The following is a 72,089-nucleotide window of genomic DNA, read 5'->3' as shown; positions in this document are numbered from 1 at the left end:
GTGTTGGTTTTTCTACTGTTTTGGAGGAGAGAATATTGTTTCTGGTAATGTTGTGGTATTTCTAGAACAAGAAGGGATTTTTAAGTAACCTTCACATTTTGCTGATGAGGAGAGGTTAGGTGACTTGCTCAGGGACACACCTCACTGGGGGACAAGACAGGACTGGAAGCCAGTTTCCAGCCTCCTATACTTTTCAAGTTCACTATCCTTTTTGACACAGTACTTGCTTAAAGAATTTCATCTTCGAGTCATAGCGCTTCAGTGCTCTCAGGGCGTTTCATTGTGAATGACCTCTCCTGGATCCCCAGTCTCCACCTCCTATTGAATCAGTGCTGGCCTCAATCTGGCCACTGAGCAATATTTAGCCATGACTTCTAACACCACACTGAAATGCTACGGGGTTTGGGGAAGGTTCTTTCTAGTACTTTATTTTTGTGGTCATTGGTAAACTAGTAGTTCCTGATCTATCCAGAATTACAATCTTTTGTAAACAAATGAAAGCTGATGGCCCTGTCCTCCTGAAAGGGAGGAACATATAACAAAACTGTACATTTTTTAGGGGGTTCTGTGGATGCTCGGAACTCTCAATGCTGAACTAAGAACTTCTGAGTAGTGATAGAAAGCTTTTAAAGTGTTGTTCATGACAAATAATTGCTTTGCTTTGCTAATTCATGTAAATCTCATGTCTTTTAATCTTTAATTTGGCTAACTTTTTGTATCTCTTCCCAATAAAAGAATAAAGATTATTAATAGTTTGTCTCCAAGATTGTGACAGATCATAGCCAAAGTTTCTTTGAAGGGAGAGAGCATCTATCAATGGTTCCCAAATCCAGATATCCTTCATGGGGGTGGGGAGTGGGCTTCCGAAAATAGATATGTTTTCCCTATACCCATGTGGCCTCATCTGAAGCTTCTTTCCCAGGAGGTATTTTTTAACATGTGACAATGATCCTTGATGCAGCATCTGTATGAACCACTGAAAACCCAAAATTCTCATTTTTGAGAAGGTGCTACCTGAAGGTTGCAAAGGTGCCAAGATTAGTGACATAGCTGGGAATTTATTGTAAAACTTCTGGCCCTCAGAACTGATTCCTTTTTTTAAATAATATTTTTATTAGGAAATACTGCTATATGGAATGCTTTAGAGAGCAGTAAAACAAAATAATAATCAGCTTGTTCAAATATTAATATGTTTGCCATATATGCTTATGATAAAAAAATTATACCTAGACCAATTTTATTTTGATTTCTAGTCTTACCATTGTTCTGTAATTCCATGACTTCCTTCTATATTTTATTAATTTGTGGTTTTCTGATATTTTCATTCTCTTTGGTTTCAGCAATTCTGTGTGATTTTGTTTTAGATGCATCTAGTAAACAATGCGGTGCTATTGTTTTTTCAGTCTATTCTGATATTCTGTTTTCCATGTTCATTTATTGTGAATACTTCTATATTTGGACTTATTTCTGTGATCTTATTTCAGATTTGTGTTTTCCTTCCTTTATTAACTTTTGGATTGATTAAGTGTCAATAATTTTTTTGCCCTCCTCCATTTGCCTGCCTCTCCTTCCTTCCTTTCTCCATCCCACCCATGCTCCCTTGCTTTACATGGTTGTTGTTATTTAAAAAATAAACACATGTAACATAATAGAGTGTAAAATTATTCAACATTTCTAGCCATCTCTTAAAAAGTATTTATGAATTTTAGACAGTGGTCCACTGGTAAATGTGTAACTACCAACTTTCTGGAGGAAGAGAAATCCCCTGATTTGTAGCATTTGCAGATTTCCCTGGTGTAAATATTTTCATTAAAAATGCCATGGTTAATATCAAGTTATAAATATGATATCATTGAATGCATATTTGGGAAATGCTCAGTAGCAAAAGAATTGCAGATACAGTAGACATAGATTATCTCATTGGCATAGGAAATAGTTAAATGTAGCAAAATAATTAGAAAGTCACAGGTTTTGAGTATTACCTTTTATAACATCTGGCTATGTTTAACAATTGGCTTGCAAAATTTCTGAAAATTTAACAGCTGGCTTTTGTGAGCTAGTTCCAGCACACCACTGATCTTAGCATCCATTGAATACCTCCTCACCCTTCCTCCCTCCAACACATACACAATGCTTCTTGTTATTATGGCAGTTTTTAACTCTGTTTATCTTAAATGTGTATGCACACAATATTGCTTTCACAGATAATCATTGATTGTATTTATTGAAATATGCCATCAATTTCTGGTCTCACCATTTTTTCTTAATTCCCATAACTTCTTTCTGTTATTTTCCTGAAGTATATTCTTTAATAGATCTTTTAGTAGAAACAAGTGAGTAGTAAACTCCCTTTTTTTTCATGTCTGAAAGTGCCTTCATTTTGCTTTCCTTCCTGAAAAATACATTAGCTGGGTAAAAACTGCTAAATTGACAGCAGTTTTCCCTGAGGGCTTTCAAAATATTTGTTCTTTCTTTTCTGTGATTTATTGTAACTACTGACAAATCTACTATTAATATAATTGTCATGATAATTTATTTCTTCTTTTCTGTTCATTAAAAAAAATATATCAGTGTCCTACAGTTTTGATAAGATATTTCTCAGCTAGAGTTTATTTTATATACCCTTCTTAATACCCATATTTTTCTTTAGTTCTGCAGAATTCATACTTATTAATCCTTCAGATAATTTCTTCACATTTTTTCTATTCTATTTCCATTTTCTGCAGCATTTAACAGACATGTTAGATCTTGTCACCTATTTTCCATGTCTTATATCTGATATTTTATATTAAAAAAACAAACAAACCCTGAAACCTTTGTCTCTATAAGCTTTATTCTTGGTAAACTCCTCAGTTCTATTCTCCAATTTTCTAATTCTTTCTTTAACCATTTACAGCCTAGGGTTTGTCATGCTATTAATTATTATTATTGTTTTTTTTTGGTAAAATCTTTCTAATTTTCCAGACTTTTAACTGGTTCTTTTTCATATCCATCTGTTTTTATATATCCCTTTTAAAAATAACTTTTTGCTCATTTTTAATCAAGGTTATTTCTTCACTTATCTCCCTGAACAACTTCAACATACATGTTATTAAACATGCTCCATAAAATTTCTTTAGAATGATCATTATTCTGAATATTTACTTTGTTATCTACCTTTCTTCCTACTGTGTTCTACATGAGTTTTGTAATTTTGGTTTAATGACTCATTTTGAGAGGGGGTTTTTGTTGTTTTTATTGTTGTGCTTCAATTTTTTCTCTCTCCTTTTAAGTGTTTGTCCTTTTTTTGTGACTGCTGCCTCTATTTATGTGACTGACTTTTGTACCTTTCCAAACCTATATCTTCTCTTGCTATTTCTTGTCTTCTCTTCTAAAGTGATGCTGGGATCTCATAGATGTATCCACTGAGCCAGTGGACAATTTGATTCAATTCCTTATCATAGTGGCTAGCAATATATGTTTGCTTATTAATTTATGTTACACTATGCTATGCTATGTTTTGGTTTAAACCATCTTTAATAGGGCAGACTAGAAGTTTCATCTTCTGCCTTTAAGCAGTAAACCAACTCTGGTTTCTCTTCTCACGTCCTATTCCACCCCCACTACTCCCAGTCCCCAATCTTATTTGAAACACTTTAATTCCCACTTGCTCCCCAGGAACTGGACTCCCAAACCCTGTTGCTGCTTCCAGACTTGAAACTTGGTAGGTAGACAGCTTTGGGTCAGCATACAGCTTTGCATTTTTATTCTTTCTGGAGTCCAAAGGATCGTAACTTTGGTTTTAAGTCTGATCATATCATTTTGCTTTTCTATTCTTATATAATCCATTTTTTTGTAGAAGAGGGGATTTGACAAGCATGCATTTGATTCTACCACAATGCCTTGTGCTTTCAGAGGTTTAAAACTCAATGTAGGTAGGATTCAGACTGAGATTCCTAAACACATTCTTCATGTTAATGGGCCTTTCTTTTATGTTTTTATAGAAATGTGGTCTTTCTGTTACTCAAAATAATATTGAAGCCTTTCTACATGATCAGAATAGTCTGGGCCTTTCTATTTTAAATAAAGATTTGGATGAGAAACACTGCAGGTGGCTTGGAGATGATATATCATGCATACAATTGTCTCCTGGAGTGTTATTGTCTCCTCTATTTTCCATGATGTCCAAAGTTTTATGAAAGATTCTGCACATATCCAACATAGCATTGGCTTGAGCACATTTTATTGGTTACTTTTTCCAAAGCTGGTATAGTACCTAGAGCTAGTGATAATGTATTGTAGCAAATGTCTGCTTATGTATGTTACATTGACCACTTTTATCCTTTGGCATTCCTAATACAGAGAGGTTTATTTTTTTAAAATGCCCTCTTTCTGTATGTTTTACTGATTCAGAAAAACTTCAGTCCTCTGTATTTTTGTAGATCCCTTCCATAAATCATTTTCTTTAAACCCAGAATAGGACTGTACCCTTTTGCTTTCCCTCATCTTCTAGTTAACGAGCACACGTAAATGAAAACTAGTATCTCCTCCCTAAACCAAATAAATAAATTGATAAATAAAACAATCCAAATTCACGATAGTAGCACACTTACATTAATAATTAATGTATCTGAATTTCACACACATGAGATTCAAAAAGTGATATAACAGAAATTTTTTTCAGCAGTACCTGTATGTCATAATTGCACACAAATACAAGCCTAAATTCTAAGAGTACAGAGACTATCCTCCTGGTACTCAGAAAGCAGATTTAATGTAGCCAAACCAGGAAGGGGTTTCTTCCAAAACTGAAAATTAAGCAATGCGGCTCATCTTTATCACTTTCAGGAAATTGACCAAACTTGTTGCAGACAGGGGGAAAAGTATTACCTTAGTTTGGATCTCTTTTATTTATTTATTTATTTAATTAATTTTGTGGATATAGATTTTTTTTTTCTTCCTGGAGAGAGTTTGTATGTTTAAATGTAGCAAAATAGATTCTGTCATGAAGCCTCCTGGGGGAACCTGGGATTTGTCTGATGTCTTATAATTCCACTAGACTCTACATTTCTTGAGTGATTAGGCTCTCACAGTATGGAACAGAGTGTAGTGCATCCTCGGGCCCCTCCACTATCACTCATGACTTCATTAACCTTTCATTTGAATTTTACCCACCATTACAAAGTGTTCAGCAACCCCTCTAGCCTGTGTTAGAAGCCTCTCCTGTGTGCATGCTCAGCATCCTATATGCTGTATCCTTCTATCAGGTTACCTTGTAATCCCAGGAACTTTATTACATCCTACCTTTGGACTATAAGAATCACAAGGGAAGATCCTGTAACTTTCAACTCTATGTGGTCCTGGAGTAAGTGCTAAATATAGGCCTTCAAGTGAAGATACTTTCTACTTTTTTGAAGGGTTTTAAAAAATAAAATTGGGCTTTCTATTATTTCAGTTGAGTCCTAAGATGTGGGAGACACAACAATGTGCCTGCTTACATTAGTCAAAATCTCAGTGGTTTCACATAATAAGAGCAGATTCTTCCCCCTGTGCACTCATTCAAGCCCAAGGTTGTTCTCTTATGTGGTTCTGCCATTTCCTGGAGCTTCATCCTCTGGTGTAGGGGAAATGAGGGAGAATGTGAAAGCCTGAAGTTGCACATATAACTTCAACCATGTTGTACAGGCCAGAGACTATCCAATGACTCCAGCTAGTCAGAAGACAGGTTTGGAAAAGTAATCTAGTTATGTGCCAGGAGATAAAGAAAATGAAGCTTGGTTAACACAACCTTTTCCCTGTCACACTGCCATCTGAGGAAACATTGAATCTAGCTGCCCCTGTCATACAGTGAATTATAGATCTCATGTGATTTTTAAAGAAATCATAACAGATTTGCTATTACAGGCTTAATTGTCAACATGCTTCTGAGCTTTTAGCATGTCATTTGTTATACTCTATTGATGTGAACAGAAGCTGGTAGGAATATTTTATGGACAGATGTATTTTTTAAACTTGAGAAGTAACTTTATACCTTGATGATAGAAATAAGACATGTTGCTGAAAAATCACAATGCAGAAAAAAATTTTTAAAGAGTAAGATGAAATTACCTGCCTGAGTCCACACCTTAGCAAGTGATATTTATCTATCAAGGTTTATTTTCTCTAGTTTTAGTCAAATATGTATTTATAAGGCTCTCACAGTAAAAGTCATTTGAGGGAAAAAGCATTTCTTTTTCGTTAAGTGTATCTTTTTTGTAAGATTCATTTCTTCTCTATCACTAATCTTTCAACTACTAACTAGTCTGGAATGTATTCTATTAAATGAAACAAAGCAAAGTAGGCACAATTAACTTACAATAACTAGAGGCAATTCAAATGTTTTTCTTTTTCTAATTGTAAGTAAATCCACTTTAGCAATTCCTAATAAGTGACCAATTTAACAGTTGCTTTGAAGTATGTTTAAATGAGTTTCAATATAAAAATGACTATTCCTTGAGTTTCGTGCATGATAAATAAGGAAAATGAATTTTCATTTGGAATAATCTATTTCTGCTGTTTTAAAGAAAGAAGTCATGACTTGGTAAATAAGATATAAGCATCCATTTTACAGTTTTTAAAAATTTTCCAAGCTTAGGTAGCCAAGTGAAAGAGTTCATTTAAATCAGAGATATAAGACCTACTATATAATGTGCAGTATAATTTTTTTAACTTCCATCTACCACTGAGAAATTTATAAGTCGAGATTTAAGAGGGCAGGCTTGAGGACTGACTGACCTCCTATAGTTTCTCTGAAACCTGAAAGATTATTATATCAAAAGTCAGCATTTCATGGCCCCCCTATAACTATAAAGAAAATTAAAATCATATGCTGCACAGCAAGCTTAAACCATTCAGAATGCTCATAAACATATTTAAAGCCAAAATTACAGCTGTTTCTCGACTCTTGGTACCACGTATAGCTCTAGATACGGTTCTTACATTGCTGTGCACACACTGTAACAGTAATTACTGTATTTTAAGCAGCACGCTATTCTACAAGAGCATTCTTTGGTGGTGATACAGCGACCTGGTGACAAAGAGCTCCTCCTGTACCATATAAACGCCTTCACAAGGAAAACACAGTGTGTCCTTAGTGTTCTGCTGGGGCTTTGTCTTCCTTTGTTAGGGAAGGAGATAACAGGTTTTCTCAAATAGAACCAAAGGAAGCATTTCATTGAACATACACAGTTTGGTAACCCACTGGCAGCTTTTTTTCCCCTGGACTTTTGATGCAATTTCAAATTTGGAACTTAATAGGTTACATATCAATTTAGCCGAAAGACTAACTGGTGCTGATGGTAGTTCCAAGCTTGCGTGAGCACCTTTTCCTGCCACTGTGCTCTGAGAAAGGGATGAATCAACAGTCAAACATGAACTTTAATTAACTTCCACTTGAACATACCATATGTTATACAGAGATGTAGGAAGTGTGAAATCCTTTGCAAAATGGAAATTTCTCAGGTTCTAACACAGTGAGAGCACATTTGTTATTATTATTTAAACCTCTACACTATTATTTTTTTGTTTTTATTGTCTCTTTTGCCCCCTCTTTCTGAGTTTGAGGTAATTGCTTTTGCAGCTTCCTAGTAGGGAAGGTAAAATGTCTGTAGAAGTGATGATGGATCATACAGTATGAGCTAACACTTGTCTTTGGAAAGTACTTAGTGTTAAGTTTGTTGTCTTTGGTACACTTCAACCCAACTATATTTATATTGCCATCTATCTAATATGATGTCTAGTAGGAAAGGAGCCTATCAGGTATGCCATGGTCTTTCCTTGCCTCAATGCAAAATGTACGTCTAACCCTGCTGGCGGTGGCACTTACATAGTAAGCAGTACTTGGCAGCTCAAAGCTTAACAATTTGGGCTAAGAACTATCTCCTAATGATATTTTTGCATGGATGTTTAAATATAAAGCTTCCCATCTCTTAAGTAGATAAATCAGATGTTACCCGGTAGGACTTCTATCCCTTTTGGAAGTAAAATTAAGATAGGCTATTTATATATTAATTTATTTTCTTGAGAAAGATACTAAGGATGAACTCTGCTGAAAGCCTTTGAATACAGCTCTAGGTATATTTCTAAGGAGCCCAGAAACAGGGTTGGGTTGCGCCTCGTATCGAAAGGTCTCTAGCACCGTCATTAGCCATGATAGAGAAATTTGCTAAAGACTACAACTACACAAATAGATGGTTCTGCAGAGGGTCTCCTCTGTTTGGGTTCAGAGTTAGTCTGCATCTTCCCAGTACTGTCTTCCTTGGAAGACCCTAATAGCTGGCCTTTAAACAGAAAAGACTTGTCTTCAGGCAAAATCTTTCATGTACTTTTATGTGAAATCAATAAATGTGGACTTGCTTTGGCTAAGGAAGGAGGTTGAGAGGACAGAAACTGATTCCAACTCAACCTCATGTTTTGTCTTGTCTGAATCTTCTACTCTTGAAACCTCAGAGGAAACTTATAGCTTCTCTGAGCACAGTCTGAAAACCATTGATTCAAGATACCTCAGACTCCCTGGGACTTATTTCCCTTGACCTCAAGAGGTGTTACTCTTTACTCTCCATCTTCTCTGATGGATTGAAAGGGAATATTGGAAACTATGCTTGTGTGTGCAAGATATTTTATAATATAGATTCTCCTAAAGACAGTGGAATTTCTGTTTGTATACAACAATAGCTAGCAATACACATATATTTCCAAATATGGGAAGGAAAACTATGAATACACATATGTGGGTGTTTACAGAATCAGAGTTATGCTTATGCAGAATAAGTAGATGCTTATGCTGTGTGAGTAGAAAAACTTCCTCAGACAAAATATACTTCCCACTGGCCCTGTTACATGTGTTGGGCCTCCCATTACTTACTCCTTTGGGTAAAGGCAACTATTGAAAAAGAAATGTCAGCCTGGTTATGGCATATATTCTGACATTATTGACCTTTAATATTTATTTTCAATTAATTTTGTAGAGGGCAAGATTAGAGGAGTATGTGAAACATATGACTGAAAATATTCCAAGAGAATAGTAGATACAGAGAAGTTGGGTTTCAGGGAACATTATTAAGGTTGGTTTTGGAAGGGAGAGACTGACCAGCTGCCGTGTGAAACAGATTATCTGAGACACTTGTACCTTTAAAATCAGAAGTGTCCAGAAAGGAAGATAGGGTTTCTGGAGAAATCTTTGTCACTTTTGCAGTTTCCTAACTTCTTAGAGTTTGTATGAGTATAGCCTGTTTAGTAAATAGTTGGTATTTGTATGTGAAAGGCAATGAGATGGAGATTGACTTGATGGCCTGGGTTGTGCTTAAAATTTTCTAATTGTGTTGATTGGCTTCCCCACAAATCTCCTTACTTTTAGTCTCTTTGCTTCTTACTGAACTGTCTAGGTTCTCTTTCCTAAAAGTTGACTTGAGAAAAGAATCCCTAATAGACTGTTGACTGTTTTGTTGCATTTAGGAATACATAGAATGAATCAATTTCTGTATCTATCTTGGGCTGCATAGAAGGGGTAGGGGAGTGGTGGAGGTGGTGGTAGTCTGTTCTTCTGTAGCTTTGAGCAGATGAAGAGCAAAGAGTTGGGCTTGACAGGTTCTAAAGGATTTATTTTGCATCCAGGGGTCAGTCAGTTGACTATTATAACAGCTATCAAATTAGTAAAAGCAAAAGATAGACAACCATTCTATAGCAGATTAAGTTTTATCTGCATACTTAAAATGTGGATTTTTCCATAGGGATTCAGAGGAGAGGAATACTTAAAAAAAATAAATAAATAAAAATAAATAAAAAGCCAGATGAGAAAGGAGCCTAAAATGATAAATTGCAAAGTTCTAAATGGCATTACACTTGAGCAAGTCAAATGGCTACCAAATGGAGTTTCATTTCTCATTTTATTTATAAACATTCACATAAAATTGCAAGGAGAAAAAAAGAAAAATCCTTGAACTCCCGTGAAAGACATTTTGTGCCGTGTATGTTGAATTACTATTAAGTATTCACCTGTCTTAAATGGGCTTTTTCTCCAGCCTCTGCGTCATACATCTTAATGTCAGTAACATCTGCAGCAGAATGGTAATGTGGATCAGTGAAGATAATCACCAGTTAATAAGAGCTTCAAATTGTGGTTTGGCTAGTATACATCCTCTAATGTATTTCTTTGGATAATTTACCAGTACAATTTTATTAAATGCTTATGCTTGATCAAAAAGTGCTTGTGTATGAAATTAGCTGCAAATCTGAATTTAAAAAAATTTCTAGCACAGTGGTCTTCTTGCTTCATGCAGCCATTATCTTGTAGTTTTCTTTTGAGCTTAGATCTCAGAAGTTATCATTTAAAAATCATCCTTTGTTTCTGTGTGGGTGCCTTGGTGATGTGGCTATAATCTGGCTCTTTTTTTACTAAGTCTAAGCACCACTAAGATGAGAGGTGGAAAACCTATGTTTTTTCCCCTCCTTTGATAACTCTCAAGTGCATTGGGTCTTGTGGGGAAACTTTGACCTTTAGTATTTCTGTTTTTGTTGCTCTTTATTTATTTTGCTGCAGAATATGATTGGTCATGAAAAATAACCCAGAGGCAATACAGTGCGGTGGGTAGCGGAGGGAAGGTGGAGGAGTGACCTGGTTTTGATTAGTTAATTCAGATTAGGGAGTAAATTCTGATTTCACAGCTGCTGTTCAGGTTCAATGGCACTACCAAATTTTCCCTTCCAAGTTCCCATATATAAAGCTGACAGTTTCCTCGGCTCAAACCCTTTTTAATGTTCCTCTTTGGCACAGGCTCTACCTTTCCCCCCATGATTTTCAGTAGCCTTCCTCCCCCATGCAGCTTTGCCAGAGCTACACAGTTGTGAGCTTCAAATCTCCTGTAATTCCAGTCCTAGCAGGCCCTTAAAAATGTAGCAATGCACAGATGTGCAGTGAAAATTTTTAAATGTGCACTTTCTTTTAGGAATATGAACACTGAATATCACATAAACCTCTGATGTTCCCCTTGCCACCTTCTAGAGCTAAGCTAACACTTCCTTCTGTGTTTATGTTCGTGGCTCCTAGGTACGTGGTCGGCCCTGGCTTTTAGTTCTCGAGTTTTCCCATCTCTTTTCTTCTGTGCCAAATAGCTTACTGGTTTTATGATGTGGGCAGGGGCCAATGAGGGAATAGTTTGTGTCCACAGCTTCCATTTTCATTCATGGCCAGGGCTGAGACCTTAGTTAGAGAAAAGACTGTTCTCCACAAAGCTCCCTTTTACAGTTTAAATAAAGAAATGATAAACAGCAGAAGATCAACAGTTTTCCAAAGAAGCCAATATGTACCAGTCATGCCCAGGGGCACTGTTATAACTGAGAACCTTACAATGAGCCTTGAATTGTAGTGCCGTTCCAGTTTGTTTTTTCTCCTTATGATTGGGTCCCTTAAAAAGAAAGGGGAATAAAAGGAGGGAGGAAGTTTGAGAATTGAGACTGAAATGAGTCTGATCATTTGGATGTAACAGAGTAAAGAACAATCCTCAATTCTGGAGGCTTTCTGTTGTTGTTGGGGGTGGGTATGGTTACACTGAAAAAGAGTTTTCCACAATCCATTCACAAATAAGTCCTGTCATATGAGCCTACATTAACTTAAACAGGTGGTGTGAGTATTTTGTGGGAACCTGTGTGTTGGGGGCCAATGGGAAACACCCTCCTAGGGGACTCCATGTCCTTTGAAATAGCAAGAAGTGATGGCTGTAATATTTTGCTCTTGTAAAAAAAAATCAAAATTTTGGTAGATGTGCATCTTCCTATCCTCCTCCTTACAGGGTATTTATCAAGTTAGGCTTTTTCCTGCTTTAAATATGGGCAATGGTTCTTCAAATTACAGAATGAAATCTTCATGCATCTCAGGGTTGTTGGGTCTTTAAAATGCCCTCTCTTTAAGGGACCTCATTAAAGTGAGGGATCTTGATAATGACGCTGGTTTAAATAATGCGCTGGTAGCAGACGGGTTAATAAGAATGAAGCAGAGCCGAGTGCATTTGCATCATTTGGTGTCTGGCTTAGCTGTGAACGATAGCAAGGGATTTCTGCATATAGGCCAGCTGGGTGGGCTGCTTGTCATCATCTAGCAATGGTCACTTCAGTGAAGCTTGTGAGTTGCTTCACTGTTTATTGCCCGAAGTGCCTGTGGCTACAGAGTGCTAGCTGAGGTGGAGAGTTAATCCAGGATTAACTGATGGGAGTTTGAAAATACTGGCTAAAAGGCACTGGGGCGTTTGCACTGATCAAAACAAAGAGGTAAGATGGGGACTGTTAGGCAGGAAATCCAGGCTCATGCTTTTCTGTGTATGTACAGAGCAAAGCTGAAGACAGTACAAATCCAGAGACCAGCCTACTGCCGTCTGACTGAAGAGGAAAAACCCAGGTCCAGTAGTTAGGACTTTTGGTCTGGAAATCAGGAGACATAGTTCCAGTTCCAGTTTCTGTGTTGATCTCTCAATCCAAGCATTCCTCAACAGGCTACCAGCCAGTAGGAGAGCAAGTCACTTTGCTTTCTGTCCCTGACATTTGCCCACCTGTGATGCGAGAATGGTACCCTCTGCAGTTTCTGTCCTCACAGGGGATTTGGTTGATGGATAAGATAATGGGTGTGGGTGAGCTTCAAGTTCTTTGGTGGAAAGGGGCTCTAGAAATCCACCCTTGCATGTGTTGTTTGATAGTGTTGGCCGTCTGCCACGACAGGGATGGCTGTCAGCAAGCTGCTGTGCCTCGCACACACTGAGCCTGAGCACCTTCCGACCTGCCTGAAAGGCAGCATTTAGCCTTGTGTGGAGGCCCACCTTAGTTATTGACGCCTTGAAGTAAGGTCCACTTAAATGCAAGGTGAAAAACAGCTCACTCTCTCTCTTTTCTTTTTTTTACAGATCCTAAGTCTTCCATTCGTACAAATGAAAATAAGGAGATTTATGAAACGGCAATGCAAATCTTCACGCTAATCAACAAGAGTTTAGAAAAAATCAGTCAGGAGCCCTGAACATGCCCGTGGCAAGTGTACTGCTTCAGTCTGCAAGAGATAAAGTACGCTAGTGCGTATCAGTTAGGCTAATGTATTCAGAGTTGTTGCCATATCACAACCTTATGTTTGATTTTCTTATAAACTAATAATTTCTTGAATGAACTAATACTGCTACAGCCACGAGTACCTCTACCTTGTAGAAGTTTTTTATTGTTGTGTATGCAACTAAATTGAAATATCTTTCACTTGAAATATTGACTTTAATATCTCATTTGAAAAATTCATGAAGCCTTTGATGTTAAATCCATACTCAATTTAGCCAAATGCCATTAGAATATGCAATACGCCTGAATACAGAAAGCATTATTGTCTGTGTTTCTGCAGAAGAATTACATTTTATGACTGTAACGTCAGGATCTTTTTTGGATTTGTGCATGAGGAAAAGAAAGGGAAAGGCAACACATTAGATGCAAAATGAAAAGTGGTATTGATTAGGCTCTCATTTACCCACTCTCTGCCTCATTCCCTAAATGCATGGAAATAAGGGCTGTGCCACTGCAGCTAACAATGCTCCATAATGAATGGAACAATCTTTAGAAAATTAGCGTGAGCATGTATGATAGTGCACAGATGTTGCTCCGAGTAACTGTCACACATTTCTTCTACATCTCCATTTACATAAGTCTCCTTATTTCCTAATAGTATCATAATAGAAACATGACAATAGTTAATGATTTCATAAAACATGTAATGTAAAGGCTGTCAGAAAGGTGGAACGTTCATCGAAACCTATAGCTATACTGAATTAGAATTACATTTCCTAAATGGCTCATGTTAAAAATATCCTTCTTGAACAGAGAAAGACAAAGACAGGTATTTAAAGCAAAACAAAACTCAAGCTTTCAGCAAATTAAAAAATTTCCCCCCAGTAAAACACAGACCAACAAATATTGCAAAATCCACTGTGTGCTAATAGAATGTTTTTTGCCTTTAGTAATTTATGGCCACTTTCCCCCCATCTATCGATCACATTTTGAAAAGTAAACCGTGTTAACTAACATTTTAAACTATAATGGCTCCAGAAAATGTTTGGTTTTTATCACTGCTAAAACATCCTCACAGCATGTGCTTTGTTAGCCAGTGCAGGGGAACAGGATACTCTTTTTGGAATGAAAAGGTGAACTGCACAGTTCACGTTTACACAGGTATTCGGTGATGCCCCGAAGGAACAGCTAGAGAATGGTGCTGGGAACAGGCCACACTGTTTTTAACAAAACATTACAAGAATTTTTAAGAGAAAATGACAGAGAACACATTTATGAAATTGGAAAAAAGGTGGAGGGAAAAAAGATGGGGAACGGAGAAACCCTTAGTGAGATAACTGGCTGGCGGGAAGACTACAGCTCCTTTGGACAGTCTGTGACGCAGTCCTTGAGCTCCAAGGGAGTCAAGCCCCGCTGGCTGCCTGCTCTGTAGCACCATCTGCTGGTCAATCTGCCGTCTCTGTCAGTCTGGGTGGGGAACTGGCCTGCTCTGCTCACGACAAAGGTCACCACTGACTTCGGTTTTAACACACAGCATGTTATGCATTTTTCACTAATAGGGGGAGAGGGGAAAGTATAGTCATATTAGAGAAGGCTCAATGGACCTGGAGAGCATATTGAATTATCAAAGTGGCTATTCATAGCCTATTTTTGAAGAAAAGAAAGCAATACCCCTTTTTTATGGAGCGAGAAGTGTTAAGAATCCCACAGATTCTTAGAACAAGACTAAACCATCTGTGCACAGAAATTTATTCTCACCTTGATCCTTCAACATCTTGCGTATCTTCCATTCTATTAAATTAAGGCATTACTGAAATATGTTTAAAATTGAGCACCATCCATCATAGAGATTGAGCTAGAATATCTACATAATATTTACACATCTCAACAGGAAAAGTAATTTTTCTTTTCAGGAGTTATCATTTTTGAAAACCTGGGTTGACTTGCAAGCCACTGTCTGCCTCATTCCTTACTAAGCATTTCCTCAGCTGATGCATTTCACTGATTTATCTCACTGATATGGTAATAAAATCACTGGTCAGTCAGACACACAGAGGCTGGTAGCCATGTGTTGAATCACCTGCTGTTCATTCAGATAGAGGTATGCCAGTGGGACTCAGGGACCCAAATGTGTTAATCTGAGAAATCCCTCGGCAATATCCCATGGATTACAATATTGCTGAAATATCTGGTATATTACTGCAAGTTAAATACTTCTAGAATTAATTATTAAAAGTGTATTTACCAAGGTTTAGCAACTATTTAATATGTGTTGCTTCCCAATGGGAGATTAGCCTATCTAAAGGCTGGGGAATCCTGGGGCCTTTGGAATTAACAGATGATAAGCACCTGATTAAAAATAAATTAAATGCTAGTTAAAGTATTTAGGGAGCTCATTTAAAGTACGTCATTAGTAAGGAGTTTCCCTGTCCCATCTTTATTGTTTTAAATTACTAACTTTATATACTGGAGTTGGAAACGTGATGACTTGGGTGAATGACCATATTTCATAATTACTTTTTTCCCTTGTGAGAGTTGTATTTTTTAAAGGCAATTTCTAACATTTTTGTACCCCATGAAAATAGGTATCTTAAGCTACAGAAATTTGGAAGCATTTGATAAGAATGCTTATCCGTTACAGGCTGTTATAGGATTTTCCTGTATTTTTTGTTTTCTTCTTGGAAGGCACATGTAAATGCCCTGATTCTACTTTCCAAGTTTTTTTCTGGAACTAGAATTCTGTAGTTAATGCAAGAAAAAAGAATTCATTCTCTCTTATACAGTCCTTCATAGGAAAAAAATGTAAATCATAATTTATGACAAAATGGTTTGAATTCATCTTTCAGATGTATTGAGTGCTTATTATTATTGTTATTTGCCAGCCTTGTAGTAGTTGCATTCACATACTTTTTTTTTTGAGGTCAATTTTCAAGGAATTGTCACACTTACAAATTTGTATGCATGATATGCACACTACCAGTCTGCTTAAGTTGGAATCAGAAAAGTTCAAGAGCTCAGACCAACACAGATCATTCTGATACAGAGATTTTGGAGGAAACAGGATTATTTTGAAGTCAACTCAGAACACCAATGGGAGCTGCACATCAAAACAGGTCTAAAGATGTATTTATAGGTGGAAATGTATATTTTGTCTGAATCCTTAAATTATGCTTCGTGTGTTTGAATCAATTTCTTTGTATCTAAGGTGTTTTCATCATTTGAAAAGTGAAAGTTCCTTTAGACTAGGGTCTTATCTTTATATAGTTGAAAGACATCCTGACTCTTAATAGATTTTGCTTGATACAAACAAGTTAAAAGTAATGATGACTTTGAACTTGGAGCTCATTCATATCGATGTCTGAGAGCTGTTGATTTGTAAGAAAGATATTAAGAGAAAACTGAGTGGGACCGGGAGAGTTGGGGACATACTAGAGAGGCCAGACTCTGGAGGAGAGAAATGCTGTCTTTGATAATGAGGCACTGGCTCCTTCTTGTCATTCATCAGCAATGTTCCAGAAGAGGAGGTCTCTGAGCTGAAGAGCAGATGTATGTCTTTAGATATTTGAAAGGACTAGATCATAAATTAAAGATAACTGTGCAGGTGCACATCTTATAAAAAATGTGACAGACATACCATATTTATTCAGGTAGAGCATTCCTGATATTGGCCAAGTGTAGGCCAAACAAGAAATAACAATCAAAAAGGACTTGAAGCTGGACTTGGACTTTTGGTAACAGAAATCTCCCTGGAACCACAGCCTAGATTAAGTGATGGTAACAGGAAAACCTCATTACTATACGGAGTTGGAGATTGACTTGTGTGGATCGTGGTGAAGAGCTGAAAATCAATGATAATAATTAAGTCAGGTTATCTTAAGGATCAGGGATAATCAACCTAAAAGACAAAAGGAGTTGTCTTCTTCATTTATCAACCACATCTTGAAACTAGAGGACACAACTGCTTAGGGTTCCTGCATTAGATAACTCCAAAGGAAAACGTAGCCTTTCCACACATTCTGAAGATAAATGCATCTAAAATGAACTCCCCACAGTTACTATGGGTAGAGTGCCCACCACAGGGAGAGTGAATAAAACCAAGTGAAAATAGAATGCATCTTGGCTGTGCTCACTGGCCATGGCCAGTGGTCAGGCAGCAGATGTGGTCTTTATGTTACTAGCAGAGGCTTTGAAACCTCTCCTGGATCACCTCCCACCCTCGGGGCTCCCTGAGCAATGCTGATAACAACTGGCCAAGTGACTGATGCTGCTACTGAAATTACCTCTTTGGTCTCACACAGAGCCATCCTCGATCCCTGGAGAACAGCCAGCATGTCTGCAGAGATGGCAACTTAGGGAATGAATGCCTCCCATTGTGCAGCAGGCTTGCATTATTCCACGAGACACCTTTCAGTGGGAAGGATATCTGGTAATACTTTATGCGGCCAGGCAGTATTGGTGAATGCTGGACAGTTTGGCCTTGAGAGGTGACTTGTATGATACAGAAGTGTCTCAGTTGATGACAGCTAAAAACACTGATACTATATATGTGCATATGTAATTATCATAATGTTCAGGTCTAGAATTTGTGGAAAAAAACAACTTTGGAGTATATGTCTATGGTATGTTACTCATAGTGAGACTATACTACTTTAACATTAAATAAAAATTCTTGTTGGTGCATTAGCACCAGAGCCAATCCATTCCTAATTCCTGAAGCTAAAAAGATCACAACTGACTGTTTCTGAAGCAGAAGATATTTGTTTTAAAACATTGGGGAATGTGGAATTGGGCTCAAAGGGTATGGCTTTCCTCTGAGGGATGCTTACGTCTCTTGGTACTTTATATTTTGCTTGGTGCTTTGGGAAAGAAGATGGAAGGGGATGCTCAGGGAATACAGTTCAAAGTTGAGTGGATTATTAGTAGGTGGGTCATTGAGAAAACATGAAATAATTATTGATGGTAGCTAACCTTTACTGAGTGCTTCCTGTGTTCTAGGCACAGTCCTAAGTTCTTGCATGCCTGACCTAATTTATTTCTCCCAATCTTCATTGAAGTAGTTGCTGTTATTTCTGTGTATTTTTCAGATGAATAGAACCAATGCTTGGAGTGGTTAAGGACATTGCCTAGCCTTGTAAGTGACAGAGCTGGTTTTGACTTTGACTAACTCCAGGGCACTCAGGTTCTTTACTGTGAGTGTTTAGGTAATGAGACAGTTGATGTCACAGGAAATTGAAGGCCTTAGGGCTAAAAAAAAAAAAAGGTATTATAAACTATATTTAAAACTCTCATCAGTTGTAAAGACTCGCAAAATTCAAGCACTGTCCCCCATAACTTAAGATACGAAGCTCACGTATCATGAGAGGGTGCCCTCCCTGATAGCATCCCTACCTCTCTGTGGTAGCTGCGATAATGAATTTGATTGGTGCATTCCAGTATGCTTTCTTTCTCTCTTTGTCTTTAAACAATGGACCCTGTTGCCTTGAATTGCTTTTAATTAGGTTCTGATAGGAGAATTTCTTTGGAAGCTGGAAAGAAGGAACCTAGAAAAAAAAATGGAAATCATAGAGCTCATCTCCTCTGGGAGTGTGCTGTGCAGTATTAAGCCTGTCTTACAGATTTTTGATACTTTCTCAGGATTGTATTAAAGGTCTGAGCAACGTTGCCAGCATATTTTCAGGGAAAATGTTTCTGAACCACAAGTAACAAAACAGATCTCGAAATGTTTGCCCTTTCCTGTAACTGGGGGCAGAACCGAATTTGCCCTCTTGTCTTCACTGCGAGATTGTCAGAACGGCTAATGTTCTTTGATTCTGTTTCCTGGCATTTGGAAAATGTACCCCAAGAAGTTAAAATCCTTCTCTTTGCTTGGTGCTCTGTGGCAGCTGCCTGCCTAGTGGCTTCTGGTTGTTCTGTGAAACGTGTGGGCAGAGGAACAGAAGGGCTGAGGAAGGAAATAGAGTGACTGGAATAGCATCCGCCGGCAGAATGTTTGTAGCTGAAGGTGGAGCATATCCAGAGGACACTGTTGGGAATGTTTCAAAATCACAGGTGCACTTCTGCTCTCTGCAATTTAAAGACACATTGCAAATGCAACTTGTTGTAACTGTTTCACAGAATGGCTACATGGCTTCTTTATTTCTAAGTTGGTGTTCTTGTGGGCCTTCGTTAGGCAAAGGGAGATGAGCTGAGTCTACTTCCAGGAGTGAACGCGTTTTAAAGCAACTCTATTTCTACAGTACCTACAATGGAGCCTGTAAGAATTCAAGAAAGGTTTTTTGAAAATATGAATAAAAGATTTAATAATCTGAGCAACTATTGAACCACTGTGTTGTATACTTGAAACTAATATGAGATTGTATATCACTGAAAAATAATAAATTAATTTAAAATATAATATATTCACAACTACTACACTTAAAAAAAAAAGAAATGTCACATTTTCCAATTTAAGGCTAATCCAGTTGTGTAGAAATTCTTACTTATGTCTGCACTTATCTAGTTCACCTCTCAGGTGGGACATGGCTAAAGACTGCTTCACACGTAAGTGGATTCTGAGCTGACTTCCAAGGTGACAGGAAAGACCTTCCTATGCCCACACCTTTCATCTATTTACTAAACCCTGAAATTCCACCTGAGGATTTTTTTTAAAGGAACATAAGGAGGAAATAAAAGAGAAACTCCTAAAAGTAATAGTCCAAAGTTCGAAAATTATATATCACCTCAGTAAACTTTTTTGAGTACTTACCCCCAAATATGATATTTATTGATACATAAATTATATATGTAATACTGCATGAATATTTTAATACATAATAAAACATATGCAAACATTTTAACTGGAGAAGACAAAAGTGAAACAAGATACTTAGTAGTGGTACTTTGCTTTCACAAAAATTATTATTATTATGACTGTGATGGGGTATCATAAATTTTTTTATCATCTTGGTTTAGTACTTGGTGAGGTAGGTTGGTCTGATTCTCAGTTCAACTTGTTTTAAATTTTCTTTTGATATCTATTATTGCTAAAAAGAACACTCCACTAAAGTATGTAGGTAAAATGAAAAGGCTGTGCTGTATTTCCTAATTTATGATACTCAGTTTTTAGTCCACCATAATACAAGCATTTGTGTTGCTTCTCAACAATCAAATGTCCATTTTACCTAAAGCTAATCAATTGTCTTTGCAAACCAGTTAGAAGGTATACATTCTACATTCTTATATTTTAAATAAGTGGACCTAAATTCCTCTGAGAGTTTTGATCTGGAGCATTTTTAAACAGCTTACAGTATTATATTTTCAAGTTGTTAAGAAGTATGAAGATATGGGAGCTTTTTATAGGTGATAGACATATCATTTTCAGTAGTAAAATCATATTAAAATGGAAATGATTCTAAATACCAATTTTTAAATGTTCTTTCCAACACTCTAGATTTAGTCTTTTTTTTTAGTACAGTATTTCTCATCCATGGTTGAAACATCAAATTCAACCTTAATACCAGAAGTATGATTTTTCCCCAAGAAAAGTCAGCAAAGTCATACACACCTCTTGATTTTTTGTAGAAGAAAAATGCAAACATGTATGTAAATGTCTCAAGATTTTCTCATTCTTGGTCATGAAATAATCAGCTAAACTCTGTATGGTACAAATGATTTTTATGAACTCTTTCTATCTTATTGCAGAGATTTATAAATGTTTATATTTTAAAGGTTTTGTGGTTGTCATTGCTGTTAATCCTGTAGGACTGACACTTCTGGCTTCAACTTTCTTAATATAATAGTTTATGAATGATGCCAATGGAAAGTTTTTCTGCATAAATTTTAACTGTTCTCATCCATTTTGTGAGGCTTAAATTACAACTTGATGGCATAGCGCACAAATATACTTAAGTAGGCCTAAGCAAACTGCATAATATCACAATAAACTGTAAACACTCTGGTGCACCTCTGTTAACCCTTCTGCTCTTTTCTTGGGGGTTTTCAAATAAATTATGTGGTATATGACCACTTGAAAGGCTGACTGAATGGAGGTACTAGAGTCAATCTGTATTGAATATTAGAAAAACTTAATTGTTTTACATGAAAAACACATATGACTAGAAGAACTAATATTTTCCTTTTTAGTTACCCCAGTATATCACTGTACACATCCTGATTTAGAAACTGTCTTGATAATATTGACCTGCTATAATGCAAATCTTTGGTGATGGAAGTACTTGAAGAAATATGTCACTCAGTATGAATTAATTCAACCATTTTGAAAGCAGATTTTGATGGGGGGAGAACCTGAGGGAAGTAAATAGCCTTGCCCCTTGTGGTGGGGCTTGGCTATTGAAATTCCAGGAGACAGAGAAGATAATGTACAAAACTGAGAAGCTTGGAGAATGAAACAAATTCTGGGGTTTTGCAACCTTAAGTTCTTTCTACTTTTGTGAAAATTCATAACTGTAGCACAAGCCAAAGGAGTAGCCACAGCTGTCTTCTCATTCCAGTTCAAGTGCAGCTCTGCACCAGGCCCACCAGAAGGAAAGATGTTGGGTCAAGGCATGTCCAAGCCTCAGCCTGGAGCCAGGATGTAGTCCCCAGCCATGGCCATGGTATCTGGCAAGGCACAGGTGATCAGAATCCCAGGGGTGGCATCATCCCACAGACGACTGTCTGCCACCCCTTAGACCATGAGTGCAGTCTGGCATTCATTCTGAGGTCTAAAGTCTAAGTGCACAAAGAGTTCTTCTGGGCTAGTTGTTTTCTCATCAGGGAGCTTGGGGTGGCTGGCGGGTTTAGCTGTGTTATATAGTAGGGTCCCACGTCAGGCTTGGGGCAGAACCAGTCCTCAGATGCTGCATAAATCCTCCCATGAAAGCCACTGGGGTGGGTAACCTTCTTCCTCTTATTTTATTCTGAGCTTGGCAGCAGGAGTAGGGGATTCTGTTCTACCCACTTACTATTTTAGTTTCTGGACTGGTGAGATTATTATCTCACCTCTTTCCTCCACGACCTTTTTGCTTTCCTTCACATCATTCCTGTGGAAACATTCCCACCAGACACAAGAAGTCACTCCCAGTAGTTGATATCTTTATGGTATCCACCATCATAAATGACATCAAATAACCTAATTAGATAATGGTCCCCTTATACTTGACATTGAGAGGAATAAGATGTGCACTTTATAATACAACATTTTAGAGCATATCTATCTATCAACATCTATCTGTTTTCTGGAGAAAATGTGTTCTCCCTTGCTGAGTAAAAGTACATCTATTTCCTGTAAATGCTGAATGCTACATCAGCTTATGTTACACTCCACGAGATGAAAAAAACCTGAGTGTAGCACATGTAAGATAAAGTCTATACTCTGTGCTGAGTCTGGGGCTGATGGATGAAAACTTATTAGAGGGATGCACTCACTGTACTTGGAGATTGCTGTTAGCAGTTTTCCATATCTCATTTTTCTGTTGTGTGTCTTATTTCAGAGAATTTAGATTAGATGATGAAAGACTGGGTAAAAATTCTAACAACAAAAAAAGTCTCCCAAACTTCTATACTTTCTAGATTGATGTAACTCTTAGCTGAACATGGATGGTGGAGAGGAGCTGAAAACAGTACATTATCAAGTCATCTTCCTCTATGGATTCCAAACACGTAACTCTGAATCCAGGGACCCTTTATTACTTAAAAGGGGCCCATGAGAAATAGAAATAAATTCTGTAAAATATCTTTTACCTGGGGGATGACTAGTCAGTGAAAAATCTGGGAAATTGAATTTTAAGTAAATATATGCCTAGTGCTTTTAGATATAATAGCAATGTACTTATGGAGAACCCAGAAGCCTAGCAAATTTAGTAATCCAGACTAGACTCTAGAATTCAGGAGAACATGGGAAAGTTCCTACTGACAGTGCAGAAAAAGCTTCCAGTATGTAACATACTGCATAGGAGAGCATAGTGTTGCTCACAGACCCTTATCTGGACTATTCTGTATAAAAGACACTTACCTAGAAACGCCAGGGACATACTGAAAGCAGATAACGAAAAACAATGAGAAGAGAGATGATCTCTTAAAGGCCAATGTAAGTATGATACTTTGACATGGCTTAATAAAGGAAAAAGAGGTCTCCTAAAGCATAATATGATTATTTTCATGATGGTAATTTTGAACAAATAAAATGGGATAATTTGCAACCAGTGCATTGGTCTTGCCTGGGGGTTTCAGCCTCGGGCGAGTTCACGATAGATTCAATGAGACCAAGAAATGACAATAGAATGTTTTTGGGGTAAAAGGGTTTATACCCAGCTTTATTCTCCCAGCGGTAGGTTGAGCACTAGAATCATGTCTGCAGCCAGCAGTCTGAGGTCTGTGATCCTCGACTGTCTCTGCCTCCAGCCCAGAGCACTGGGCAGAGCTCTTTATAAAGTGACTCAGTCAATAATAGCTTATTGCCTATGGCTGTGGAAGCACTAGCTTAGTAGTAGGCTAATTACATCAAGTAATGGTCCTCTAAGGACCCTGGCCATAGGAACTTCCATTTTCCCCACAGCATTACATTTGATAAGGTAGGTAATTCTGTATTTTTTCCAAATCTTTTCAGCAAAGATTAAACAATACTACTTTGCATTTGTGAATATTTACAATGGAGCAAACCTTGATCTAAAGGCTTTTTTACGCATCATCTCATTAAATCCTCAGAGCAACATTATGAAGAGTTATCATGGTTATCCCCATTTTAAAGATGAGGTAACTGAGGCAACAAGACATTAGCTTGCCCAAGGCGGAGCAGAGGTACACACAGCCTTGGTCCCTATGTTTAAACCACTGTGTCATACCTCTCTCAGTAAGTAAGTATTGCAGCTTAAAAATCAAAATCTCAGTTGTCTGAAAATTTTCTTATATGGATTCCTGGATTCCATTTATATAGATGCAATATAAGTGAGACATTTATGTATGTATTAAAATAGCTTTAATTACAACTAGGCTCCAATTATGTTACCTCATAAAGTCTTCCTGAGACTTTCTTAAGTGATAGATAAGAATGTTTTTACAATTAAAGCTTTGAGTATTTTCTGTAGGTGGAGTTTTACATATAGCATGAAGGTAGCTTCAAGGTTGACAATTTGCTGTCGAGATGCTTAGGAAAATGTTGAATCTGTCCTAGAGCTTTAGATTTACAAAGTCATTAAGTCTTGTTTATGTTATTCCTTTGCTTCACAAAAATGTTTTTTTACAGACAGTACAAAGGTAAACTTTAGCTTTGCTCCTGACAGCATTATCTAATTTCTAATTAGGGGAGCCTGATTTAATGAGATTTTTCCAAGTAGCTTGGATAAGCCTTGGATGACTGACTTTAAGTAAGTGATGTGGTTTAAAAAATTTTTATTTTAAATTAGTTAATTATTTGTTGCTTTCATAATTGATCAGTCCAGCATTTTCTTGCAAAGTTGAATCATTAAGCATTTGTTATAGACACTATGGAACTCTGAGGTGAGAGATCAGAAAGGAGAGCCCGAAAGGGATGGAAGAAGCTGCTGTGGCCCCTCACTCCTCTGCAGGCTGCGAAGGGGCCAGAACTTGCAGCCACCACAGATGGCGGCCTGTGCATGTAAGTGTTCAGCACCAGGCCAGGCGTCCCACTCACTACCTCTGCTGAAGACTGGAGCTTGTTCACACACTCGTGTTAGCAATCTGGTGAAAGTAATGCTCGTACTAGCTTCCAGTAGAGTTGCATTTCTCCATAGCCTCTTTTTATGTACACAGTACCCTTGGAAATCACTAAAAATGAGGGAGGAGACAGCCATCTGGAAATGTATTGGTCATCACAATATTTCAAGATGATGAAGGGACCCCCAGAAGAGCGTATCCTGGATGTCTGTAACAGTTTATCAGAATTGGCTCAGTTCAATTAAATGCTTTGAAAGTTATAGGACAGGCAAACAAAATGACAACTTTATCTACTAAGTAGTTAATTTCACCTCAATTGTGTCATCCCAAATATCTATTAGTCATTTTCCTGAATACCAACAAAAAGTATTTCTTTTCTATTCAAGAGTGACTATGCTCTCGGTTCTCCAACTCTCTACACATTCGGGGAGTCCATCAAATTCAAAAGGCAATGCCTTTAGGAACCACTTGGTTTGGCAGGTTGGAGAATTTTCTTTAAATAGAGAAAAGCAAGTCCAGCATCAACTGCAGCTCAGCCTTCGCATGTGTAACCACGTGCTCCCATAGCCCCTTTCTTTTAATGAGTACTGAATTGCCTCCCCTGTTTTCCTGAACTTCAGCCTTTTTCCAAAGGGCTATGCAGAGAAGTGCACTGATGTAGAACAACCAGGTAAGATGAGACAGTCTGCTCAACCAATGTTATTAAAGAAATTGGTTCACCTTTTTGATTCTGTGTCATTGTAGTTTCAGTCATTCATTTGTTCAATAAGTAGTTTGGTATGTTCTGGGAAATAATGAATATTGATCACAAAATCAATCACTTATTAAGAAACAGACTAAGGGAAATTGTTTATCCAATCAATTGTAATTTTTGATTTGTTATTTATATTTTCCAATGTTGTCCACCCCTCCCCGAGGCTCTCCTGCCCTCAGGAACACCAAGGGAAAGGCATGCAGACACTGGCTGAAGCTTCTGAAAGGGCACAAACCCCAATACATTTATCATAGGTCACGCTGGCTGAGAGAGCCCGTAATAAAGAGTATGTGATTGAGAACTGCAGCCACATTGCCTCCTACACCTATGGCTGTTGGGCTGCAACCTTATATAATAATAGTATTTGCTAAAAAGGGTGTGTGCTTACTCTTTATGATGTGTAAGCTCACTGTGTTGTGCTTAAAGGACTGAACAGTTGCACACAATTAAAGTATCTGTGCAAGTTAACAAAGATTTTCGGCAAGCCTAGAAAAAGAGGTTGATTGCTTTGGATATATATGGTATTTGTTTTATTTAAGGGATTCCTATTTTGTAAAAAAATGTTTTTGGTACAATGGAAATGAAATTCATCACTCTTCACAATTTTCTGAGGCTCTAACAATAAATGAATATGTGCCCAGTTGAGGCAGGTATGAAATAATAAGTGATGCAATGGGTAGATAGATCTCCCAGGGATATAGGAGGTGGGGGAGAAGGAACTTTAAGATCCTGGGAAAAGAGACTGTTGTCCTCCTGTGCAAAATATCAGCGAATACTTTGACGACACCTCTGGGGAAAGATTGAGTGAGTCCTCCTGTGAAACAGCAGGAAGGGTGGCCATTCTAGATGTCCTTGTTAAAACGAGAAGTGAATCAGGTGCAACTTCAGAGCACATATGTTTCTAGTTTCATTTTTCACTTATGTGAAAAACTAGGGCTTGAAACCAACGTATAAACTAATATCTTTCCTGGTAGAAGTGATTCCAACTTTTGCCCTTTTCCCACAGCGCATCTAAGGTAGAGAAAATGTAACTGCATCCCCAAGTGGCTAATTAACTTTCCCTGGGATTTGTGAGCACCAGGTGAATATATTGCTCATGCTCATACTTCATCTGAAATGTGATTTTGAATATCCCTCTAGCTGGTTGCAGACACTGATGAAAATTGCCTCTCTCTCTCTCTCTTATTTTTTCCACTCTGTTTCCAAACCTCCTTAAGATCAGAGCCCTTCATTCACAGCATGTGGTACTGGGCCTAATTTCCAACTTAAGTTTCCAGTTTAGATGTTCAGTGGATATCATAATGGCTACTGAAGCTAAGAGTCCTTTGTGAAAGAACTGAAAGGGCTGTCAACTTTATTTTATTGTTGGAATACCACTTGCATTTATCTTAAGGCTTGACTAATTTTTTGTCTTTCACCTGCTTTAACCTATTACCTTTGAACCCTCTGTGAACTAAACTACTTCAATTTCATTAGTTCAAATACCTCTTGCTATAAACCTGGAGATTTCAGTAGAGGAGCAAGAACTACTAAAATGCAATGTGATAATCTTATGAACATTGTGTCACACTGAGTCATTATGACCATCTCTTCAAAATAATTCTTTCTTTTTAAGCTGCTTCATTCTTTTGATTTCCTCCTTGTTTGCTTTTCTCACCTCTTTTACTCTGCTTCTTACAGAACCAATCATCACTTGTCTCCTGCATCTTCTATAGCTCAATGCTTTCTGGGTCTCTCCCTTTTGCCTACAAACCACAGGTCTCCCTCTTCTCACCAGCCAACCCCACTATCCACCCTGCCTCTGCCCTACAAGCTAAGGTCTTATTTTTCAACTTGTTTTCCAAACTCCAAGAAAATGAAACTGACACTTACCACCTTATTCCTTATCCTTAGACCATTGCTGTCTTGTTTCTGGAAAGCAGACCTTGTGTTTAGCATTTTCACTTCTTGACCGTCATTCTTTAACCATCCATACTTTGGTTTCAGAACTTGACTATGCTTTAAGAAAGAAGTGACAATCATTTTCTTGCCAAATCTTTCAATCCCTTTTTCATCTATAGGTTATATATGACTTATCTGTAGCATTTGGTATTTCTGGGCTCTCCCACCCTTATTTATTCATCCAAAAATACATGCCTATAATGTTCCAGGAGCTGTCTCAGGTGCTTGACAAGTATCCATGAACAACAACAACAAAAATATCTGCTCTTACATTCTAAAGGAAGAATGCAGACAATAAACAGTTGATACACCAAAGAAGAACCATATTATCAATTATGAGACATACAGGACCAGGACTTGGGTGAGGAAAATGAGCTGTTTCAAAATTTAAAGTGGCACTCACTATCAGGGTGGGCCTTTGCCCTTTCTTACCTCAAAATTGTGTGCCCTTGATGTCTCACTTACACATTTCAGAAAAGGGGAACAGCCGGTGCAAAGGTCCAAATGCAGGAGTGTGCCTGCTGGGCTCTTTGCAGGGGCAGGAGGCCTGTGATTAAGTGAGAATGCAAGCAGGTGCAAGAAGCGGGAGTGACACTGGAGAGGTCACGTGGGGACTCACAGTTGTCTACTGTTGCAAGGACATTGTCTTTGAAAGACTGGGGAGCAAGTATAGGGTTTTTGAGCAGAGAACTGATGTGATGTGCCTGACATTTGATGGCATCAGCTCTGTTGGGTTGCAAACACTGGGGGACATGTGTAGAGGCAGGGATGATTGCAGCCATCTAGGCACAAGGAAATGGTGGCTTGGACCAGGCTGGCAGAAACAACAAGGATGAAGAAAAGTTTTGGAAGGCTGGCCCCACCTGAGTTGCTGATGAACTGGATACAGGGTGTGAGAGAAAGGAGTGAAAGATGGTTCTTATGCTTTGACTTCTGCAGCTGAATAACATGCTTTCTCATACTCTGGCTTCCAGGAGAGCATTTTTCTGGTTTTCTCTTTTATGTTTCTGACTTTGTTCTCTTTTTCACGTATTCCTATTCCTGCTTCTGCTTCTGCCTCATTGCTTCTGCTGTTTCCTTGGGCTTCTCATCACTCTCAGTCCTCTTTCCTCACTCCTTTCTCATCACTTCAGCTGTACCTTGAATACATCCCAGATGTGCATTTCCAGTCCTAACCTCTTCTTTGGGTTTTGGTGCCATGTTTCCAGCTCCTTATTTTCAGATTTCTACTAAAGCCACAGTTATCCTCCCAGTCATTCAGGCTGAAAACCCTTTGCCATTATTGCACTAGTACTTCTGAGACTGTATAATATCCTTCACCAGGCTTCTTCCTGGGAGAGCCCAACTGATGCCTGTTTGCAAGAACTGCTTGAAAAATTTCATCTAGCTGGGTGGTGAGCACATCATAGGGCCACGTGGGTAACAGAATGAGGTGGCTGAGCAACTCTTTTCAGAGATGGAGAGTCCCAGTCAGGAACCAAGCTCTGAGCTTTCATAGGTGTGGACATAGGGGGTTAGGCTTTGCAAAATCTGGAGTAGTAGCCAGGTCAGGACTGTATTGCTCTGCATGATAAAGGACTGATAAATCTTGAGTTCTCAGCAGAAAATCTGGAAGTAGGAGAGAGATGCCAATAAGGTTAAATACTCTGTGAGCAAATGAAGACAGAAAGGCAAAGCAAAATTTGTTATAAATGTTGTGGCAGGCATGGGTGAGAAAGGATTGGAATAAGGTTAAGTATCTGTTTGTGATTGTGAAGTTAGTGACTACTTCTGTTCAAGTATAAGGAAAATATGCAACTCTGTTTCCTTCATAAAATCTGCAGTGAAGATTCTAATATGTAATAATAATTTTTGAGATTGAATTCTTTGGAGACTTTCAGTGGTTGCTGAGTCTTGCAGTTGGATTTCAGAGGGTTTAAAAATGAGACAGCATGTCGCCTGGAAACAAGAGAACAGCTGACTCTGCCTTACCCAATCCACTCAGTCCCATGACAAGGCTCTCACCCTCGCTCAGCGTGCATAAGTTTCTCTCTGCTCCCTGCTGTTACATGGCGATTTTATTTTGTGAGTTCCGTCAATATGAGGGAAATTATAACTCTCTGAAGATACACGTTTGTATATAATATACAAAGTATGTAGAGAATTGTATATATAGCTCTTTAAAGGTCATGCATACATATTTGCTTTAAGCAAATATACTATTTTCTTGCTCATCTCCTTCAATTTCACTTTCCCAATATATACTCCAGTCCTGTTGAGCTGTCTTAGTTAGAATTTCTAGGACATAAAGAGACACACCTTCTCTTTGGTTATTGTACAGATACATGGAAATAAGAACAGGTACTCACTCTAGCAAACTGAGCAATAAGCTCGTGGAGACTAGAAACATCATTTAGGTCACAGCCCAAGCAGGCTGGTGGAACTCTGTGGTATGCCTTGCGTGTGTGGCCCTTCTGGGTAGTCCTTGTTTTTACTTTTGTTTCCATTTCCCTTCTTCCTGCTGCATTTACTAAGGGCTTCTTTCTCGGCTTTCATTCTCTCTGCTTCATGATTTCTATTTAACGGTAGCTTCTACTACTTGTACGGCTTCTACTACTTCATAGCTTCATTTACAGCCCACACATGTCTTTTGCAGTGTGTATACACTGCTCTCTATATCTTTCTACAGGACATCTTCAAATCCCCCAAGGTGAAGAGATGATTGGCTACTTTAGGATTCAGTATGTAATGACCCTATTGGTTAGAATTTTGAATAGTCACTCATTGTGTGGGCTTCCCTTATATCTAGTCCACAGGTGGCTAACTTTGGAAGAGGTGTTAATTCCTGGTGCAAATATTTAGAATAAAGATTTCAGGAATAGAGGCCTTAAAGTTCAGAGTAATCATGTATGTGTAATTAGATGTGGCATCTTTATTCAGAAGATTGTGGATCTAATGGATTCTCTGGGTTGAAAATAATTTAATAATTTTTGTTTCATTTAAAATATATTTTCAGTTGTTTGTTTATAGATTGTGTCTATACAAGATAGGGTAGATTGGAAATTTTAGTTCTGGAAGTTGCTCACTATAGGTAATAATATCTGATAATTTTATAGGATATCAAAAAATCATAGCTGAAAACGGTCTCAGAAGTCAGGTAGTTCAACAGTTCTCAGGGCTGCTGATTAATATCAGGGCTAATTTATAATCTTAAAATTGATTGAGGACTTCAAAAACTTTGCTTTATGTGAGTCATATCTATCATTTATTGTATTAGATTTTAAAACTTTCAAATGTTTATTACCTCATTTAAAAATAACATTAATTATATGTACCTCTAAAAGTAAATAGAAGTCAAAGAACAAAAACTAAAAAACAACTAAAAATACTTAAATAAATACATTATAAGTAAGCAAAAAAACAAAATTTTATGAGTAAAAGTACATTTTTATTAGTGGGAAGGGCTAGGGTTGATGTTTTATAGGGAAGATGTGGAAGCAAACCAAAGCAATATTGGATTGGCTATAACTTGAGTGATTGCCTCATTTGGGAAAACCTACTTGGCTATTTATGATTAGTTGTTCTTAAGTTTCACTTTTTGGGATTCTAGTGCATTGACTCTGGCTTAGGGTTTGATTTACTTACCCAGGCTATCAAGGTGGTAGAGCCACCTCAGTCTAGTGGCCTCCTCATGTAACCTTTTGGAAAAGTCCACTATGCACTTGTGAGCAAATGAGGCAAATGACATCTTAGCATTATTATGAAACAGGCTTTGATCTCACAAACACACTGAAAGGATTTCAGAGACCTCCAGGGTCCTTGGACCACATTTTGACAACAAAGAATCTCATTTTAGAGTGGAGGAAACAAAGACCCAGAGACGTGAAACTGCTTGTCCTGGAGTGCACAGTAAATCAGGGGCAGAGCTGGGCTTAGAAGGTAGTTTATTATATCAAGATTGGAATACCAAAGAACTGACTTCACCCACACTATGCCCCAAGGAGCCGACTTAATGCCAGGTCTCCACCTGTTTCCTAATTTGGAAACATGGCTTCAGATAGTGAAACAGGCTCTGAGATGTGGAGGGTGATGGTGTTACACAGTCATCAGAAGGGCCACAAGGATGAGAACATAGAATCCAGGAGATCTCGTCCTGTGGGTGCTACAGTTTTACTCTAAAGCTCTATGTACTAAAGGTTTATTATAGAAAAAATAAACAAACAAATCAAACCTTAAGAGGACATGACTAGCTCACACCAATCCCTTCTCAGCCTTTCCCAGGTTAGATCAGAGGGACAATTCCAGAAGCGCCAGTCTCCATTATTGCCTTTAATTTCCCTATGGCCCAAGACTAACATTGCCCTGTGCCTTTGTTGTGCTCTGGGCAGAAAGCCATTCCCTCATGGTTAGACTTAATTGAAATCCATGCCAAAAGGGGGATGGGACAGGCTGCCAAGTTGTAGCACTTTCCTGAGCTAGTTTTTTGGGGGATATCTGGTGTTCAGTTGATATAATGATGTAATACAAGGCATATTGCACAATATGACATTAGAGGAGGACTACAACTTTAAAATTCTTTAAAGTTAATTTTAGGGAAATAAAAAAAGTGCATTTTTTAATTCAAATTTTCATGTGGCAATATGTGTGAGTGTATATATATATTTATAGGTATAAGTGTGTTCTTGTCTCTGTATACATACATATGTATATACATACATGTATATACATATGTATGTGCACATATACATATACATATATGCTTCATCCTGAAGTTAAGGGTCTGGAGATAATTATAGTAGTAAACACCCTCTTCTTAAATCAGGTGCTTGTGCTTTTAGAGAAATGCTTGAAAAGTATCAAAATCATTCAGTTTTGAACTTGGAATTTAAACCATGAACTTTCTATTGACAGCTTCTAAGTATGTGCATTTTAACATCTAAAAACCTTCCAATTATCTAAATAAATAATTAATTTCTAGAAGGTTTCAGATTCAAAAATAAAATGTTGTTTGTGCATCAAGTGGATTTTTTTTCCCCTTTCAATGAAGAATTTCAGTGTAATGCAATCTTTATGCCTCTTGGCTTGAAATGTAAGTGCCCAGGTATGTTTTCATCTTTCAGGTTTTATGCTGTTGAGATCGTTGCTCATTAATCCCTGTGCTACGAGGTGGGACTATTTCCTCTTCCAAAGAGAGCTGGAGAATATGACTGGCCAGCATTCTATGACTCCATTTTCTATTTTCTCAGATTTCCTAGAAGCTGCTAATCTTCTCCAGATGAGTAGAATTGCAGCCCTTTTTGCATGACAGCCAAAGACGAGCACCAAAGCTGTCCAGAAGATTGAGCGCCATTTTATTCCTCTGTGGACATTCCTTGTGAGACGGGCAAAACATCATGAAATTTTCCTGAGAAGACTTCCTGAGCTTTCATAATATTAAGCCTGACATTTTCAAATTGAACTACTATATCATTAACTTTATTTTCCTGGAAAATAATACATTTTCCTTACCAAAATAATTATGAAGGCACAAGGTTTTGTCCTCTATCCACCAACCAAACTCAGATTTTTTTCTCATTTATGGGGTTTATTTTTCAAAGTTTTCTCAGAACTATCAGAATTCCCTTATGTGCCTCTCCAGATCTCATTCTCTCAGCCACATGTCCCTGCAAGTAACCATAACCTGAATTTTTAGTTAATCATTCCTTTGTTTTCTTATTTGCCAATTTTTAACTTTATATAAATGGGATTGTGCTCTATGCATTTTTCTGTGATGACTTCTTTCCTGAAGTTTTGTGCTCTTGAGGTTTATCCATTGCCATAAATTATATTTTAAACAGAAGAGAATCGGAACTATCTAAGTGAAGTGGTCACTTCTCCATCATCCTTTTAAAAGGATCTCATCAAGTGTTCAGTCATATGGTCACTTATTCCTGTCAAGTTGTACATGCTGCGGTTTATTTTTGTTTCACGAAAGCCAATACTACTTACTCATGATTAGTTGAGAGGCATTCAGGGATCATCACTGTCAACCACAAGCAAGAATATCTCTAAAATGCCATGTGCTTATGATTCAAGTGTATTTCCTTTGACAGGTTAGTTTAAAAATTGGGTGGATGCCCTCTAAAGTATTTACTGAAGTGGGAGAACAATAGTGTCTATAGTCTTACACATGCTAACAAGAAAAAAGATATTTTTATGAGTCTGGAAGCCTAAAGCATCCCAGGTGTGATGCATTGGCCCTTGACAGTTATGAATGGTGGACTAGCTGCATTAAAGCAATGAGAGAGCTAATAGCAGGTTTGAGACTGGGTTTGAATAAATCATCAACCAAACACATAACGGCGATGGAAGAACAGGCCAGACCCTGGGTAGCCATGTGCTCCCTAGTTGCCTGGAGACCATGAATTTTGGCCATTGTAGAAATATTGGAAACAATTTTTGAATCATCTAAAGTTTTCTAAGCCCTTAAAATATATATTTAAATATTAAATATTTTTAGTGTAAATTTCCATGTACATTTTTTTTAAACTAACACTGCCACCATTACACATAAAGTGTTCATGATTATATGTAAGGTGTTCAGTAGCTTTAAAATTAGAGTATATATTTGAAATCTAAATGGAATTGACCTTTCGTATCACTTTTGAATAGGTGCAACATGATTACTGTGCTACCTTCTAGAATCTTTTCAGCGATTATGTAATTCCTCCAATAAAGTATCATTAAACTTGTAGGAGGTGGAAACCATTAGAAAAAGCCCATTCAAATTTGGTTAAAACTCTTAAGAGAATTATTTATTTAATTTATACATATAAATAATATAACCAAAATGTAAGAAAGGAGTTACTAAAACAGAATTCTGTACTAAATTAAAACTGAGTGTTTTCATTTGCCTCTCTTATTATGACAGTTGAAGAATATATGCTACACTAAATGGATGGGTGGTAAAAAGAGCAAAGATCAAGAAATGAGTGTTTAGAACAGTAAATTATATGTTAAAAATCTATAAATAACTTAATAAATATATTCTTGTGTAAAAGCAGAAAATTGCAGGCTACAAAGTAGACTGCCCAAACAGTGCTGTTTTGAAATCACCTTTGGAACAGTACACGTTGTCTCATCAAGTTTTATTGCTTCTGCTTATAAAACTCCAGTTTTTAAAAAAAATGAGTCCCTTTGAAATGTGTTTTTTTCTTTCATGTCCCATTCATTCCTGAAATAATTTGAAGTGATACAAATATCTTATTCTGTTTAGAGGGGTAGAATTTATAGTTGAGATAGTTAGTGATGAGAGAAACTATGACTAGACAAACGAATGCCGGTGACCAAGCGCTCACAGACCCTGTGTCCGTGGGCCTACGTATTTGCTGGTGTATTTGCTGTTGAACCACAAATATGTCTGAGTTTCCTAGCAACTGCAGCAAGGAGGGAAAGGTGTTTGTTTTGTGTATATATAAAATAAGCTTTCTGCTTGGGACCAGCATAAATATTTCTGATCCTGAGAGCTGAGAAAAATTTCTTTAAACTTAAATTGGTAACCTAACTTCTAATCTCTAACTCTTAAGTTGCTCTTAAGGTTCCCGCTAATGTCCACCGTGTTTGTATTTTACACCCTCTTAATGAGTATTATTCAGATAGTGGAGCTCTCCTCAGCCTCAGGATAAGGATGACTCATTTCAGAACCATAGGGGCCTGAACAAACAGAATGCTGTAGTTGCTGAGTTCAGGTAATTCTGTAACAAAAAAGACCCAAGTATAATTCAGTAGCCTCAAAAACCTTCGTTTTCCTTGGATGGGACAATTCAAGGTGAGCATTCCAGGTCAGCAGGCTACTCTGCTCCCCATTCAGGGTCCCAGGTTTTCCACTCACATTGCTCCACCATCCCTCAAGGCCTTATCATCATCTTCATGGTTGGTACAAGGTTGCTGTAAGATGTCTCCAATGGGAGGGGGAGAGCCTTGAGAAGCACACCTAGTCTCAAGGACAAGGCCTGATGGTGGCCCATTTTGCTTCTGTTCATAGTCAATTGATGAGCATTGTCATTTGGCCTCTCCAAGATTCAGGAGGGGCTAAGAAATATAGACTAGCCATGTTCTCAGGGAACAGAGAACAGAAGATTTGGGCAGAAGATTATCAACCTTTAAGAAGAAATATTTTCAGAGCAGTACTCTGAGGTCTGGTCCATCAGCTGAATACATGGTGGCATGTTCAATTTTGGTGATTTAACAGGAATGTAGAGAAATGAAAATTAAACTTATTTCTTCTGGTTCCCATTTCCATATATGCTCTTCATTTCTCCCTTATTTTTGTTTCATAACTTTTTGTGCTTTGTATATCCTAACTTTTGTGCTTTGTATTCCATAATTAGGTTGGTTTCTCTTCCTTTCTTAGCTTCCTATAACTCTTATCAGTTAATCACAATCCCTGACAACACTGCCCTCATAATATCTCCCCAGTCTATTTCACTTGTTCGTTGGCTTGAACAGCCACTTGCATCCTCTTGTCTGGATCATTGCCTTCTAGGTAGTCTTTCTGGCTCCAGGCTCCTCCCCATTCATCCCATTCTACACATAACCCCTCTATATCCCCCGTTATTGACAGTGAATCTGTGATGTTCAGGAAACTGTTCTGGGGGAGCAAAGATGAAACAGGTAAGAAAACTGCTTTCAAGATGCTTGTCATTTTAGAGGATGACAAATTGTGCACTCAAATAAACTAACCTATAATGTAAAAAGTCAGTAATGCAACTGGAGATGTTCATCACAAGGTCCATGGAGGATCACGCATCAGAGCAACTCAATGACATCGTCTTATTTTTTGGCCCTCCTTAGAAATATAGGAAGATAAATTTGGGCCATGAGTCCTACAAACTTCAGGAAAAAAAAGTAAGTGGAGAAAGTGGCCACATTAGCTTTTTTAGAATAATGCTCAAAGAAGCCACCTGAGGCAAAGATAAGAGGGACTGGTCTGACTCTGGAATGCAGTATTGTGGCTGATATTACAAACCTCTGAGGATTTAACCCCTGAGGATTTGACCTGTGTCACTTGAGAAGGAAGGTGGTAAATTGAAAGAAGTCAAATCTTGGATAAGAAAGGGTTTGTTAATTCAGTGTAAAGTTAGAACATCTAAAATCTTCTGAGACAATTTTCATATCAGAAGAGGAAAATTTGTTCAAAGGGCAGAAACAGTAAAGCCAGGCATGGAAATCACAGCAGGTACAGCATGTACAATGCACAGGAAAGGAAGCCCACAGATGTTTTCTCTCTTGCCTTCATACCTTTTTAGGTCAGAAATGGGACTACTTACTAGGCCAGTGGGTAGGGTTACTGTTGAATTTGGAATATTGATAATTTTCATAATTATTTCTGAAGTTTAGGATTTCCTGTGGCCAATGGAGCAGAATGATTCCAGTTTTAGTTCATCAGGGGTACAGAGTATGGAGGCATAGATCTGGGGGATAAGCTTTATTTCCTTGGAAAAATGTAAATAGTTCTTTACAAGTTATTTTCTCTTATGTTATTGTTGTTAAGTTGAGCTCACTAAAGGAGTGACCACATGATCATACAGGATGCTTTCAACTGTTACTAACAAAATAACCCAACCCAACTGGCTTAAACCACAAAAGAATTAGCTCACATAACAAGAAGTCCTGAGGTTGGGTGGGTTGGGTGGCCCTAGGATTGGTTAATTCAGTGGGTCAGTGATGTCACCAAGGATCCAATTTATTTCTAACTTTCCTCAATGTCCTCCTCAGAAAGTCAGCTTCCTTCCAAGTTGAGTGAAGTGTGGTAAGAGGAATGAAATCCAGGCAGTGGAATGACATGAAACCACAGAGCAGTCAATACAGGGAACGAGATATTGTTTGATTTGACTGAAACACAGTAATGGATAGGAGCTTGTACTGAAAAATTGTGGGGTGCTGAAAGTGGAACTAGGGAGTTTGGACTTAATTCTACAGACTATTTAGAACCATGGATATATTTTAGGTAGGTCAGGAATAGGGACAACAAAGTACTATAGGAAGATGAGCCCAGCCAGTCAGTAGGGCTGTGCTGGAGGGTAGAGGGCCTAGAGGTGGCTTAAAATAGAATGAAACTGAAAGTGGGTAGCTCAAACAAACAGAAATGAAGGTCTGAAACAGGGTAGAGGAAGGCAGAAGGCCAAGAAAAATGAGCTAGTGCAGAAATAGAATTGACAGGATCTGCGGACTGGTTGGGTAATACAGAAGTGAAGTGACAAAATGAATCAGAGATGTCATTAATGTAAGCAGGAAATACAAAAAGGGTGTGGGAAACATTTATTGAGCATATCCTCTATGTCAGGCACAGGCATTTACAACAGGATAGCAGTTCACTTCCACAATGTAGCATATCAGAGAAATTTTATTAGCTTATTCTACAAATGAGGAAACTGAAGCCAGGGGAGAGATTTAAGAAATGTTTGCATGATGAAGCTAAATGGAATAGCCAGAGTTTAAACTGGTTCTACTTAGTTTTGAAACTCATGCTTTTATGTACTCTACCTTCTAGGAGGCAGGAGACTAATTTATTTTTATTGATTTTGTTCTTCCGCTCAAAAGTCCTCAGTGGCTCTACATTGCCCTGGAGAATAAATTCCAACCACTATTGCATGACATGCAAGAATTTCAACTTGCTTTTCCAACCTTATCTTCTACTGAAATCATTTGGTATCCTACTACATCTTTCCAATAATAATTATTATTTGGAATTCCCTTAGCACACAAAGTGCTTTAAAAAAAAAAAAATCACTCTCTGCTCCTTGTTACATGGTTTCTTTTCCTAGAATTCATTTCTTCAACTCCTCTTCCTGTGAAAATTATATCTATACACTTTTTCAGTCTTTTTCTGATTATTCATTTTTACTTACTCTGAACTCCCAAGTGTTTTACTGTGGTTTCCATAGTAACACATTTATGCTATCTTCCTGAGAGATGTAAGATCCTTAAGGGCAGGGATTGGTTTTACCAGCCTTCATGTTTCATGCAGAATTTTATCAAGACCATATGCTTTTAGGACATGAGTGACAGAGAGTGGAAGGAAGGAAAAAAGAAAGAAATGAAAGAGAAAACAAAGAGAAAAATGATACAGAAAAATAAAAAGAAAGTAACTTTAAATTATTTGCAAAGTATACTTTATACTTATTAAAGGATTATTTATTCAAGAATGGGAAATAACCTTTTGAAGGCTTATTACTGGCTTTATGATTGTCTTAAAATTCATAATATTTTTCTATAGGAAATTAAGAGCAGCTTTTTTCCAGGGTCCAGGAGAATTTAACAAGAAAAAAAGATTCGTATTACAATGTATTTCAGTTTGACTTAAGGAAAATCTAGTCAACATTTCAGAACTGAAAGATTCTCAGTAGTCTTCTAGAACATTACAGTAAAGGATAAAACCATAACATAGAACAAAATACAAATATCCCACATATCCCTACAGATCTTTGAGAGAACTGATAGTGATTCATTCTGATTCTTTACTCCTCTATGATTTATACTGTATCATGTTCAACTTGTGCTTGTGTCTCTGTCCTACATAAGGAGCAGGGTCTTAATGATCTTTGTTTTCTCAGAGCTCAGCACAATGCCTGGCACCTGGTAATATGTAATCAATGTTTGCTAGTTTAAATTTTATGTTCAGTGCAGAGCCAAGATACAGACTAAGGGGGTCTCCAGTGCTGAGCCATATTCACAGGGAACTAGGCAGGTTGGAAAGTTTGGTAAAATTTAGCTTTTGTTAATCAACAGTTCAAGCAATACATAAATTAGTATACTATGAAGTTTTGGTTTTCATTTACTGTATTTTTTACTGAGAATAATACTTGCCCCTAAAGTGGAGATAGGCATATACAACATGGATCTTGCCTTTCAAGAATCTTGTTCTGCCCAATAAAAACTATCTGGGGGAGATAGGAACAAATTAAAATAAATAAAATCTTTACCATACAAAACCATAGTTATATAGGCAAACTTTGGAGATATTGTGAATTTGGTTCCAGACCACAATAAAACAATTAGCGAAATAAAGTGAACAAATGAGTTTTTTGGTTTCCCAGTGTGTATAAAAATTATGTTTATACTACACTATTGTCTATTAAGTGTGCAATAGCATTTTGTGAAAAAAAAACAATGTACATAGCTTAATCAAAAAATACTTTATTGCTAAAGAATGCTAACCATCATCTGAACTTTCAATGAGTTGTTTTCTTTTTGCTGGTAGCAGGTTTTACCTGCATGGTAATGGCTGTGTCTGATCAGGGTGGTGGTTGCTGAAGGCTGGGGTGGCTGTGGCAAGTTCTTAAGATAACAGTGAAGTTGTTACATCAATTGATTCTTCCTTTCACAAAAGGTTTCTCTGTAGTGTGCAGTGCTGCTGGATAGTATTCCTCCAAAACTGGGGAAAAGCCTCTGAAACCCTGCTGGTGTTTTATCAACTAAGTTTATGTGATATTCTAAATCCTTTGTTGTCCTTGCAACAATCTTCACAGCATCTTCATCAGGAGTAGATTCCATCCCATGAAATAACTTTCTTTGCTCATCCATAAAAGCAACTCCTCATGCATTCAAGTTTGATCAAGGGATGGCAGCAGTTCAGTCATATCTTCAGGCTCCACTTCTAATTCTAGTCCTCTTGCTGTTTCAACCACCCCCGCTAAAGTCTTGAGCCCTTCAAAGTCTTCCATGAGGGTTGGAATCAACTTCTTCCAAACTCCTGTTATTGCTGATATTTTGACCTTGTCCCAGGAATCACAAATATTCTTCATGGCATCTAGAATGGCAAATCCTTTTCAGAACGCTTTATATTTACTTTGTCCAGATCCATTATGGGAATCACTATAACAGCTATAGACTTAAAGATATATTTCTTCACTAGTAAGACTTGAAAGTAAAAATCACTCCTAGATCCATGAGCTACAGAATATATGTTGTGTTAACAGGAATGAAATGATGTGAATCTCACTGTACATTTCCACCAGAGCTCTTGGGTGACCAGGTGCATTGTCAGTGAGCAGTAATATTTAGAAGTAATATTTTTTTTCTGAGAAGTAGGTCTCAACAATGAACTTAAAATATTCAGTAAACCATGTTATAAAAAGACATGCTGTTATTTAGTCTTTGTTGTTCCATTTATAGAGTAGATTCAGCATAATTCTTGAGGGCCCTAGGAGTTTTGGAATGGACAGTGAGCACTGGCTTCAACATAAAAGTCGCCAGTTGCATTAGCCCCTAACAAGAGAGTCAGCCTGTCTTTTGAAGCTCTGAAGCCAGGCACTGACTTCTCTTCTCTAGCTATGAAAGTCCTAGATGGCATCTTCTTCCAATAGCAAGTTGTTTCACCTACATGAACATGTTATTTAGTGTAACCGTCTTCATTCTCTTAGCTAGGTCTTCTGGACAGCTTGCCATAGTTTCTACATCAGCATTTGTATTTGCTTCTTCACCTTGCACTTTTATGTTATGGAGATGAATTCTTTCCTTTAACCTCATGAACAAACCTTTGTCATCTTCAAACTTTTTTCTGCAGCTTTCTCACCTTTATCAGCCTTCCTGGAATTAAGTTTGCTGTCTTATATGGGTGTGGTTTCTAGTGCCCCCAAACAGTTACAATAACATCAAAAGATCACTGATCATAGATCAGCATAACACATATAACAACAAGAAGAAAGTTTGAAATATTTGTGAGAATTACCAAAATGTGACACAGAGACAGGAACTGAGCCAGTGCTGTTTGAAAAATGGTGCTAAACAACTTGCTGAACACGGAGTCACCACAAACCTTCAGTTTGTGAAAAAAGCAGTATCTGTGACGCATGTAAAATGGAGTGCAATAAGACCAGGTATGCTTGTACTTTGATTAAGATATCTGCTGGAAATGGAGTTTCTTTATAATAAAGTATGCATGAAGCAGAGCTAGAGGTGTTTGTCTTCTGAACAGCATCACATCGCCTCTGCACATGTCTTCTCTTTGTAGCCATCCAGCTGAAATCACACAGGATTGCTATGTACTCATGTTGACTGTTGCACTCTGGTGTGAATGAGTCTCACCTTCACAGACGATTGCCTTCTAGCAATTTAAGTTTTAAGCTTTAATTAATGAAAAGCATTGCGTTCTATTAAAAGCTTCATGAACTAGCAAAAAGGTATAGACATTTACATAAATACATATCTATTTCTGGCTGGCTGTCTATTTATCTATCATCTAGCTCTATTTGGCTTGGCAGATAGTGGGGCCATTGGGATTCCACCTCTGGTATCTCCCTTAGCAGGGCACTCTCCTCTCATAGGAAGCTTGGCTCTTCCTGCTGAAGGCTGATAGGTGAAGTTTCTTGGGAAAGAGGAGGTTGTGTATATTCATTGCCAACTCTGTTGCACTCAGTGTTGTTAGATTCCAGATATGTCAACCTGCTGTTTTTCCTTTTCTTGCCTTCCTACTATAAATGCATATCAAATACAATGAGTCATCTCTCCTAATCCTAATCAAATTATTCCCTCCCTTTCACGGTCCTAAATTGCACGTTATGTTCACCAATACTCTGACATTCTATCAGTTCAGTGCATTTTTGCACAATGGTCTGCCTATTGACACTTTGAAATGCACATTTATGTGTCTAGTATTAATTTCCACCTTGGAAATGTATTAAATCACATGCAAATATTAACTGAAAAGTCATGACCCTAGCTAGTCCCAGGGTGTTGAGAATCTGGGAAATTTGTTTAGCAAAGAAGTGTGCCCTGCATTAATGGAGGAATTGAAATAGAGTGACAGGAACTCACTGTGTGATATACATCCTAGTGTTTCTGGGATTCAGGGAAGGAATGCAGAATTAGGACTGGCAGTATACCTGGAGGCTTCCTGGATAGGTCATTCTTACACAAAGGCTGTGAAAGATGGGTACCGTTGAGTTCTATCTAAACCATAGCATCAAAGGTATAATTGTTGTTACCAGTATCTTCTAAAAAGTTGCCTCCAACATGAGAACACACTTCTGAGCAGGAGTTGGTACCACTGGATTCAGAGGGGTTTTGTCACAAGGAATGTGAGTAGATCATCTTCCCACCTAAGGATTCAATCAGGTATGAATTCAGAGTGCACTTGCATTACATCTTAAGTAGATATAATGAGTACACCAATTATATTCTTTATGTAATCTAAATTAATACAGATTTAGTATTCCTTTACTAAAGTGCTTTTTTCTTTTGGTAAAGAGAGTCCAGTCAACTGAGACTTTCTTTTTCAGAAAGGTCTGCTTTGCATAAAGCAGCTACATCATAAGGGGGGAAAAAAGGATGGGAAGGAAAGCACTAGCCATGGTTTGGGAGAGAAACCTACTGAGTGAAACTAAGGGCGTGTGAAGAACAGTCAATATCCAGCAACAGCAAAACAGTTTCAATTTTCTGGATTATTAATTCAAATTCACATGCACATGCCAGTTAAAATTAAAGGCCTCTTTTTACTGCACTAGTTTAAATTAAAGATTATATTCTGCTCCACAAGTCTGAATTAAATAGCTTATTTTGCACACCAAGCTCTCATTTTAAAGCTAATAAAGAAAAGACATAGCATGTACGTGCAAGCTCGAGACAGGAAGGGTCTAAATTACTACACCTGTTTCACTTGGGAGCTACTTTATTGGTGTTACAAAACTTGGCTTTCAATTTGGCACTCAGAAGCACATTTAGAACAAGCATTTCTTTGTTTTGACAGAGAAGCCACGGTAAATGAATGACGTTTGAGCTAGGTGTGAAATGTGAAGGTACAAAATTAACTGGTAAGGTAATTACTGTTCTAATTCTGCATAAACAAGCGTTTTGAAAATCATTAATAGTTCAGGGAAATAATGTTAGTGATTAAATAAGGTGGCTTGCATCACTGAGCACAACTAAGCTTCTTTAATTACATTTGAAAGCAAGGGAAAGCAGCTAATTAAAATTAGCACAAGGTTCCTGAATGACCAGCACTGCATTGTTGCTCTAACCTGTATAATTGTGTGTTTATTAATATGTCTTCATTTTCCCTCTTGAGTATTTAACAAAATTATTTAAAATAACTAATAACCTTTAAGGAGTAAATGTGACTGAATCCAGTTATCAAAGTGAATACCGAAGGCCTTGCTTTGGGCCTGACATCAATTCCCTTTCCCAATGCCCATTAACAATGGTGGGGGATCCATGGCTGAAAACCCAACAAAGAGATTGTAAGGTTAGCGTTCATGACCATGCTTTCTGGGAGCCTGGCTTGGCCCTTCATTGTCCCTTTAAGGAAAAGACAGTTAATTTGGGTTTAAATGTCGAATTTGTTGGCTGTTTTCAGAGTCATTCATTTGTTCATGCATTTAATTCATTTGTTCATGTCATTGCTTCACTAAAATTTATCAAGCTTTTAGCATAGTTCCTGGGGTTATAGAGATAAAAAAGACATGCCTCCAGGCTATCTAATTTGTGGGGCCCAGCACAAGGTGAAAATGTGGGGTCTCATGCAAAAATTATTTAGGATTTCATGACAGCATGAAGCCAAGCATGGGGCCCACTGAGTGTGAGGTCCCATGCAACTGTGTAAGGCATGCACTGCTGAAGCCCAGCCCAGCCCAGCCCAAGGAACTCATGAAGTTGTAAGGAAAATACACATGCAAACAGTGACAAGAAAATGTGATTCCTGTAGACAATGGTGGGGTGTGGGTTGAGGAATGATTGCCCAACTCCTCAGAATGGTTCTCACCTGTGCTGGGCTGTACCGATAAGGACACCATTTAGATAATGTGTCACTGCCTGCTGCCACTGATTACTCTGGCCTCTACCTGCTGGAATCAAAATTCAGTCCTCTAACGGTAAGCTTCCTGGAGACAGAAACTCTGGTTTATTCATCTGGCGATAGGGAGTCAATTAAAAGATTTCAAAAATGTATTCAAAATGTGTTGACTGTTGACTAAATGGAATAAAATTTATTACCTATTATGATAACAGCTAACATTTTTCTGAGAGCTTGTTTTGTGCCAGGCACTGTTCTAAGCACAGTACAATAATGATTTCACTTAATGTTCCTGGAACTCTATGATGAAAGTACAATTATTATCCATATTTTACAAATGCCAAACTTGGGGAAGAGAATTTAAATAATTTGCTCAGGAAACTAAGTGACAGAGCTCTATTTGAACTCATGTGGTCTGACTCCAGAGCCTGTGTTTTCAATCACTGTGCTAAAAGATGACAGGGGCAAGGATGGTTTATCTGGCTGGTTCCTTTTTCTGCATTTCAATTTGTAAGTATAGATCCACTTGGATCATTTGAGAACCTGAAAAATTTGTTGCATGTCAATTGAATAATTTTGGACACAGAAGATGCAGAAGGAAAATGTCAATTATGTTTCAATTTAGGGAAGATAATTGTTATTCTAGTGTTTGAACAGGGAATTTATACATCAGTAGCGATTTTATGTTAGTGTCATAAGCCTCCCTATGAAGTGGCCCAGTGGATATAGCATTACTATCTGGTCCAACAACTCTGGAGAGACCCAACAGTCCTTAAATTTCTTCTTGAGGTCTAACCTCCAGCTATACCACATCTGAAAGGAAGGCTGCAGAAAAGTTGAAAGGTTCTTTTCAAAGTTTTGAGAACTTTGAGTTTGCATAAAGTTTGCAATAAAGTAGTGATGTGACGTGTGAAGATGAGTCATCACTGTCACTCTAGCTTCCAGCAATTTATTTGAGGAGGAATGGCAGCAGGACTTTATTATATACTCTAAAACCATGAAGGCAGCCTGGGTGGGAAGAATAAACACTACCACATAACTGCTCCAAATAATACTCTTAAAATAAAACCTTTCCTTGCCCTTCCCCTTTTTTTTCTGTGTTAACATTGTTAACACATTGTTTTTACATTCTCATTCTCATTTTTTTCCTTTAAAATTCTATTGGATGTGAGAGATAAGCCAATTATAGGATTGAACAAATTCTATTTTGTAATCATTCTTTTTACAACCATCCATTCTTGGCTTCTTCTCCACAGATACACCTGACTATAGATCAGATGTATTGACTTGGTGGATCACCCCAGTTTTGATCCTTTTTGTCTGTGTGGCCACATGTCTAACATAATGAACATTGATGTGATGGAGTGAATCAAAGGAGTTGGGGATAACTGAGGCTGTCTGAAGGCTTTCTCCCTGGTGCTTTGTTCTATTGTAGCTGAATTTCCTTTAACACAATTAACTTCTAGCTATTCTCTGATATTACAGTTGCATCAGTTCTTATTAAATGTTTTACAGGCTGGTAGGATTGAAAAACCCTGGAACTAAATCATGTCTAACTTTCACTCTTATTTCCCAAGTTATCCAAACCCATAGCAGCAGATGATAAAGTTTCTTTACTTAGTGTATTTAGAAGTCTTAAGCTAATTCCTCAATTGAAAATTAAACCATCAGTAGTCATACAATTGTACATAGGGGAGGAACCATTTTGAGGACAAATGCTCTTAAGTTAAATGAAACATTTAAAGTGTTGTTTGGTAACCCCAATAATAACATAAGTTCTGCTTTTGTATCTCATCCTGGTTTTTAAATTGGAGGCCCTTAATTCTCTCATTCTTCAATGACTTTATTATTTTGCTGATTCTTGGAGTGGACTTCTCCAACAACTGATATGAGCATTATTATCCTTCCATGACATTTCCTGACCCATTGAATGTTGATTCTCTTCAGTTTGTCTGAAAATGTACTGTTAGAGATATGTGGTGTCTTTCTAACTGTTGAATCCAATTTACTTACTCTCTTTTATCCTTGATTCTCTGCATCATTTGAAACTGTTGAATGTTCCCTCTTCTTTTGACAGATCCTTCTCCCATGGCTTCCACAATCCCCTCATGCCCCAGTTTGCCACCTTCTTATCTGACTTACTTGCTTGATTTCATTCATGAAGTGCATCATCTTTTCCAATTTCTTTCATACAATCTGTATGGCAAAGTTGGGTTTCTGCACATATTTGCACTTTGCATTGGCTATGTTAGCCATGCTAATAGTGTCCAGTGTGAGTTTTAGGAAGATGGTTTTTCTTTTACATTACTTATTATAATTCATAGTTGTTTGTGTGATTATTGAGTTCTCAACAGACTCTTATATGAAGATGGATTTGTGTTCACTTTTTCATCAGTTTCCCTTAGCATCTTGTACAGTGATTGGGATGAAGAAAGTGCTCGATAAATATTTTTTGAGTGAATAAATGAATGAATGAATAAATAGCTCCTATACCTCCAACTTGTTATTTCTCCTGTGCGCTTGTCCTAGACCTTCAGTTGCCCACTGAATGCCTCTGCATTACTGTCTCCTGTCACCTGAAACTCAACACATCCAAAAACAAACTGTTTTTAGACCTCAAATCATATCTATATCTGGCTTCTCAGTTTGTCAATGATCCTATTATTTCCCAAGCCATGGCGATTATAGATTATGGACTCCCTCTTAATCTTTTTCTACTTGCCTTATATACATTTACCTTTTATGCATTTTCTCATTTAATTCCCATAATATGGGAATGTAAGGGCTCTGAATTTTATCTGGGAGATAAAGGGAAGCCATCAAAGTGTTAGGAGCTGGAAAGGACATAACTAGAACTATGTTTTTGAAAGAAAATTCTGTTAGGAATGTGGTGCATGGTTTCATGTGCAGAAGATTAGGAGCAGGGAACCCAGCTTGGGGCCAGTTTTAAGCTTAGGCAAACATGTTGGGACTTCAAACTAGGCACATAATGGTGGGATGGATTCCCAACACATTTCAGAGATAGACTACTTATATTTCAAAGTTGATGCATCAGTTACAGAATATTGTCAATTATTTCTTCTCCTAATTGTAATGATGGATTTTCAAGGCCATACTCACCCTTCATTCTCTATTCCCTTGTGTCCAAGTGCACTCAGTTATTTCTAAGGCTAAGGCTAAGGAAGTATGCAAGAGAGACAAGGCTGCAGGATAGAGAAAAAAAGGCACAATTCACTGGATAAAAGTAAAGGTAAAGCTGAGAACTTTTCCTCTTCAGCTCTCTTCTTTAATTGATTCTACACTTCAAGAAAAAGAACTGCTAGAATAAATTATGGGATATCTCCCACTAGAGTCTCTCATTGCATTTCAGAGAGTTCTGTGTCTCAGATTTTGTGGGTAAGTCGTATTTCACCGAATGAAATTTCTTTGATAATTCATGGTCAATTGTATGGACATAATTTTCATTTGCATGACAACTGTGGAAAGTTCACATTCCCGTAACCAGGGGTGGGGGTTGGTGAGGATGGGATGGGGATGGAAAGCTGGGAACAGAGTTTGATTTGGTGTTGTAGCCATCCTGACACTGTCCACCTCTGGGTGCTTATTTTATTTTAAATCTCAATATCTCATTCCATTAGTGTTTTGATTTTTTTAAAAAGGTGCAGGCTCCTTAACCTGTTCTCCATTTCAACAATGTTCTCTTCGAGAACACAGAGCCAGCAAATTACTTAAAACAGTAAAGTGTCATGATTCAATAGTCATAACTTTTCTTCCTATTAATAATGGTTTCCCCCCTGAATCATATCTACATGTCAATCACATCAATAGATTAGAAAAATGATGTTTGGCAACATTACAGAACACAGACATCTTGGAACCTGGTTATTTTCTATTTTTTAAACCTTTAATACTGAGAGAAAATCAATAATAAATCTAAAAAATAATCGATAAAGATATATCATGTTCTGTTAAAAATTTAGTGTAAATCTTTCAGTCCTTACAAATTTTGGCCCTATGGTGGTGTAGACAGGTGAATTGTAAATTAGGTGTTTTTTAAACATATTTTTTAAATTAATGCATGATATAATACAACAATAAATACAACTAAGAAAAAATGCTAATTTATATTTTATATTTAGATATAATCAAGTCAGGTTAAAACAGACACTTGATGTTTCCCACATTGATTCAGCATTTATATCACAGATGCAAAAGGATCCAATGAATAATAATTTACATATATATACATTTTAAACAGTAAAAATAGATGGAATCACATATAGGTCTGCATGGTAAGATAGTGGAATACTAGAAAGCAGCTCAATTGTGAGATGTAAAAACTTAGGAAATTGAGATGCAATTTAAGAAAGATGTAAATTATAGCTCCAATTAAATTATGCAGTAAGTAGTTGAGAGTCTCTATTAGTGTATTCCATGTGTGTTCTTTATCAGTGATCTTCGTATTTTTCAAAATTCACAGGGACTTAAAATATCCATTCTGGCTTGAAAGCCTTTTGTCTCTGTTACTGTTAGGGTCGATCAGAGTGGGATTGAGTTGACCTTGCAGAAGCAAGCAGTGAGTTAGGCTCAAAAGGAGGAAGGGTCCTTTGGGGATATTAATTGACCACAAATTTTACTCTTTCTGTTAGTGATTGGGCTTTCCAAGCGTGAATTTCTCTGATTGATAACCTTACACAGCAGCATGGGCAAGTGATTATGATCAGAAACCCTGATACTGCATGGATTGTGTGACCTTGGGCAAGTAATTTAACCTCTCTTTGCCTCGGTTTTTCCCATCTATAAAATAGAAATAACACTATTAGAGTTAAAAGACATAACTGAGGTAAAGACAGAATAGCACTGTTCCCTGGCACATAGTAACTCTCAGTCAGTGTTAGCTATTGTTATCAGGAGCTGAAATTCCACTTCCTTCTTCGCTTTGACTTTGCCTTGGATTTCTTCCTGACTTTGAGAACCTACAACTGGGTTTGCTTTCTGTTGGATGAATCTGTTTCATCTCATTTTTGCCTTTTTAATTGGGAGTTGGTAAGTTTACAATGCTGCCTGATTATCCCCTTTGTTTTGCCTTTGGCCATGGACACCTTGGCCCCTAATTTGGATGAATTCAGCTGCACAGGAGCTCAGAACTGTTTTCTTTCTTACAGACCCATCAGCCCTAGTGTCTTTGTAGTTGTAACAACTCCAAATCCTCTATTATCTTAGACTCCTTAACCTCTCTGTCTTCTCACATCAATTCATCTTCAAGTTTAAACAATGCTTCATTACATTTTTTACATCTGTTACTTTCTTTCTGATCCCATTGCTACCCATAATTCCTCAAGTGCATTCTCTCCCTATTCCTACTCCTTCTGCACACAGATGTCTGTCACATTAACCTTTTCAAAATGCTGCTTTTCACTTACCATTTTCACTCCCACCACACCTTCAAAAACCATTGCTAACTATAGTATAAAGATACTTTCCCTATAGACATTTCAGACTTCAATTTCACTCATCACCACTCTACATTCATTCATTCATCAAACATTTATTTCACACCAGATTCCATAACAGGCAGTGTAGATATAATGATTAAAAAAATTATACAAAGTCTCTGCTCTCAGGAAACTTATAGTCTAGTTTAAAAGAGATTAAAGGAAAAAAAAGGCTTCCTCTTGATCTCATGTATGTTCCCATTTCTGTGCTTAAAGGACTCTCCCCTATTCTCATTGACCCTAATCCTTGCTTTCAAGTCTTCCTGGAAGTTTTTCTTTCTAGAAGCCTCTTTGAGAGGACTGATATTCTGAGGGCCCAATTCAGGGCTGGCTTCAGGAACTGTTGCTGCTGGTTGACTTCACATTTGTTCCTTAACTCCTGGTGTGTCCTCCCCAAGATGCTGGATGAAAGTATCAAGCATCTGTCTTCTCTGCTTCCAAGACAGATTCTCAAATCTATCACTTTTGCAGAATCTCATGGGGATAAAAAGGAATTGATTTCTGAATGTCTTTTCTGCTTGGTTTCCTTGAGCTTAGTTTTGTTTATTTTAGGGCCTGAGAACATGAGTAAAAGCTCATTATGATACTGTGATATTCTGTTCAACTTTCCTCTATGAGGCAAAACAAGCTAAAAGTTTAAACAGTTATTGGACTTTGGAACATTTACTGAACATATACGTACGAACTCTAATGCTTGTTATGGGAGAATACTGGGATGAACAAGAGGGGGTTTCTAGCTTCTGTCATTCAAGAGTTAAGGCAGGGGGGAGATACTAATTTTACAGAGGAGAGAGACATGAAAACAACCAGCACTGCTGGGACTTCTCCCAAACATTTCTTAAATGCCATTCACTTAATATCTATTCACAATTCACATCTATCATCTCTGCCTGTACCATAGGTCACTTTTTGACCTAACTGGTCTCTCAGCTTCAGTCTCCCACATTCTTTGCTACCCCAGCCTGAAGGAGTTCTCAGAAATAAAGTTGTATCATGTCTACCATGCCATTACGCTCTTTCAAAATCTTTCTATGCCTGCTCATTTCTCTTAGAATAATATTCTAAGTCCTTACCCTGACTTGCCAGGTCTTTCAAAATTTGCTTCCTTAACATCATTTTTTGTTCATTCAATAAAAAAATTACCGAGACCTAATAGTTGTGAGGAAACATTCTAAATGTTACATTCACAATGTGCCCCTAAATCTGAGACACTGCTTTCAAGAGGAGTTAAAACAGTAAATCATTAAACAAAGGATTTCAATAACTTCAGAAAGAGCAGTTTCTGTAAAATAATTTGAAAAGTTTGAAAAGATTCAATAAAAAAATGCAAAAAATTAGTTGTCAAAGCAGGTGTAGATAAGACAGGTATAAGAATTTGGGGACAATACTGTAAAAACTTATCTGCACTCAGATTGCTTCAAAATTGTCTTTAAGTTCTTTTTTTACCCCCCACATATCTAAACTGGAAATTTTGGATAATGTATTAGAGGTATGGTTTATGCAACAGAGAGAAAACAAAACTCTAATGAGAGAATTAATGCTCAAAGGAAAGGTCTTATCTCTACATCACACAACCGATAAGTGACCACACATACATGGTGTGAGTTAAAGAATGTAGGATTCTTGATATCATGTTTTATGTTTCTTCACTTATATACCACTTCTAATCAGTTGATCAAACACAGATTCCAAGTCTTATTGTATAAATGAGCTTCTACTGTACCTTGCTTGTCAAAGACATATTCATTGAAAAAGTGTGTGCACAACAAACGAGTAAGTTCAACGAGAGGTATAAAAATCATAACACCAGCTAGTATCATGGAGGGCAACATGGTGGAGGGTTACAGGGCATGAGCTTTTCTGGCCCTGGCCTAGGCAACTTTAGTTGGTTGTGCAGGTGCTTTAACAGTGCTTGCTCTCCTGTTTCTTAACTTTTACACATGCAAATATTTTGCCTAGATCATATAATTGATTCCCACTCTTCTCTCTTTTCCTTGGCCGAGGTCCATGTTCAGGTAGGTCAAACTGAGATGTCTCATTCCCTGGAAGCATCTGCTGCCTTCCTCAAGTCTGGGTTAGGTGCCCCTTCTCTGTGGTTCCTCTACTCTATGCCTCACTGTGTTGTAAGTGCCTGTTTACTTGGCTGCATTCTCTGGCACACTAAGCTTTCCAAGGACCAGATTCTTGGTTTATTTTATTCCCTCCCATATCCCCAATATCTAGCATAGCGTTTGGCATATAATGCTTGTCAAAGACATATTCATTGAAAAAATGTGTGCACAACAAACGAATAAGTTCAAAGTGAAAGAAGGGGAGGGCATGCCTAATTAAGTGGATAGTATGAACACACATGTAAGATTTCTGAAGAACTCTGTGAAACACAGAGGAAGACCTGTGGAATGTTTCTGAAGGAACCCCTAAGTACCATGTTATAAACTCACAGTGAGGGGGTTATACTAAGTTCACCACCTATATACACCTGGAACTTTTTCCTGGCAGGGGGCCCACAGGAGTCAAGGGGATGATAGTGAAGACATGGCAGAGTGACAGATATTTCTTATTAGGAAGAGAGAATCTCTTACCCTGGTTATTTACAACCATTTTTAACAGTTAGAAAATTTGACACTATAGTTACTAATCTGTTTTTAGAAAGAAAGAATTTCTATGCACCAGAAAACATTTTTAGGCAGCAGGCCATTTAGTTATTCTATAAATGAAGGTTATAAAGTGTCAAAATTATCGTAAGTTTTTAACCTGGATATTCCTAGCTCTAATCAGCTGGCTCGCCTCTGTAAACTGCAAGCATAGTGAAAGAAGGTCTAGTACTCAATGACTTGGATAAGCTGAGAAGAGAGGTAAAAATAATAGGCATATAAATATGTTTATATGAGTTCAAACAGACAATAAAAAATATGAATAAAATATTTTAAAGCTACACTATAAAGCTAGTCATTCTGCATTAGAATTTAGAAATATAATGAAGCTACTAGAAACTTCTGTCTGAAGTGATTCATTTGCTGAAGTACTAAAACAAACTCAGAAGAAGCCATCTCAGCTCTAAGAGCACCACTCAGCATGAGTCCTCAGGGGAAACGTTAGATCAAGACTCCAATGTGTTACCTGCAACTCACTTACATGCCCATCTCATTGTACCCCAGGATCACCTGTATTACACATGTAAAAGACAGTCTTATCAGTCATCTGATAGCACCACATAAAATCAGGCATTTCTAAACCAACAAGATGTCCTGTGATGTTATACACGTGTGCTAGAAGTTGATGTTTTCTTGCAGTGATGTTTGTAATTTGGTTTACAGGCACTCTGTAAGGCTTTTTGTTAGTGGACATGTCCACAAAAGCAGATTTTGTCAGGCTTCCAGAGTACTTTGGTTAAAAAAAAAAAACACTGCAGGCACATATTTTGTATTATTTGGATTTATAATTTTGGTCGGGTTCAAGATTATATAAGGTTTTATGCACCCCTATTCCCACCCCTAGATTTGAGAAGCCCTCAGAGAAAGCACTCTGAGCTGGTGCAGGGAGAGATACAGGGAAAATCAGGTCCCTTTTTAATGTTTCTCTTTTCCCACTAAAGCTCTGATGTTAGAGGACATTGACTAGTGACAAACAGTGCAATTTTCTTTGTTTGTGAACTAGAGCATTTCGGCTAAAAGCTTAAAGGAACTTACAGGTAAGATGCTGTGGCAAGAGTTTCTCCCCTGAAAGAATACAACTTAATAAATGTGCAGTGACTCTGTTTGGACCCCCTACCTGTCTAGAAACACAAAATCACAGTCTGTCTGCTGCCTAAAACTCATGCCTCACGCACACATGAGCTGTCCCCCTCTGAGGTTTACTGGAGTGTATTTCATTAGAACCTCTTCGTGGCATTGTGAACCTGATTGTAATGAATGGGTTGAACTCTGAAAGCACTGGGCACTGACCTCCCATCTGCTGATATCCTAAATCAGGCCATTAGAGGATTCCACAAGAAAGGGCATGCTGTTTATAGGTTAATTTATCTCTCATTTGGTTCAACTAGATGTGTGCTTATAAAGGTCTTCTAATTGAATCTTATAGATGCCACAGATATTTTTCCATTTTAAGGAAGTATTTGGGAATAAATACAGTCAGTTCTCAATTATCTATGGTAATGGAGACCTGGCCAGCACGATGAGCATGATACAGAGGAGGTTCTCTATCCTCATTTATGTAATTAATTTTAAACCTGCATCTCCATCACATATTGAACCAGAACTGTTACAGAGGCTGATATTGTTCCCTTTCCCATTTATTTTGGCTGATAAACCTCCCATCAAAATGCTATAAACAACAAAGGAACCCCAATGCCTGATGACCATGTGCATCTCTATAAAACACAAAGGAGTGTAGATACTGATGGGGACAGATGTAGGAATTCACCTGATTAATGGCACAATGCCATTAGAAAAGTAAGGCTTTCCAAATCATCTCCAGCCTATGTATACTGCAGTGGCCTGAGACCCAATAATATTCATGATAATGGCAGTATTTATTCATTGAACACTCTTTACATGCTAAGTACTAGACTAAGAATTCACATTTATTTGTTTAATCTTCACAATGAATCAATGAGGTTGGCACAGTTGTTATCCCTATGTTGTAGAGGAGGAACCTGAGGCTTAACAGAAATTAATAATCCTCCTGCATGCAGTGCTAGTGAATACCTGGTGGAGACGGCACGCTGGGTATGTCCACCTGCTGAGCCCTTCTCTGCCTCCAGACCGGCGCTCACACTTTCCTCTCCTCAGCATGTGGGGCTCCTGGGAATCATCCACCATGATGCCCTTGGCACCCACTTGCTTGCCATCCTTTTGGCATTCAGCCCCTTCTCTTTCCATATCTTGATGCAACATCTTTAGAGATTGGTTAACCCTCATCTACGAGTTCCTGGTACTGAACTATCAGGAAATGGAGCTGGTGAATGAAATGACACGTCTTCATTAACGTGATCATCTTTACCCTAGTGCCTGGGAAATCACCTCTGCTTTATTTTGATGCCTTTTGAATTCTCTGCATGCTTTTTCCCCTTTTTCCAGAGCCAACATAAAAAGTTCCATTTTTTCTTTTCTTTATTTATGTTTCTACTACACAGAGCACCCATGTCAACATTTTGCTGAAGTATTGCTGTGAATAAAGAACATACTAATCATCTAGAATGCCTACTCTTTGATATGAGGTTGTCTCTGTACACTTTGCAGCAGCCAATTTCTAAATATTTGAAAGTTTGTGCTTCTAGTACTTAGTTAATTCATTTATCACCTACCTTTGAGGGATAATTGTGGGTGCATAATTTTAGCAACATCATTATGCCTGTTGATAGAATCCTGAGCCACCAGGATAGTGCAGACACTGATTATATGTTCAGTTAACTGCCACATGTTGTCAGCACCTCTCATCCCCCAGGTTTTCTTGTGTTGGATACTTGTAATAATTTAAAACAAAAATAGTCCCACCAAGGGTTGTCGCAGCAACCCCATAGCCTCACAAACTCACACATACAAGTCACATGTAACTTTTCTTTCAGTCTGCATTTTTGGTTAAAAAAGCTCAGGGTCAGGCCACCTTATCTCTGGTCTGAGTTCCATGTGACTTGGTCAAATCACTAAGTTTTCCCAGGAACTATGTCATTTGGGTATGAAATGAGTATGAAAGTGTTTTTTCTGCCCAACCTCCTAAGACTATTGTGAGGTTCAATTGGAACAATATATTTGATTGCACTCTTAAATCTGTAAAGGGACAAAATTTGACATGTTATTACTCTTACTCTTGACACATATTTATGTTATATTCACACACACTAATAAACATTTTTACTTTCCATCTTATGTTTGCTCAGTTGAACACTTTTTTTATCCATATTTTCATGGAAGAAAAGGGCTGTTTTTTTCACATTTTTTACTACTTGTAAATTCTCTAAAGGCAGGGACAAAAAATCTCATACTTCTTTGTTTCCTTTATGAAGCCTAAAGCTGGGGAAGTGTTTTAAGTTAAAGCGCCTAAACTCAATTGCTTGGAGGTTGTTTGGTTTGAGGAATATACATTCTTGGCACTAACTATGCCCTTCCTATGGGCTGTATGTATTAATCTTGTGAAATTAGAGTTTTTCTGGTGCTGTATGCTATTTTGTCATGGAAGCAATGGTGTTACAATAATGACTTTTTGTCTACACTAGGGCATTTTAGAACAAATTATAACTTTGCACACAGGGCCACAAAGGCCTCCATTTTGATAATATCATCCCTGTCCTCAGAATAGCTCTGCACCGCTTTTACATTTTGCTCTTGTAGTCATTTGGTTTAGATCAGTTTTTATGTTTGGAGTGAAAACATTAGTGCCAAATATGAAACTAATATCCATGTATTCTATTGTCCAAGGCAGGGAGGAATACTAAGAAGAGGAATGCAGCTGGTTTCCCTGTGGAATTTTTAAAAAAGCATTCTCTATGGACAAACAAATTAGGAAAATATGCCATTTCTGTGAGGTAACAGCTCCATGCCAGGACATTGATCTTGGAGAGTAGAGTCCGGACCTTTTTTTAGCCACTGCTCACTGCCTCTAATGCTGCCTTGTGCAGGGGCAGGTAAAACTGCATAGGGACACACAGCAGCTCTGTACATAAGGGTCTAGGGGTCTCATTTGCCACTGAGTGGAGAGTGGAGCAGAAACAGACCTTATGTCACCATGTGGGCTAGTAGAATGATTGCCCTGAGCCCTGGTTTTTGGAGAAGAGGAGAAAGAAAGGTGATTTCCTTCAGTCGTAAAGAAACAGATGTCACTGAGAGAGGGAGGGAGCATTTTTTCTTAGTGGGAAAAGAAATCCCCCAAGCTCCCGTAAGCGCATCCTCAGCACCTACGCCAACATCAGGTGGGCCTGTGGAGAGGCTGCTGGCACCAACCACCGTGTTCTGTCCTCTCCACGTCATCTATCCCACCATGGCTTCTCTGTCACCTTTTTTATGATACCTCTTTTTGCCTTACTTTCAAACTGATGTTTTCATCACAGTCAGGTTTTAGCTGTGCAGGATTATGGGTAAGACAAAGAGAAGACCGAGTCTGCCTTGTCCTGGGCCCATCAGTCTCTAGGGCAGGGCTCTGAGTATAAGATGCCAAGTACCTCTGGAAACAGGATGAAAGACATTCATTTATTCCATAAATATTCATAATGTATCTACAATGTGCCTGGCCCTGGCAACAAAGCAGTGATCAGTTGTACAAGCTATTTTCTTTGCTTGAATATTTCCCCATGACCTGTCCAACTCCTCCTTCCCATCCTTCAGGTCTTAGTTGAAATGCCCCTTCTTCACCTTCTCAACCCAAATTTCTGTAAGATTCTGGAATCTTCTATATTCTGCTTTCATAACATTCTCCACTTTTGTGATTAGGAGTTCAATGACATTATTTCCTACTACACTCTAGGTATATGAGGTTAGGACCATGGCTGCTGTAACTCAGGGGCCTAGTTGAGTGCCTGGCACATAGTAGGTCCTCAATAAGTATTGGTCAATGACTGAATGAATAAATTAATGAGTGAATGAACAACTCCCAAGCATAAGGCCTAATTAATTTACCTTTTGATAAACTTCTGTGAAAACACTATTATACATTTCAACAGGATCTATTTATCTACTCTTGAAATCTAATAAACTTGTTAAAAATGACTAGTTTCCTGTTTAGAGTTTTCCCTGTAACCTCTACATAGGAGCTTTTTTCCACAAGAATATTTTAAATCAGAATATCAGAAAAAATATCTTTCCATCGGTTTTAACAATCATACAACCATTTTATGTGACAAAAAGGAAATCTCAGGATTTAGTTCATCTGGGTGATTTATATGATTAGTTGTGGCCAGCTGCTGCAATATGGCAATAGTGATAAATAACAGTGCGTTGGGTTATTTTAATTCTACAATGGCCATTTCTCTGGCCTTTGATCGATCATGGTCACTATAACCATTACTGAAACCTTTCGTTAACCTTTTTATATTTAATTTCTTGTTTTGAGTTAACATCATTGTTAATCTTATTTCCGTGAACAATACAACATGTGGCCTTTTAAGAAGCGACTAAATTTCCCAGCACTGTGTGGCTGTTGAAGAAGAAACAGAGACTAACCTTTTCCCCAAGCAAAATCTGAAAAAGAAAGGGCTTCAAAAAGCCTTTGCTGTCTGTCCTCCCTCCGAGGGAGGTCTCATCTTGATGTGGGACACCCAGTGAGTATAATGTTCTAAAGAGCCATCAAACATTATTTGACATGAAAATTTTGCCTTGCCTATGAGCTGCTGCTAATGAATTACATATGATGCAAGAAGCAGCATGGCTGAAATATTTTTATTAATACTAATAATACATTTTGCTTATACAGCAACTTCCACTGGGGAAAACTGAGTTGGATAAGAAGCTTTAAAGACATACCTCTGGCAAAATTACTGGCTTACAACTTTTTAGATTTGCTGCTTCTCCTTCACCATTCTGGAGCCTGGGCCCCGGATACAAAGCTTGGAAGGGTCACCACTAAGAACTTCAGTAGCAAGAGATTTCTGGACTTACAGAGTCCACAGGAAAATAAAGTAAAGTTGATTTATTTTATGCATTTATTTTAAGGAGCAAAAATAGGTCTTCATTTCCTTATGATGTAGTGTTAAAGAAATTCTACTTGAGAAAAAGCGGTAATGAGAGTTGATTTTGTTATGCTCTTGTTGGTTACCGTTAGCAGAGTGCCTACTGTGTATCTGGCATTAAGTGCTTACGTGCTCGCAACATTCCTACAAAGTAGGGTTGGTATGTTGACCTTATAATGGGGTGACTGGGCAAAAAAAGGTTAAGAAACTATCTTCACTTGCCTCACACCTGCTCGTCAATGTTCCCACCTATGGCCCCTCCGGGTTCCAGCCTGAAGAGAACAGGATATCCTGGGCAGCTGTCGCTGTGTACTCGTGAGAGTTGCCTGATCTTCGGCAACTTCATGTAAATCTCCTTGCATTGTGTAGCTTTAGTACATGTAGTTCCCTCAGGTCTCCAATTAGGTTGCAGTCTCCATGAGGACGAGAGTTTGAGCTCAGGTATATAAAAGTTACCGTAGGTTTTTATAATTAAAAATCAGAATATCTATTTTAATCAGGGAATAAATTATTTGCTCATGAGGACAATGATAAAAGATTTTGGAATCGAGACCATTCTGGTAAACCCAGGACATGTGTTGCCATGACTATTGCCACTTGCTTTTATAGGAAAGACCAAAAAAAGTGTAGTCTGCTGTCATTTTTAGGGTAAGTTTGTGGGGTGTGTGCATTTTGGTAAAGAAGTGGAGTCTGGTTTTGTGTATTATATATTCAAAATGTCAGTATTATTCCTCTTGATGGGACAATCATGCCCTAGGGAATTTGTTTAAACAAATGCCCAGTCTAGAATTTAGAATTGATTTATTTTCACTCAAAAATAGTACTTTTTAAGTTACATTTCTATGAAATGTAATTTATATTTTAGCCAAGGCATTGAGGAAACCAAACAAGCAATCTGAGAAGCTTGGAGACTGAAGAATGAGGTGCCCACCAAGACTAGAATTGAATCCACAGAATTATTCCATCTCTTAAACTATGAATAATTTCCTTGATGGTCTGCATTCTTGGGCTCAGTGTAAAGTCTAACCCTCCAATGACAGTCTTGAAAAGAGGTACAAGCTCTTCATTACTCAACTTTCCCCTTTGTTATATTGCTATCAGAGACTTCCAAAAACACCTTGGTCATTTTACCAACAACCCACCTCTTACCTTCTAGTCCTTCAGTTACAGAACAGTGTTTCTCTGACGGTGTTATAAATAGTCACCATGCTTTTCGTGTAACTGGATAACATTCAGAATGCACGTTAATCTGACCAGCAGCATGTCACAAATCGTCTTTTAGGTGGATTAATTCCTGGAGAGGAACCCAGAAATGGCAATTCACCACCATGGGCATTGATTCTGTTAACTTCAGCTTCAAAAGGGAACATTCCAGGTGGGTCAGCAGAGTGTGGTGCCAAAGGGGAAAAAATGGGGTCTGGAATCCAAATGTTTAGCAACTTAGCTAACCTTGGTCAGCTCATTTATCTTCTTTGAACCCCAGTTTCCTTATAATAATATTGACTATCTTATAAAATAAAGGAAGGTAATGAACACAACAGTGTCTGAGAACTATACAGTACTATATACAAGGTAGTTTGATATTTTGATTTACACCCAGTTTGGGAATGATGATATGTAGGACACTTTCAATTGCAAGTGACAGCCCAACACAAACTGAATAAGATATGATAACTTATGGATTAAGTACAGTCAGTTCTGATATAACCTGACATGTATTTCCTAAAATGAGTCTATATGGTGATGATTATGGATATAATAATTGCATAAACCAGCACAGTCTAATGGAAATATAGTACCAACCACAAATGCAAGCTACATATGTAATTTAAGGTTTTCTAGGGAGATGTTAAACAAAAGAAACAGGTGAAATTAATTTGAAAATATATTTTATTCAATCATACAACCTAAATGTTATTATTTTAACATATCGTCAATATAAAGTTTATTAGTAGCTATTTACATTTTTTTTACAAAGTGAAAGGAATGTAAAAGACTGTATTTTCCATTTACAGTATACCTCTATGTAAACTAGCCACATTTCAAACAGCCACATATGGCTAGTGGCTACTGTATTGGGCAATGATGGTCTAAGACCTGGGTTACATATGGTCCCTTGGAGCAGGAGTTGGGATTCAATGCCTAGACTACATGGATTGGGAGTGGGGAACAAGTGAATGGAAGCTGAGATCTACTTTTAGAAAAGAGACAGTGGAATTTGTAGAGGCAAAATCATCTTTGCCATCATCATTGTCACATTTACAGAGTCTCTTAACTTTCAAGGAATTGAAATTCCTCCTCTCTAGGCCATTTTAGGTTAAATTCAATTTAAATTAATTCTGCAGTTCAGTGAAAAGGTAGAAGTCACACAGAGAGGGTGCTGAACTGCCCTCTAGGAGATGGGATTTTGGGTTCATCTCTATAAGCTCTATTAGCTACCTGGCTGAACTTGACCAAGTTCCTTGGCCTTCATTCTTCATCTATAGTATAGAAGGGTTAGAATAGCTGTTTCCTAAAGTGTTTTTCAACTCTAATATTATTAAAATCAACTTTATTGAGGCAAAATTTACATATAATAAAAGTACCCATTTTAATGAATATTTCAATGAGTTTTGACAAATTTAACATCCTTGTAACTACCAGCACACTCAAAATACAGAAAACATTTCTGTCTCCTCAAAATGCTGTATTTTAAGCAGTATTCCATTGATAGATCCTTAGATGTGCTTTTAATTTTTGGACCAAGTAACTTCTAGGCAAGCCTAAAGTCACAGCTAAAATAGATTTGGATGCATTTTCTGGGTCATATGTGTATTTTTAACATTATAAGAAGCTGTTAAACTGTTTTCCAAGTGTTAGTAACACTTTCTATACCAGCAATATATGAGAATTCCAGGTGTTTCACATCCTTGCCAAGACTTGGTATTATTAGTCTTTTTAATTTTAACAATTTCAGTATGTATGTAAGGGGTATCTCATTGCAGTTTTAATTTTCATTTCCCTGATGACTTAATGACAATAAATCTTTTTCATGTTCTCATTAGTCATTTGTATATGATCTTTTGAGAAGTGTTTGTTTAATATTTTTTTGCCCACTTTTAAAACTGAGGTTTTTTTTGTCTATTTGTCAGGTATGGTGCAATGATTTTTTTTCAGTCTGTACATTGTATTTTATTTTCTTAATGTTTAGAGTATGAAAGGCTTTTAACTTTAAGTCCAGTATGTCAATCTTTTTTTGTAATTTATGTGTTTTGTGACTTAATCTAAAAAATCTTACCTACCCTGAGGAAGATTTTATCTTATATTTGTCTAGAAATTTTATAGTTGCACTTTTTACATTTAGGTCTATTAGTTTATCTTGTGTATGACATGACATAGGATGGAGGTTCATTTTATTCCAAATGCATATCCAATTGTTTCTGTGTTTTTTATCTTTCACCATCGAGTTATCCATGCAACAGATGTACCTGATATACAATTGATGTATATATCAATATATATAATATTACTATATTCATTACATAATATTACTACATAAAATACATAAAATATATAATATATTGTAATGTTACATGTAATCTGTGTAATGTTTACATTATAGATTATTATTTTAATTTTTATGTCTCTTGTTTAAAGCAACTTGGAATTGAAAGAGCTGACCATGAGTCTATTTTCTTAATGCAGTAGTGAGGAATTAGGAGGATAGTCCTAGGTCTGGAGACTTGACTACTGACTCCATCTCACATCTTTGCTTGGAAGCCAACCATGTGGGGCTGGGATGTTCTGAGGGTCTTATCTAGAAGCACCTATGAGTCAGACTCCAAGGATTTGTGCTCCTAGTTATTTTTCCTCTTTGTTCCTCTGTGTTCTCCCATTTAAAGCTTGCTGTTCACATGGCCACCATGTTGATTTAAAAACACTTTGCCCCTCAGTTTCCATGAATCTGTCCTCAAATGTATAGTGCTTTAAACACAAGTAAACCAAATCTATAAGGCTAGAATGCTCTAAAACTATTCATACTAGACTTACAAGGGAGAGAATTTTTCTATCATTAGTGGCCTTGAAAAAAAATGTGTATGTGACTCTGGATAATGTAGACACCATGAGTTAGGATGTCTCTTGTTCTGAAATTTCCTTGGCAGACAAAATGTTAAACTGACCCTCTCTGTCACAATGTTCATCATTGTTTGTATTTACTTTGCAATGCACTGAGCTATTGCCCTCACCAGTGGCTGATTTGATTTCCTGTAATGTTTGTTTCATTTTTGTATTCTTCTTATTACTTCTTAGCATCCTGTCCTTGACTTCCTAATCCTGGGAGGACCCTGCTTGCAAATCTGCTTTTGGCTGAATAAGATACTTTCATCTCTGAGGTCACGTTTCAGGCTTTTGTTCAGTCACAAGTTCTGTTTGGATTTATCCTCGGTGTGTCTACTTGAATATTCAAAAAGTCATCAGCTAGTCTAATTTGTTTTTTTTTAGCCATGTAAAAGACTGATTTGCTTTGACAGGTGGATCAGAAACAGAATTGGAGCTATTTTATCTGGACCTAATTAAACAACCTTCATTACCGGCAGATATATGTTTGTGACTTAAAATTAGCATGATTGGAATTAAAACTCAAAATATAAGGCATTGAATTCAGATATGGCTGGTTTAAAAATAAATTCCATACATTTTAAATGCAGCAAGTCTGGCTTTTACATATCCTATAGTGACAAATTCTATCTGCGGTTGTGTGTGTGTGTACCCATGCACACATGGCTGTGGCCCTAGATAATAGTAAAGATATGGCCCATATTTTCTGAGTGGTTCAAGAGAAGCTTTTTGAATTATGAAACTTTAGTAAAGTATTTTTAAAATCTCATTTCTTCTCTTCCCCTCCAACCCCCAAGTATTGAATTCAGCTTTGAGGATTTTATGTAGCTTTCTTTGGCCTCAGAGGTTACATTCTCTAATCAAATTATTTCTATTCATCGTTGTCAAGTTTCTGAGATTTTGTGATTGCTTTTATAATATGTGTCCTGATTGTGTGCAGATGTATATATATCTAGATGCAGTAGAACCTGCTTAAAATGTTCTTTCACATGTAACATTTAAAATCATATTAGATTTTTCATACCGTATTTTACTTCCTCAACCTTCTGAGAAATATTTTAAAAGATTTTGTGTGTACATATATACACACACATACATATACACACATATACATAAAATATTTTTGTAGTTGTAATTGTACAATCTGAATAATGATAGGAATTTGGAAATTATCAAATAATGATAAGATTCCAAGTATATGTTTTTGTCTTTCTTCAGACTGTTGAGGGTTATTATGCACTTAGATATATGAGACAGATTTTACCTTATGAAGAAAAATAAAAGGTTGAATAAAACATATTGACATTTCTGTTCAACATTAAGGCTGCAGGAATTATGGTGGATTCCTTTTCCTAACAAACATTAATATGAGATTCCTGGTGTGATGAGAGCGGGATGTCAAGAATCTAATCCTTCCCCTTGCCTTTGTGCATCAGAACCCTTCTCCAAATTATTAAAATTCCAGGTCTTTTGTGATAATTCTTGATGCATCATTGCAGCTTTAACCACTTTAAAATGCAAGCATGAGCACATCCTTAGTATTTATAGCCTCCTTATGTACCTAAGATTTTTTCTAAAATATAAAAGAAAGTATTTGTGTTTATCCATGTTCTTTTAAAAATTAGAATTTCCAGATGGTCCCTTTTTTACGCTTTTCCAGAATCAAAACAACAGTCTTGCATGTGTTTGCCACCTTTGTTTGGATTTGCTCAGTCCTTTCTTGCTACTGATGAGAGGTCTAGTTCAACCACCGCTTCTGCTCCGATCGTTGCTCAGTCATTTCCCTTCATGTGAAAGCCCTCCGGACTCAATAGGTACTCAGAGGCCTACACTGCTTTCCCTTGCGTTTCTTGCGCGCATTGTTTTCTTTGAGTTCTTCTCAAATCCCAGCTTGTACATATATGTATCTTAGGTGGTTGGGATTTAATTTGGGAGCATTAGAATGAGCTAACTGGCCAAATATGAAGCGTAAATTCTTGGCCTATCTTTGCCTTCATTACAGACAGCTGTATCACCTTATAAACGGGTGTTTACCGTTCTGCTTTCTGCTTAACGCAGTGAGGGTGCCAGTGTGGCTTTACCCAGGCTCACTTATGCTGGGTAGCAACTCCCTGAATTCTGGAAGAAGCAGAGAACTGACCACATTTGGTGAGATTGTGGACAAGGGATTTCTGCATGGTTGCCTTAAACCCGTCAGTGTGGGAAAGGTTGTATGTTTGTAAATTCTATCAGTCTTTGTCAAAACCCACTGCATTTCAGAGCTTTCAAAATGGATATATTTTTGTGATTTTTGAGATAAGCAAACATAAGTTTGAATCCTAGCCTCTCAATTTAGTCTTTGTGACCTTGGGCAAGTTACTAACATCTCTAAGCTTCACTTTCCTCACCTGTGAAACCAGAGAAATCATAGTCCTTCACTCAAGGAGAAGTGAGGATTAAATAAAGGAAAGGGAGTATGGTGCGGGGAGGACAGGCCTACATTCAAGTGTATGCTACTTGCCATTAGATTTTGAGTAATTCATTTAATGCTCAAGGCTTTGTTCTCATTTGAGAATGTGAATTATAAAAACATCAACTCAGAAACTTGTGAGGATTAAGGCACACAATAGCTTTCAAACACTTACAACTATACATTGTGCATGGGAAGCGTCTCAGAGAGTCATTCATTCACAGGTATCTGTGAGGTGCCTACCCTGGGGCAAGGATTATTTTAGTTGTTGGAGACGCAGGTGGGAACAAAAGTCCCTACTTGCTTTAGCTCTCATTCTAGTGGGTGGAAATAGACAATATAAAGCAAATAAATATAAAATAAGGAATGTGGAGAAAAGTGAAGCAGAGAAGGAGGATAAAGAGAGTGACAGGGTGCGATTTTGAAGTAGGATAGTCATGGTTGGTCCACTAAGAAGATGGTATTTGAGCAAAGACGTGAAGGTGGGAACAATCAAGCCATATGACCAAGGAAAGAGTGAGGAATGTAAACCCCTGTGGCAGGAAACTCAGAATAAGCAGAGGGTGACACTAGTAGGAGATGAGTCCAGAGAGAAGAAAAGGGCCAGCTCCAAGGTCCTGACAGTCTACTGCTGGGGGTTTGACTTTTACTCTGAGTGAGATGGAGAGCTGCTGGAGGGCTTCATGCAGAAGAGTGACAGAACCTGACACATTTTATAAGGAATCCCCTGGCTGCTAAATTGAGGACAGTCTGTAGGGAGCGAGGGGAAACATGGAGAGCAGTTAGGAGCCGAAACTATAAACCAGATGAAGGATGAAGGAGACTGGGATCATGATGGAACTGGTGGAGGTGGGGAGAAATGAGCAGCATTCAGATGTATTCTGAAAGTGGTGCTGTTGGAATTTGCCATCATACCATGATTAAGTGATATGATCTATGACTCCTTTGGAACATTAACTGCTACAAGTAAATATTTTTTAAATGGTAGACTATTGTTATGAATGAGTAACGAGTATTCATCTGAAATTTACTGTGAGAGCTTGGGAGGAAACTGAGGCTTCCTAAATGCCTCATAAGGATTTAAGCATGGTGTACATTCACCTGTACAGAATGCCTTATGAGGGCTTGGAAAATATCTATGGAGATTGAATCCTACTTTTCTAAATCCTTTAATTTAGGAAGCTAATTATGCAAAAATTTCTTATTTGAAGAATCCATTAGATTAAGAGTAGGCAAACTTGACCTGGGAGCCAAGTCTAGCTCACCTTCTGTTTTTATAAATAAAGTTTTATTCAAACACAGCCATGCTTATTTAAATATTGTCTGTAGCTGTTTTCATGCTATAACAACATAGTTGAGCAGTTGCAAAGCCTAAAATATTTACTCTCTGGCTCTTTACAGAAGCTGCCTTAGATGAACACGTACGTGTGGCTTAGCATCATAAACAAAGAATTATCATTCAGGGCATATTTGTTAAAGTTTATGGCACCTAACAATGAATGAAGATACGCCAGGGTACTTGGAAATATGTTTATTATGGAGGAAGAGTCCAAACTTTAGAATTTCTTACGAAGGTGTCATCATCTATTTATCTAGGCTTTACTATGCTTCAGTAATTGTCTTGATCAATTCACATTTACTAAGCTTATTCATTTAAGCTTCACAACAATGTTTGGGGAGATAATAGTATTACTCGTATTTTACAGATAAGAAAAGTGAGGTACAGAGGGATAAATGATTCTCTCACAGTTCCACTGTTAAGTAAGTAGCAAAGCCAGGGATGCAAGGGTTAGCAGTCTGGTTTAAGAGCCCAGGTTTTCCACTTCTCCGCTTCACTTCTATCCAGGCAACTTTTGAATGGTTTCTGTACTGGAAGTTCTGTGTGTGTGTGTGTTTGTGTGGCTTCTCCCATCAGCAAATCCCTAAACTTGGCTATTGAACTGATCTTCTGAAATTGTCCAATGCATCGATCATCAACATCTTTGTGTGCTGTTCAAGTTGTGACTGCATAATGATGCCATTTAGTCTGCTGAGAGGCAGAAAAAGGAGTGGAAAAATTGCCACATCCCTAAACTGTATCCTTTCCTTTTAAGTCAGAAGAATAACAGAAAGACAGTGTCAATTTTGCTGCTTGTCTTGCAAGTGTGAAGTCTTGAAGAATAGCACAAAATTAATTTTCATATGTTTATGAGTTTATCTAAGCTGAGGGGTTCTTAACTCTTGAAATTTCAATGTTGGGCTGTTAAAAATGGATATCGCTTTTCTTTAAAGAACAGGCCATTTTAGAACAAGATTACATCTGTCAGAAATGAAAATACTATGTTTATGCTTCATTGTAATCCATTCATTGCTTTAAGGGCTCTTAAAGGACATCCAAATGATGTCCCTGAGTTCTGGGTTTTGCATTTGGATCTCTGCTTTAGCTTATATATAAAAGCATGAGTCATCTGACAATCACCCACAGACAATACATTTGAAAAGGGGCAGCCCAATTTCTGGTTACATTTGGGATCAAAATGTTCTTCCCTCCCGGCATCTCCTCTCATTTTAGATGATAGCATGCAAATAAGTGTGTTTTCCTGCTAATTTCACCCATTTTTGGGCAGCTGCCACTCTGATGCAGCTGCTGCAAATCAGAAGTTGTAAGAAAAGATGGTGTTGTGGCTGCTGAGAAAGCCTTCTCACCTCTGGACTAGATGCCAGAGCCCCCAGTGTTTGTCCAAGGGCAGAGTCCCATCCAGGGCCCATGATGTGGCTTCTTGCTTCTCTTTTTGGAATCTCCTCATTCTCTCACACACAGAATCCATCCCCGAGGCAGCGGTCCAGTGTTCAATTCAATTCCCCAAGGACTGTGAGGCTTCAGTTGGCCTAAGAAAAGGCATTAAGGTGTCCTGATTTACATGCGTACTTAAATAAATTGAACTGAAGAGACCCACCAGTTTCTAGTGGTTTCATAGATTAAAGGAAAATGCAGAGAAATAAACTCAAAAGAATTTACTGGCAAGAGAGTAGCCATTGTGCAGAATGGTGATGGGAACCAGACATGCTGATCTGGCTCTTCCCTCCCTCCCTCATTCTTTCTTTTCTCTCTTTTTTTGATTTCCTTCCTTCCTTCCTCCCTCCCTCCCTCTCTCCTTCCTCCCTGTTCCCTCCTTCCTTCCTTCCTTCCTTCCTTCCTTCCTTCCTTCCTTCCTTCCTTCCTTCCTTCCTTCCTTCCTTCCTTCCTTCCTTCCTTTCTTTCTTTCTTTCTTTCTTTCTTTCTTTCTTTCTTTCTTTCTTTCTTTCTTTCTTTCTTCCTTCCTTCCTTCCTTCCTTCCTTCCTTCCTTCCTTCCTTCCTTCCTTCCTTCCTTCCTTCCTTTCTTTCTTTCTCTCTTTCTTTCTCTTTCTTTCTTTTCTTTCTTTCCTTTTCCTAGCAAATAGATGCTGAGTGTTACTATGACATATCTATGCTAGACCCTGAAGATACAGTTATAAACAAGACAAATGGAGATGATAGCCGTTATAAAATTTACTGGAAAAGATGGAAATACAAAAAATGATTAACAATAAATTATGTACGTAATTATGTGATTACAAAAAGTTAACTCTGTGTCAAAAAAAATCATAGAACATGAAGTGGGTAGGGCAAATAATGGGGTCCCTGGAATGACGAGCAGGGGATACCTCCAAGGGAAATGCCATGTAAACCGACACTTGAGGGATAAATAGGAGGAGGCAGGGGAGGAGGTGGCAGAAGGACATCTCTGGCAGGTGAAGAGGGGCCCGTGCAAGGGAACACTAAAAGAAGGCCAGAGTGAGGAGCAGAGGGTGTGAAACGAACTGGAGAAGTAGTGAAGGGCCAGAACTCACAGTGCCTGGTGGACCTTATTTCAAGTCTGGACTTTATTCTAAGAGCAAGAGGAAGTAACTGAAGGATATAAAGATGTCAGTTGTGTGTATGTGTGTTCGTGTAGATGGTCAGAATTACAATATTTGATGGGCCTTTACTATACATTTGTGAACCTCATGGAAAATTCCATAGGAATCCACAATTCTCATATGAGACATGATCCTGAAGTGCCTAATTCCATTTCCTGTGTCTCTTGAAACTTCAACAGTCTTGTGACTCATCATGAGTAATTTTTGTGGCAGAGGTATTTGGAGCTGTATTCAGAAGAACCAGTGAGTGGACAGGGCTTGGCTTACTGATTGGTACACCTGAACTGGGGGAAACTGGGGAATCAGGAAAAGGAAGAGCCAAATCCAAGACCGCTTGGGAGCTAGTCCTCTAGTTTTTTGTTTGTTGTTTTGATTTACTGATGTATCTGAAAACTGCCAATTTTCCTGTTGATGTTGCTTAAATAATATTTGCCCCAGATCTTGACCTTCCTTGCATAATGTACCAGACTTCTCTTCAGACTTCCCTTCTTCTCTGTACTAACAGTAGATTGCAGGGGCTTCAAAGCATAACAACTAAATTTCTTAGAGCTTCTATCAGCAGAATTCTGTTCTATATTCTCCCAGTGAAAAACACTTGCACAGGAGATAGAAAACAAAAGAGAACCAGAAACCATTATTGCTCCTGGGCAGCACTGATGAGGTATTTGGGCTACGGCAGATGCCAAAGGTAAGTTTTTGCCAGAGGTTTCTGGGTGTTCTCCTGCACTCCCTCCATGCAACTCCGGTGCAGGAGATGGCAGAGATCATCTGCCAGCTGCCTAAATGTATGCGTTTCCTGAATACTAGTGGTGGCCTCCTGATCTTTTCTCCTCCAGCCGTTTCAACAGGTTTTAAGTCTCTAGTTCCTTCTGTTAGATCCATTTCTTCATGAAATATCTAGAGTGGTTTCTGTTTTCCTAACTGAACTGTGACTGATACAAGCCATTATCGGTCAGTTCATCTTTGTAAAACTGAATTAAATTTGTTTAGTGAATTGATAACTGTTTTCCAAGAATGCTATTTACTAGCCTGGATGGATTTTACTAATCTTGTCTTGACTGTTCTGTTCTTAGTCATGACCGCTGCACCCCTCCCTAGCCCTCCATCCTCCATAAAATTGTCTGATAGAGTGATATAACCTGTAAGTTAAAAATTCCCTTTTCTTTAATTTGGAATGTGAGAGCCTTCAAAAGCTACTTTCAACCATATTTTGCCTCATCATCTCTCTCTCTGGTTTTGCCCTCTCAAGTCCCTAATATGATGAATCTCGTGCAGTTGATGTTTCTGGGTCTCTGCTCATGAGATTCTCTGTGCTCACATACATCTTGTTCTTCGTTAAACCCATACACGTTCTTGAAGATCCAGCTCAAATATCTCTTCTCCTTCTCCACTGTTTTTCTCAAGGGGCTTTTCCCAACAAGCCCACTAAACTTCAGCAGCAATCTGTACATAAGTCTAATACAAAGTTGTATTATTTGTTTGTTTTATTTTCTACATTCACTTGACAGCAAGTTTTTTGAGGAATGGAACTCATTCTTTATTTTTTTAATAATAAGAACTTAGAACTGAATAAATGGTCATGGAAATGAAATATTGCATTGAAATAGACTGTCACTTATATACTATGGGTGCAAAAAGACAGCTAGAAGACCTACCAGAATCTTTCCAATAAAAGTAAAAAAATTTTCAAATTGACTAATGCTCTGTAGAGTAGCCAAGGGAAACTTTGCTTTTACTCTTGCATTGAAAAAAAGGAAAAACTGCTAAAGGAATTTTCTTGCTTTTCAAAGCCTGATCTTTTTTGATTATGTATTTTTTTCAAGATATAAATAAATGTAACTTCCGCTAAAGCCTTTGGGCATATGTACAGTTACAAATATAACATTAGAATACAAGTATACATCCTAGTTTAATTGTATCACACAATGCAGGGAAGGGAAGAGAGTGAAGACTGGCACGTAGCTTACAGCAGCAGCCTCTCTGGCATAGCTGGTGGTGCAGGGTTACTCATGATAACACAGAGCTGGGCGGACAGGAAGGAATTTCATGGTATTAGCTAGGCTTGCACTGAATGACAGCAGTGTGGGGCATTTGGCATCCCATCTGGCAAAGCAATCATACATAAACCTCCCAATCACAGCTGTTGATAAACCCAAGAAGCTGTTTTAGATTTGAGTCCTGACAAGGTGGGCATAAGCACAAAGGATACGTTAAATGGCAAAACCTTTGTGGTATCACTCTTAATGCCAAGGGGTTAAATTGTTAATTTTCATGTGTTACTGGCTCAGTGTGGGATTTTGAGCAAGTTATTCAGTATCTTTGGGCCTCAGGTGCCTCATCCATTTATGGGAATAGCAATGTGCGACTTTTACTTCAGAAGATTGTTTTGTACTTTTCTTTTGGACATTTACATATTCAGTTCCAAAGCTAATTCCAAGCAAGACTGTGAAATAGAGAAGTTTGTTTCTTGTATCTTCCCATGTCCAAAGCCAGAACTCTGTCTTCCTTTCTGATTCTTCATTCTGTTGTGGTTCTTATTCCTAATGGGCCCCCCTGGATAGCACGGGAACTGTCCTTTAAGTTGTAGGTAATATTTGTATAGTGTTTCAGAACATACGTAAGGATTTATTTTGCTCTTATGAAGCTTTGTAAGGAAGCAATTATTATGATCACAATTGCCAGGCCAGGAAACTGAGTTGCAGATTGGTGTTAAGAATCTTGCTCCAAACCACTTATTTTAAGTGGTATATCCAGATCTGGAGCCCAAGAATTTTACTCAAAAAACCCCAATACTTCTGAGGGATACATGAAATTCTTGAAGATTTAAAAGTTTTGTGCACAAAACAAGACCTTAAATAATTGCTGCATGGGGGTAATGTTAATATTCATCTTGTCCACAGTTGGATTCCCAACCCGTAGCAAAGAGAATGGATGTCTGATAAATAAGCCCGTACTTCACATGTAGTAGTTACTATTTCAAAACTGGATGAATGAATGAATAAAATAATAAATGAATGAATAAATAGTAGAATAGCAGGGATAGTATTGATCAGTCTATATATCTATGTATTTATGACCTATTTATCTATCTATATATATATGTGATATATATATGTATGTCTATATATTATATATACATTTATGCATGCATATGTATGTACATGTGTATTTGTTTTTTGTTTTATTTTGCTTTGTTCAAATAGAAGGCATTTTGGAAATACTTTAGAGTTTTAAAATATACTTTTAACTTTGGAATAATTTTAGACTTAGAGAAAAGCTGCAAAGAGAATGCTAGAGTTTCTGCATACCCCCTCACACAGTTCCCTCCAGTGTT

The sequence above is a fragment of the Manis javanica genome, chromosome 4 (genome assembly GCF_040802235.1).
Source record: "Manis javanica isolate MJ-LG chromosome 4, MJ_LKY, whole genome shotgun sequence".
NCBI classification, from domain to species: domain Eukaryota; kingdom Metazoa; phylum Chordata; class Mammalia; order Pholidota; family Manidae; genus Manis; species Manis javanica.
The sequence above is the reverse complement of the archived record's forward strand: the minus strand, read 5'-3'. Positions refer to the sequence as shown.